Source organism: Pagrus pagrus (assembly GCF_965226575.1).
Source record: "Pagrus pagrus genome assembly, chromosome: 2".
Taxonomy (NCBI): domain Eukaryota; kingdom Metazoa; phylum Chordata; class Actinopteri; order Spariformes; family Sparidae; genus Pagrus; species Pagrus pagrus.
Window position 1 is genome coordinate 27,758,007 of NC_140186.1, and position 72,089 is coordinate 27,830,095.

General features: G+C 41.9%; 2 protein-coding genes across 6 annotated transcripts in view; one reads left to right on the top strand and one right to left on the bottom strand.

The window, feature by feature from the left end:
* Nucleotides 1–21,838: 21,838 nt before the first annotated feature.
* Nucleotides 21,839–25,899, top strand: adra2c (adrenoceptor alpha 2C). The gene has a single exon (XM_084379286.1). It carries the CDS (start codon nt 22,209–22,211, stop codon nt 23,544–23,546), a length of 1,338 nt encoding a protein of 445 aa, XP_084235412.1. The 5' UTR covers nt 21,839–22,208; the 3' UTR covers nt 23,547–25,899.
* A 31,964-nt stretch (nt 25,900–57,863) lies between these two features.
* Nucleotides 57,864–72,089, bottom strand: part of LOC311249987 (homeodomain-interacting protein kinase 2-like) — a 14,331-nt gene continuing 105 nt past the window's right edge. The window contains exons 1-11 of one of the 5 annotated variants that reach the window (XM_084341456.1): nt 71,944–72,089; nt 71,235–71,441; nt 69,023–69,214; nt 68,750–68,931; nt 68,464–68,587; nt 67,847–67,957; nt 67,651–67,731; nt 67,399–67,547; nt 67,002–67,229; nt 66,754–66,854; nt 57,864–58,677 (exon numbers count right to left, since the gene is read on the bottom strand). The exon at nt 71,944–72,089 is cut by the window's right edge and continues 97 nt beyond it. In XM_084341456.1, coding sequence (XP_084197582.1) covers nt 58,397–58,677; nt 66,754–66,854; nt 67,002–67,229; nt 67,399–67,547; nt 67,651–67,731; nt 67,847–67,957; nt 68,464–68,587; nt 68,750–68,931; nt 69,023–69,214; nt 71,235–71,441; nt 71,944–72,054 — 1,767 coding nt within the window. In that variant the 5' untranslated portion in view covers nt 72,055–72,089 and the 3' untranslated portion in view covers nt 57,864–58,396. Of the gene's footprint in view, nt 58,678–64,767; nt 66,669–66,753; nt 66,855–67,001; nt 67,230–67,398; nt 67,548–67,650; nt 67,732–67,846; nt 67,958–68,463; nt 68,588–68,749; nt 68,932–69,022; nt 69,215–71,234; nt 71,442–71,943 lie in introns of those variants that run through there. The other 4 variants (XM_084341457.1, XM_084341459.1, XM_084341458.1 and 1 more) reach the window with 4 other exon arrangements.

Consider the following 72,089-nt stretch of genomic DNA (forward strand, 5'->3'; position numbering starts at 1 on the left):
CGCAAACTGACAGTACTCCATGTACGACATCAGAGCCGTCAGTGTAGCCAGCTGAAACAGAGTCAATTCTCTGGGGAATGTACCGTGAAGTTTGTGGGAATCATTAATTATGATTAAAGGGAAATCCACACTAAAATACTGTGACAAGACAGCTTTTAGTGACGTAACACAGCACTTTTCTTCCAATGCCCAAAATGCACAGCCGATAACATAAAATCAGTGTCACCAAAACATTTGCAGCACACATGGTAATATCAGTGAGATATTTAAATAATGTTGTTGTTAATAATGTTAGAGGATAAAATTACGAAAAAAGGATTTAATGACAAAATAGAGTTCAAGAACATAAAATAAGAAGAGTATGTCAGAATTTGGTGTCAGGCAGGTGAAGAGGAAGAACTTCTTTCTCTTTCTCTGCACTGACATTGAGGGAGGATAAGATATTCCTTTTTCCACTGACTGTCAGTAGAGTCAACACCTTATTATGCAACACTGCTACAAGGCATGTTGTGTTGTGAAGGGTGGGCTTGTGCACCTTTGCTTTCTCTCTTCCTGATCATCACTTTCTTGCTCTCACTGTTGCTATTCTTATTGCTCCTTGAGTCTTCATGTAAAAACCGAGCTGGATACAAGTCCAGACAAGCTTCTCAGGGTTTGCTAAAAGTCATTTCAGAGATGACTGACTGAAGTGGAAGTGAACAAGGCGGGGTAAAGGACGGTGGCAACAACTTTTCAGCCACACTTCACACATGGTGCTGGGATGGAAATGTTGGGTGGACGGTCTGGACTGAAATATGTCAACAACAACTGAATAGATTGCAATGATATGTTTTAACAAAGAGTCATAGTCCTGAGAAGATGAACCCTACTGACCTTGGTGATCCACTGACCTTTCCTTTTAGCGCCACAATGAAGTTCATATTTGTTGTTTTAAGTGAAATGTCTCTACAACAGTAGACATCAGATGAATTACCATGAAGTTAAGTACACACTTTCATGTCCCCCACAGTGTGAGTTGTAATAACTGAACTATCCCTGAACTATCTAGCATCTAAAATCTAGCAACATTATCAGGCAAAAATAGATTAAAATTAAAATTTGATTAACGACCAAATACCTGCAAAACTAATGACAGTCCCATCAGCCTCAGCTGTACTTAATCCGCAAATTAACATTTGAATGCTCTAATCTCAGAGGATGAACACTGTAAAGATTATACCTATTTAACAACATGCATGTTAGCATGCTGATGGTAGCATTTAAGTCATACCAGCTACAGCCCAGTGATTATATTAAATATGGACCGAGCTTCAGTTCTGAAAAGTGAAGCCAATGCGTAAGTGCATTAAACCTGCATTCTTTCCAATGACCAGCAGGAGACTCTACTTATCACTTGTTTTATTACCTCAGTGAACAGTCATCTAATGAGTCTGTGGTCTCACTAGTTTAAGTCCTGTTCAATACATCATGATGCTCATTAAGTAAATGATGGTACCAAGATGGTGACATCCGTGCCAAACTCGAGGCTTAAAAATGGTAGTCCACAAACCGATGGGTGAGCTCACAGATACAGCCGCACAGCTGCAAGCATGGCTATAGACTCTGTCTTTTTATTAGGTGTGTTTTTCACAATGAATAGCAGTATTGCTGCAACCATCTCGCCTGCTATTTCATCCACAAAAGGAACCAAAGGCTGTAGTTTGAACTTGTTCAAGAAGTACTGGGGTTTGGTCCACTTCAAGTCACTGGTTTAGTCTGCTCCTGGTGTCTGTGATTTGATGTGGTCCACAGGTTCATAGCGGCATAACGTCCATCTCCCAAAAAGTGGTAAAACGTCCTTGTTGAGATAAATGTACATTTCTACGCCTTTACTCATACAGAATAGAATGTTTTTACGAATTAATGAAGTAAAAGAAGGACAATAAATCTCTTACTTTGTTTTTCAAATGTAATTATATTTAGCTGCTCATGCATACTTTGTGGTCACCACAAAGTGCAAACTGTGTATGAGAACCTACATTAACGCACAGATGCATTAAACTGCATGGTACAAGGATTTTATCTCTCTAAGGTTGTGGATGTTTGTTTGCCTGTTGCCATTAGCAACCTGCTTTGCCAAAGACCAAAACGCAATAACACATTCAGAACTGGAAACAATCTATGCTTCTCCAACCCACCTGCTGTGAAAACAATTCTCCCGTGACCACTATCGTAACAGACAGGATGTCATCAAGACACGCACACACAAGGACACACTGCAGCACTGACTCTGATGAGTAAAAGAGACACAAGGGCAATTGTTAACCGACTAGTTCAATGTGAAATCACACACATGTGGTCAGATGGGAAGACAGTAGATGAGACACACACACGCACACAATGAAATAGCCAGTAGGTTATAGCGTATTGGTTATTATTTTCATTTACAGTTGTTCTCATCGTGGTGATCCATATTTTATCCTGGCAGTAATCAACTGTCTTCCATAAATGTGACTTTGCTTATGCTGCCAGGTATTAAACGTGTATATATTGTATTAATCAACATAGATAGAACAAACACAGGAGCATAAATCTGTGTGTGTCCATGTTTTTATTGATTGTTTTTGGCTGAGTCTGTAGATTTATATGGTTTCCTTTGCCCTATGATTCTCTATGATTGTACTGAGTTTTATCACTGTGGGGTTTGCCTGAGGCATTGTAATCTAAATGTGACATAAAAATGTGCTGTCATGCGAGACAAACAGCATAATGTCAGACATACAAAATATCCTGATCCATACAGACACACACACACACACACACACACACACACACACACACACACACACACACACACACACACACACACACACACACAAATATGTGAGGGGCTGCAACTGGTTGGCAAAATGGTACCTGGGTGAGCATAAAATTGATTAGTCTGGGATTTTACATTCCGATTCCTGGGGATGAACGGACCAGATGCACAAATACACCCTTACATGAGCAGCATAACAATGACTTCTCAACATACAGCTGGATAGGTGTGTGCTGTGTGTGTGTGAGAGAGAGCGGCTGGGCACCAGTTTGTGACTGCGAATGAATGAGAGAAACAAAATGAGTGTGTAATGAAAGTGGAAAAAAGGGAGGGACTGATAGAGGGAGCAATGAAAGCATGGACATCCACAGTGGAGGGAGATCAGAGAACTCACAGGGTTTATAAGGCAGCAGATGGACCATTTCTACGCCATTAAGGATCAAAGAAGCAATAACCTCACAAACAATCCCCACATCTAAAATATGGGCCTGTGTGTGTGTGTTTGTGTCTGTAAAATGGGTTATTTTCCCCTTTCCATCGCCTTCATCTTCAATCCAAGGGTGGTTTTAAAAGCTTACAGCTTTCACAATCAAACTGTTCCAAGAGACTTGCACTTCAGCTCTCTCTGACATTTAGGACATGTAATCTGCCCCTATAGCTCATGTAAACTCTATTTTACTCTATAGTGCGGCAGGAATGAGTCCTAAACCCTGGGAATGAGTTAGCAATTTTGCACTCCCGGTTCCCTCGTCTCAAAGTCAGAGGGTTTTTTTGACTGGGTTTTCAGTTAAATACTTGAAATACGGTCCATGCGGCAAGCTCAGGAGATTTTCACATTTTGTTCCCCATTTTTGTTCGATATGTGACTTAATAATCTAACGTTAACTTTTTACTTCTGGCGATGGCATTTAAGCTTCAAAGAACACCAAAAAAGCTGTGTTCATCTGTGAATATTATCTTTCTGAGAAAAACATGGAAGCATCTTAGACTTGTGTTTGCCGCAGAGCTTATTTTCTGCAGTAATTCCAAACCCAATTAAAAAATCTCGTAGGCTTTTCGTCGAGGGAGATGCTAACTTTCGGGTTCGCCTACAAAAATATTTTATCCCTGCAGCACTCTGTTAAACCTCAAAGGTACAATGCATTTTGGTGAGAAACACAGAAAGCAGAATGTTTAGTTCACAAGAAAACCCCACAGGGCACCTTAAATATGGATCTTCTTGAGCTGCTGTAGATGACAGCTCGATATAATGATAATAAGCCAAATAAGTCAGGTGGAAGGCCGCTGACATACAGATGGCAGCTGTCAGCCATTTGCAGCCTCCATACAGAGGCTGTCTGTAGTTTGAAAGGATGACATGCAGCGATAAATAAACATAAACACAAGAACTGCTAGCTACAAACTAACTTTGTTCACTCATTTAGCACAGAATTCAAACCATCTTTAAATTTTGTAATTTTGTTTTTATCTGACTCATGGCTAGCATTGCACTTCAATTTAATAAGGAGTCACATCTGGTTCCTGCTTTAATGGCCCTGAACACAAGGCTCATTAAAAAAGCCACACTTCTACTACTCACACACACACACACACACACACACACACACACATTGACTGGCACATCCAAGGTTCGCTGTTAAGCCTGGTACACGGCACCAGAACTCATGCTACAACTTCCTTATCATGAGGCCTGAGATATGTGGACTCTGGGCCTGACAATTGTAGAAATGGCTACAGGGTACCCCATGTACCCTGGAAACATGGGATAAGTTTCATCATAGAAAGACAGGGCCAACCACCAGATCATGTGCTGGACCACAGGATGGGCACCGACTATTATTGTACAAGACAGAGTGATGGCCAGCAGCGCAGGAGATTGAAGACACCAGAGGAGTTCGAATACCAGACAGGGTTCCCATCCATGGATACAAGATACATGGGACCTTGAGCAGTTGATGGACACAGAACATCAGAGAGATAAGCGCCTGTTGGTAGACCTGATTAAAAGGATGCTGGAGCTGGACCCTGCAGCATCCATTCTTCACTCATAGCGCCCCACAGAGCTCTCCTGCCAACACCTGCATAGAAATACTAGATTCTGAAGAGTCTAGTGTCAGTCAGCAGTCTGTGTGCAATCAGACAGCAGGGCCAGAGAACATTCACTGCAGGGTAAAGATACCAACTGTCTCCCTGGCAGCTGAATCAAAGGACAACACTGAGGAGGAAGCTATCTCTCAGCCTGAGACCGATGCTAAGAAGGCAGCTGGTTAAAGCGTCTCTTCGGAAAGATTATGGACACCTTCTACTACTTCTTCAGTGGCTGTGGCTGAGCAGCCATCAACATCGCGGGCAGCACGTTGGGTCAGTGGTTTTTGCATTGTTGACTCACTGTTGCTGCCTACACATCCATTTTTGCACATTCCCAGCCCTTAGGCAAAATATAGAAAAAAAATAGACTGTAACTCAAAACCAACTGTGATACTCAAGTATAACCAGGGGAAGTGGTGTATATATAGCTGCTAGCTTGAACATTCCTGTAAAGGTTGTAACATTTTGAACTTTTAGTCCGGTTGATTGATGATGATGATAGAAGGGGAGGCTGGTGAAGAGAAAAGCCGGGCTGGTGTGAAGAGAAGCGTCTGACCGGTCCGACACTGGCGGCCCACTGGGGTTTGTCCCAGTGGGCCAGATGGCCAGTCCACCCCTGGATAAAACCCACAAGAACTCGGAGGCCTTTGGGAAAATCTGTGACCATCTGCTCAGTCACTGATATCAGAGAACAATCAAACAGTGTTGGGACAAGGTTAAAAAACTGAGGATTCAGTACCTGAGAGTACGGGATGCTCTACGCAAATCAGGCTGCTCCACGGACGAAAAGGAGAACATAATGAGTGAGTAGCCTGCTTAGCTAACGTGACAATCACTGCCACACAAATTTAAAATGAACACATTGTTCTTCCGGGGGACAATGCCTCCAGAATCCCCTAAGGGGCCACTTGACATGTTTGCAACCCTGCTGTCAAGATCTGCACATGCCAGAAAACACATCACCAACATCAGAAGAGTCGAAATCCGATGATGTGACACAGCCAGAGACTGATGAGACTTCAGATACATTTACCAGAACCCCAACCTCTACTAGTACCAGCACCTCTAATGGAAGACCTTCGTCAATAAGCAGGAAGAGGAAGAGGAGGACACAGAACGATGTGAGCAACATGGTGGAGGCCTTCATGGACATGCAGATGAAACAACATGATGACTTCATGCAAGCAGAGCAGATCCGTCACCGTCAAGAGATGGAGATGTTCAGTGAGTGAATGACAGCACAGAGGGAAATGGAGGAGCGTCGGCAGCAAGAGACAGATAACATTTTGTTGCTGCCTGCTGACATGGTGCCTTCTCTCCAGAGGTCCTCACATCTGCTTTGCCATTCCACTCCTCTGCACCACTCCTTCTCTGCCCATGAGGACACTCTACAGCCACAGCAGTATAGACTAGACTACCATAACCTTTGGTTTAACTTAAACTGTGTAACATTCTGCTCATTTCTTGACAAATGCTGCTGCTTACACATTGCATTTTTTTTTTCGAAGAGTACATTTATATTTTAAATATTTATATTTTGTTAATATATTTTATGTTTTATGTTTTATTTTATGTTATTTCAATACAATGTATTTTGTCTGTAATGATAAGTAAACCTCTCTGTCTTTTTTGAATATTAAACCCATGACTTTGAATGTCTTTTCCAAAACTACATATTCACCCTTTTTACAATGTAAGTCATTTTAAATATAATTTTGTATGTTGTAGCTGTTGGTGCAAAGGGAGAGGTAAAGAAGGGTACAGCATGTCACCCTCTTAGTCCTATAGTAATTCATACTATTGATACCACCCATCAACAAAATATACAAATACAATTTTAAAAATTCTAGTTTTATAAGAAACCCCTGAAACATTAAATGTGCACGATTTGTCTGTTATAAACCAATAAGGTCCACACTTTTGTTGGAATGAACACAATTTATTGCCAGCATCAGCCCAATATATAAAGTTCAGCTCATCAGAAAAACGCAGTATAAAACATAAAGTACATGTAGACAAAGACCAACAGACACTCAGCTTGAAAAGCTTTACAAAACATACGAAAAAAAAAAAAAAAACACACACTCAACAGCTAACCCCTTTCATGGCCTTGTCTCTTGTCAGCACTACAGACTTGCGAAATAATTACACAAAGCATCTGGAGAGGTGTTTTTGTCAGAAATGTTTGGAATCACTTGCCTTGTTGTCCTCTTGAACATTGGTATGGCCGGTCTTGGAAAACTTGAATAATCGCCTTGACCCCATGTTTAGAGGGTTGTCTGATGTGGAAGGGCAGCATATTATTCACGATGACAGAGGCAACATGATTGGCTATAGCAACTGCAGTACAGTGGCCAATCCCAAATAAATGGGAGATGAACGTTACTCCACAGGCACTGGATTCCTGAATGTGGCTGCCTGTCTTTGAAGGTGTGGTCTGATGATGTCACACAACTGCTGGATGTCTTTCTCATTCTGAAATTTAACTGCCATTCATAATCTGCCCAGTTGGTGATAACATGCTCCTCCCACCACACACCACATCTCTGCCGAATCCAGATGCTCCTGAGGCAAAAAGTAGAAGTTACGTAAATTTAACGTGAAGTGATGCATAAAATATTACCTTGAAGAATTTGAAGAGTAATGAAAACGAGTACACTGCAGTGTTTCCCTTACAGGTAGACTCTACTTGGGTGCCCCACCCAGGTAGATTAAATCCAATATTTTACAATAATACAATAATGTTAGCTTCTGTTACCAACACAAGTTAGAGCTACTGCTTGTCTGCAGTGTGCTAACTGTATCATGGCTTATTGGGGAGCTCCTCTCTATATATGTACATATATATATATATAGACAGGTCAAAAGCGAAGCAGCCGATTAGCAAAAAAAATGTATGAGCATTAAATAAAGGAAAACCTGAGGCTGCTTATACGGGTCCGAATCCTCATCAACAATATTTACCCATCACATAACATTCAGATGAGCTGAATATTTGAAAAACACACACATGTATGAATATAAACTCTATCAAAGTACTGGGATGATACACTCTTTGATTCATTTGAGAATTTTTTTGTTGAACAATTGGTCTGGTTCTCACCTTTATGATGAACAAGAATTGTAGTCGGCAAGTACAGCTTCAGCATTAGCTCGTCGTCCTCAGCACACAAGGCTGCAGCACACACACACACACACGCACGCTCACACACACACACACACACACACACACACACACACACACACACACACACTCAAGTTTACCATGGTCAAGGAGGAAAACACTGTCAATGTAAGTAATGCCACATACTTTCTAAAAGCTGTTATATTCACAGTAAGAGGAATAACAGAATGCAACAGGCAAATAAGCTTCCTAATTATGGCTTTACATCTGGCAGCTTGGTGATACGGGCTGTGTAATGCATGTGATTAGAGAAACAGAGAGAGACGGGGAGAGAGCGCTGTTGGTTTTCTCATAGAGAAGCTTATCAGCCCTGTGTTAAACATTATTGGATTTTAGCACTTATTGCCAACTTGTATCAATAATTGATAGGTGTCAAACCTACTGGGAATTAGTGTTGACAGTGTGCAAGAGCAATGTCTTTTTTTTTTTTCCATCAATGCCAGTAATTGGGCATTACATGACTTCCTGTTTGCTTGAGCTGTAGCCAAGCATTTGTGTGTGCAGGATTATCAGACTGTGTGAGCTTTTGTTTGCTGAAATCAGTAATCAAGTACATTCTCTGTGTATGCGTGTGCACATGTGATAGAGTATGGCTGTGCATGTGTGTTATCTAGAATTTTCATTTCATTATGTGCAAGTGTAATTGAATCTCCAGCAGTGCCAAGCTGCAACCGCTGTTGAACTCGTGAAGAAATTGACTGTAGGAAGCGATTGTGTGTGTGTGTGTGTGTGTGTGTGTGTGTGTGTGTGTGTGTGTGTGTGTGTGTAGGTATCCATTTTTCATCGTGTGTGGAGGGGTTACAAGTTTTTCTGTACTCTGGTACAATTCGAGGACATTAACATAGGGTCAACATAGTTGCATGACTTCTGGCTACAACAGGTCAACTAACACTAATATGGCCTTTGGATATATACAGTATATAGTCTCATGTCCATGTTAGCTGGACAGATCCGGTGGTTCACTTATAAAATACTCACTTATAAAATTCGTTATGTATCGTGTAGCACATTAACTACAGTAGTACAGTATCCCAAACACAACCCTCCCCAACTATTCATAAGATATTTTGTAAAGAAATACTGCAATCAAACTTTGCAGTCTTTTCACTTTTCCTTTATGTTTTAAAAAAGCACTCTTTACCTCTTCTAATCACTCAACATTTCAAGGCAAAACCATTTTAATCATTTTTAAAGACAAGCCAAGCTGGGTCTGGTCCATGTGTGGCTTAGAACCGTGGATGTTTCCTTTGGCATGGCCCCATTTTATAGCTTAGAAGCGAGGAACAAAAGTGTAAATCTTGTTAACTGAAAACAAAATGAGAGCTTGCTGAGTGCCACCATCCACACAAAAGGAGGTACAAATGCATCACAAAAAACAAACACGAACACTGTCGAATCATGCTGGGGTAACATTAGTCATCAGACTTTGCACAAACTTGCGGAGCGCTTGCCAGCTTGAGTGCATGCTGTCATAAAAGCAAAAAGGGAGGCATACTAATTACTAACATATCCTGAAATTCATGGACATTTTTAAAAGATTCAACTTTTCAATCAAATTGTTAAGCTGATATTATCATTTGTAATGAAACAGTATTAGATTTGTTACATCACGTATGCAACTTCCGTCACGTACATGAGCTAAAATAAGTCAAGACTGACTTTTGGTCTCACACTGCATATGTCTCGTAACTTATTTAACCCAAACCATGATCTTTTCCTTAACCTAACCCATTAGTTTTATTGCGCATGTGTAACCAAACTGTGGCTGTTTCACAACAACTACTAAATAATGTGCACAACGAGGAGTAACATCACATAATGTCCACGTAACTTACCACGTTGTTTTGGGCACGGTCATAAATCTCATTTTGGGAGTCATTGGCTGACAATCTAATTTGTCATTTAGGTGAGAATGTGTTGACTATGACTATGACAAAGTTATCACCTCATGAAAATATTATGGCCGTTAAAAAAACAACAGACTACTTACACGTCCAGCAGTCCTGTATTCACTCAGGATTTAGTTCTTATTAAGTCTACACCAACTCTTGAGGGGAGCCTGTGCCCCTTTAATCGCCTGATGTTAGCTATTCGTCACTGGGGTGTTGCTAACTTTATCTAATTGCTGTTTGGTGCTGGGCAGGTTGTTTAAACAAAGATATGAGGCCTGAAATGGCTAACTAAAGGGAATGCTGAGACAAGTGAGAGTCAGAATCATAAAGAGTCTACAATGCTCCACATAGCTTCAAAGTGATTAACATGCAGGTCCGACAGTGTTTTAGAATATTTTTCCTACAAGCTTGCATCTGTTACCATGGTGATATAGTCCCAAAAGTGAGTGACCAATGTGAGAATAGGACTGCAGGTCTAAGCCCTTTAGCCTGGGGTGGACTTTCCCTTCAGGAGAATGTTCTCTAATTGAGCAAAAAATGATTTAAATGACAGTATCTGCAGCACCTATGACCTATAACTCCAGGGCAAGACCATTAGAGCCAGAAGATATCTCCTCTGACTCTAACTGCAGAACCTCCTCTCATGATTTCAGCTGGGTTTTTTGTATAAATACAATATTGTGAGGGGTTCTGATCCGTAGAGATCAGAGACTAAAACACCATCACACATATCAACAGGAGTGCAATCTTGATTTCCTGAATCTCTGCAAGGGTTGGTTATTGCATCACTTTGGAAAACAAGAACAAAAACACAAGAACATTTTCTGCATTTCAACGAGATTGAAATAATAAATCACACATTTTGTTCTTGTGTTCACATGGTAATGACTTTCATTAAAAATGCTACAATGAAAACCCTAGTTAGTTGCAACTCACAGGAACAGACATCAGCTGGAGTCATTGTTCAAATAACTGAACCCGATAACAAATCTCAATTACAAATAAGAGAAGAGCTCCTGTTTGGGTCATTAATGAATAAAAAACATTGCAGAGAGAGAAACAGAGAAGAATGGTAAGAGTGATGAGGACAAAAGATATGATCTGGTATGACACTGACAAGTATTTATAACCTGACATGCCACAGTAGATGGTTTGTTGCACAGAATGATCTGGAACAGTGCCACTAGAAACCATTGAAAAAATACTTGGCAGATGATTGGACGAAACATCTGTCTATCACTTGCACACTTCAAACAATCAGACCAACAGTAGAAGAGTGCTACCACCAAATCAAACTCTTACTGAAGCCAGTAGAGAGAAGAGCGAAAACATCTTCTACACCGAGAAAAAGCCATCAGTGCCAACCTTTGCTCTTCTTTCAATAAAACATATACTCTACTCTTGCTGGTCGTCACACCTAGACCATGCCTGTAGCTGCCAGTAGCACCTAGGATGCTGATTGGTTAAATCCCTTTATGTTCATCCACAAGTGCACAGATTAAAGCCTGGTGAGATCGCAAACCCAACTGCCTTTTAAATAATGCACAATACTTGTTGGTAACCACTATGAATGATGGTGAAAGTTGTTGAAAAAAAGTCCAGGTTGTATAAAATACTGAAATTCCCTTTGAAAATATTCAATCCCAAAGCAGTCCCATCTCATCAAAATTAATCCAGGAGGATTTAGTTTGTCTAAACCTCTCAGTTCTCCTTCCACAATTGAATTCAGTCAGGCCAAACTAAGCATGGAGACACACACAGACACACAAAACAAAGTCAAGATGTGAAAACATACTGCTGAGGGTGATAGAAGAAGAAACCCAAGCCCCCCCAAAGATCATTTGCTTTGACACAAGCTGTTTAACACTTGTCTCTCTCACTCTGTGGTATCCTTTAACTACACAATGCAAATCGTGACGCACACACACGCATACAAAAACACAGGCATACGGCATCCATTATTCACAGTGGAGGGCAGTAGGCATGATCGGGCAGAGAGGCTGAGATGTCACCGCTCCAGCTGAAAAACCACACTGACACCACAAAGGCAGTCTGTATTCAAATCAGCGGGCACTGTCACTGCCTGTCCACAGCGCAGACTTAAAAGGGCTTAGAAGCAGACAGCAGATACGGAGTATTTTCCAAACTTAAAGAAGGTTCAGCTGCTTTGATTTTCTCTTGAATAAAGCATGTTTCCTGTGAGACTGGGATAAAGGCAAGGTTAGTGGAGAACGGCACAAACATGCATATACAGCAAAAGACAAACACACACACATAGACACACCGAAACAAGACTGATCCCCAACTCACAGGTTGAAAGAAGAAGAAAAGAGCAACGATACAGATGCAAGCCTGGGCAGGGACAGAGGTAGACAGGTAGACCGGCAGGATGAAATGGTTTCATCATCCATGTCCAGGTTGTAAGATCTGACAGAAATGGCAATAAAAGTGTGACAGTCCTCATCAGAGGGAAACACACTTACTACAACACAGTGACAGACAAACTGCCTCAAACACTGACAGGAATGGAGGTACATTTATTAATAGCTGCAACTTTTTTACTCCAGGAGAGAAGAGGCTGTTGGACAAAACATTTGCCTTCAGATTGAAGCGCTCGGCCCTGAAGATGTGATATCACAAGACTGATGTCAGTGAAGAATTAATGAACAGAGAAAAAAATCAATCATAAAAAGTCCATGAAAGCGATGATGCAGCTTGTAGTCTAATAGTGTAATAAAGCTAAAACAGAGTGATGGCAGACCACTGGAATTAATAACGCTTCACTGCTTCTGTTATTTGTTTTTCAGGTCAAAATTGAACAAAGGCATGTTTTAACCTGCAAGACTGCTGGAGGAGGGGGCATCAATCTCTGCTGATGTTACATTACTCCTCCTACTGTAATTGGAGAGAAGCTTGTGTGTCTGATCGTCTGTTCAGCTTTTCCTGAAAGACACATTCATCCAATCCCCTCCATACCTGGCATATTCTGTTCGAGCAAGTTAACATTAGCTAGGTCAACGAAATACAACTCAAGTGTTATGTGTGACAAAGTGACAGATAAACACATATCAAATATTACAGGTTTTGTTGTTTGGTTCAAGTAACTGCTACAATAATTATTTTAGCTAAAATATAATCAAATATTTGTATTTTTCATTCTTAAATATGTCAATTGTTAAATATTAATTTTAAAACACACTTGTAGACATGGGCCATTTTTGATCCATACATGTAAACTAGTGAGAGTGATAAAAAACTGCTCCTGTTGCATAGATATTGCATTATTAGGTCAATCACAGCTTGACTAATTTACTTTAATAGTGATAAAGCTGTGATATAAAAGTAGTGTAGCTCCTGTAGGGAATAAGGCAGTGGTTGATGTGTGTGCATGGACATTGATTGGATAAATTACTGTGACATATCAAATTCAATGCGAATGTAACAGTAAAACATTGGAAATCTATTTCTCACTTGTGAAATGTTATCCCCCCTTGCTTTTTTATTTTTTTTATTTTTTTACAATTTACTTTGTTACAATATCCACAAGGAGCACAAACATCTGGCATTTCATTTGTGGAGAGAGGCCTCTCATAGCCCAAAATTGTTTTGACTGCAATTTAATGTAGTTGTCCCCTCGAAAGTTGATAGCAGATTTTTGCCCCAGCGATATCAATTCATTCTTTCATTTTGGCAAGAGGCATTGTCTCCTCAGTTGTAAGGGTTAAATCAAAAGCGTGAAGTGGGGTCAGGGACAGCTGGTATTAAAGCGAAAGAGAGGGCTGGAGTAAAGGGGCAGTCAGGGAAAAATCAGGAAAAAGGTCACAATGCCGAAGAGCACTTTGTTCTAGTTTACTTCAATTAAAGCCTGTGTGATGGATGATAGCATGAATGCTTTTCCTGCTTCACTGCAAACTTTTTGTGCCATTTTCAGTTTGAATATGACCTAGAGGCTGGGGTATGTGTGAAACAACATAGGAGTTACAGCCTTGTCCATAGTGATACTTAATTTCATTCTTTAATAAGATGTATAAGCAGAAGCCACTTGCTTATATTCTGTCCAAGGTGAATCATAAACAAAGCAAAGAGAACAGGACCAAGGACAGAACCTTCAGGCACACACCAACACAGTTTCAAGAAGCAGTTGCCAACAGCAACTGAGAAACACCTGTCAGATATAGGAGGAGAACGAGTTCAGGATTGACCAGAGACTATTGTTCCTGAAAAAGTGCTTGAATAAGAGCTTGTTTGAGATAAGCAGGGACGTGACCAGATAAGAGAGATTGTTAATTATATGTAGCACACAATGACCAATAGAGCCAATCCGATCAGAGATGTAGGAAGATGTTAAGGGAGCTGGAAGCTGAGTGTTAGGCAGAGACAAACTAGTCTCCCATCCCAGAGAGGCAAGGAAAAGTTCAAACCCACTCTAACCACACACCTTGCAAGCATACTGATACCACAACACCAGCCATAACATGCTGCTAATGGGTGGATGTACTGTCGTATCAATTAAGAGGCACTTTTAGTTTGCTTTTAATGGTTGTTGCAGTTAAGTTAAATAGATTGGTGCAGCAGGATTGGAGTTTTATTCCAGCAGTAAACCCCTATACTGCTATTTCCATTCATTGTGATTAACAATGATTAACAGAAAACAGGTGTGAATGCTTATCTTCACTGAGCTCAATGATTCAAACTGTGCTTGATCTGGCAGCCGCCTGCCCATTACTGGGATAAATCCAAATGATGATAACATTGATTAACAATCACCTTCACCTACATCGGCAGGATCAAAATTCCATCCAGAAGAAAAGTATTGGGAGCCATATTGGTCAGAGGGTTGTGTTGCAGTGATAACAGAGCTGTGAAGTGCTTGGCCACCTCAGGTTGAAGAGGTAACATCACTTTGAGCCTCTGACTAGCTTCTTTTCCCTGGTAATGGTAGCCAAGGCTCACAGGTACTGTGTAGTAGCATTTAGAGTGGTCCGCCATGCTAAACTGAAACACAATTGAAATACATAAAACTGGGGCCATAACATGAACTTACATGACTGCAAAATCAACCAGCAGAGTCCTGAGTGTCTGTTAAAGTCCTCCAATTTCTAAGATAGTGGATTTTTGAGTCTGGATGGCGGTCGACCTGTCCCACAAGCCCAAAGCATCAGTATTTGACGAGTATCTTACAAATAGGAGCCTTAAGTAAAAATGAGGACAAATATTTAAATGTATGGGAATACAGAATGAGGACACAAAAGGTTGGTTTGCAGTGACCAGTAAATGCTACATGAGTGGTTTGAGGCCATCTGTAAAACACTGATTCAGATAATACAAATGTAAGAATCTGATGTTGATGTATAAAATAAATGATTAGACTTCTACATTCATGAAGATGCCATCAACTGCCTAATCAGGTTACCTACAATATTAGTCCACTTTATGTTAGCGCTTGTCACAACGGCCCTATTAGGTAACTTCCGACCATGTAGTTGTAACTCATCGCAAATTAAAAGCCTCTTTAATGCAGATACACCACTTGTGTCCCCAAGTAGCAGTTTATTGGCAACATGTTTATGGGCTGCACATGTAGGCATGTGTGTTTGACCAGATCCATAGAACAAAGACACCAACCAACTAACCCCCAGACACAATGGTATCCTTTGAGAACATGAATAAGAGTAAGATCGGAGCGGAATCCGATTTTTCACTCAATTCCCAAAGTGTGAATAATGCTTTCCAAGCCAACTGCTAATTAACTGATGAGGAAAGGTTTAAACCACTCTATGCAAAGAGGGGATCTAGGTAACCCAGCCTCTTTTGTCCCCTAAGACTCGGCTCCGCTCCTGCTCCTCAGCTGGCTTTCTTCTTTCTCTGGTGTTTCTCTCTCTCTCTTGCCTCCTGTTTGCGTTATTCTTTTCTCCTTCCTTTCTCTTGCTTTTCTTCACTTCTCTGCTTCTTAACCTCTGCCCTTTCCTCACTGGGCTGTTTTAGCTTTAAAGGCTAAGCTCTCAGGCAGCAGAGGCATCAGTAGTGGGATTATGCTAGGAAGCCAGACATCTTGGAGAAACCCAGAGCACTTGAAAACAGGCCTTAAAAAGAAATGATGTATGGATCAGGGTATAGATGGAGGAGGTGCTGTAATGGAAAAGGTTTCGTGGGTTTATCTGCAGATGGTGCGTTACAGTGTGGTTCCATGTTTGATTGGATCTAAAAGTGCCCTTGTTTGGGTGGTTTACTGTACCAGCTGACACGTCTGGCACTGCTGAGCTGTGTGCTGGTTGTGAGGGGGAGCCTGCAGGTGATTTAAAGCTGAATGTCTTGAATTCTTCATTCTATGTCCACATTAGGCAATTTTCCTTCCAAAATTGAGGGGCATTGATTCACAGGAGAATGTACCATCTGTCCGACATCTCCAGATTTATTTCAGTACATTATTAGGCACACGTGATGCATTAAATTCTTCTGTGTTGACTCTATCAGCAAGCTTAAAGTAATAATGACTCCCCACAGCCAATTCCTCACCATCTCCTGTCTTCATCTTCACATGCGGTTCCCATAACAATTTGTCTGTCCTCTCTCGGCCAATCTGTGACCTCTCTCCAAGTGACACTTCACAGATGGTCATTTTTCACCAATGGCAAGTCAATCTGGTGTGCAGATCATGATGCAACACCCAGTCGATTGATGTCGGTCTATGTCTGGGGTGTCACGTCTTTAACACATTCCTGCTGTGCTCAGCTCGCCTGCAGATCTGCCAGTGTGGCCCAACTGTCCCTCAGATGGAAGGTAATGACTGTGCCAGGCCAGACAGTGCACAGCCACTCATCTCAAGCAGGGAAGCGCTTCTAATTGGAGAGTCAATCTATGATTGGATAGTGGCATAATATAGAAAGTAGTGTCTGCGATGTAACAGTGTGTTGTGCCACAGCAGACACAGTAGAAGCGTTTCATGAGGCTGAAACCTTGTGGCGCATCATTTTTAGAAAACTTTTATTTGTGTTTAGAAGCACATTTGTTAAAGAATCACGAATCCCTGATACTTCTTTGGAAAAGATACTGACCCTGAATAACAGATACAGGGGAAGACCTGGACCAGGACTGCTGAATGAAATTGATAAAAGGCCTAAACATACTCAAAGGAATGGACGCTTTATTTTTGTGCTGAATATCAGCCAGATATTAAAACAGTCAATAAATTGATTCTCAAAAAGGTCCCTTCGCTTTCAGCAACCATGTGCAGATTCATTTGGAGTTTGACAGAGCAAAATGAGTTCTATTGACTACTGTTGAGAGAGCAACAAAAAACCTGTGGATTAAATGTGAAATCATTTTTTTTTAAGATAGAAAAGAAAATGTTAAAAAAAAAAAAAAATGTTAGTTATCAAAATGGTTTGATATTACAAAGTTATCAAACTCATATGTGACACAGTGGGAATGGTACTGTTGTTAATGCCGGGAAAAACAGCCTCAAAATGATGCAGTGCAGTGAGGATACAGATGTTTCATATAGGGGATGAGCCTAAATAATCTGGATCTGCCTGTTCACACCTTTACCTTTCATCACCTTTACCAGAGACTGAAGCCTACAGGAGTTCCTACAACTGTTTGATAAACTTCACAATGCTAGAGTAACAACAGGCTTCATGATCAAAGAAAGATTTTATGTCCTGTGGACACTTCTGCGTCACACTGTATTATTGATTGATGGTTTTTCTAATGTCTCATTTTAGGGGGTGCTGCAGCACCCTCAGTACCCCTAGTGTTTATGGTTATGATCAAAGATGGACTGAGCAATGTTTTGCAGCCATCGTCAGTATGCTTCAGCGAGAAGTAGAATAGGAGGTTGCTGACCTGAGGAGGCGACTGCAGATGAAAACAGCCTGGAGGAGGAGACACGATTTGTCTCTGGCTATGCACGTAATCTTACCTAAAGCTTTACTTTTGGTTAATAATGGAAAATAGACAGAATAAATGCAATACAGTAGCAAGGAATGTTGCTGAAATTGCTAGAAATAGCTAGCTACCCCCGCTGGCACTTGTGGAGCTCCTTAACTATGAAAACATTAGATTTATGATTTGCCATTCATTTTCATGAAACTGCCCATATTTGATATCTACATACTTGAAGTCTTTGCATAATATATTCTCAGAAGTGAAGTAAGTGTTAAAATAACATTAAAAAACTGTAAATTAAACTCCCGCGCACTGCTTGAACTGTCTGCCTGCCTCGCAGACTGAAGAGATGTAATGCATTCTGGGGCAGCTGAGTACGTGCAGTAAGCTCACGGCATGTACTCTTGTAAATTCTTGCTAATGTAGTATACATCCAGGCATTTTTCGCATACACCAAATCCACATACTATGCAGTTGGACCACATCTTATACTCAATTCAGCATCATCAGTACTCTGTGTCTGAGTTTGTGTGTGCGATGTGGGCATGGTACACCTTCCTGGACTGTCCTGGCTTCAGACTCCCTGCTGATTACGCTCACCTGCCTTCCATCCATCCATCTCATCAATATGCAGGATATCAACCCCAGCTCTTCATCCACTCGTTGCCAGGTTGTTGCTACAGTGGTCGTTTAGCCTCAGACCATGATTTCCTTAAGTTTAGTGAACTTGTGACTTTAATTTTTCCTTGTCTTTTTTTATCTCCATGCTAATTGTGTCTCCTTTCCTGTGCTCCAGAATCATTACTAGCCCTCTCGCCTGCCTGCTGCTTGGACGCTTTCCAATCAACTAGCCACTAACCCCAGCCAGCCCACGCCATTCTCCTCCATTGATCCACCCTGCTCAGAGAAGATCCTGCCATCCCTCCTTCCATCTTGCCCTCTGCCTCAGCCCACTTCTCTCCCCTTCATCCCATCTCCATTCCCTGCTGGCTTTCCAATAAATCCTCTTAATCTGTTTTACTTCCGAGTCTGTTTCTGCATTTGGGTTAACCTTCCAAATCATAATATAAACTGCATCGTGCTTGACACACAGCTGCCTGCTTCACAGGGACAACTACACCAAGGTCACTGTGGATGTGCTGGCAAGTCTCCATCTCTAGTAGCTCTGACAATCCCGCATACACACAACTACAAATGAAGAAGCAACTGAGAGTGATTGACTGATTTGGATCAGCAGGAGAGATATGAGAACATTTTCGAAGGAGATGTAGTGAGCTAAAAAACAGAAAGCACCCCCTTTAGTGTTCATTTTAATAGATTTAGGATTCAGGTTGCAAGAAGATAAAAGCAGTCTGAGAAATCCAAATCAGCAATTCCACTGATCTTATTTTACTGTTTTCCAACAAGGTAATTCGTCACTGAAATGCGAGGAACTAGATAAGAAGCATGCCTTGTTCTGTGCGGGGATGCTTGCGAGAGAGAAACTCCCCTGGGCCAGATGTTGCTCTGCTGAATTATTTGTTCTCCACTCTATAGTTGTCTACCCAGGTAGCACCACCATTTGTCACTGTCAACAGCTGGTACAATACCTCCCCCCTTATAGGGGGGACTGTATGGAAACTACTGCACATTAGGGAGGGTGGGGAAATTAGAAGTGGCTGTCATTACTGCTAATAGCTTTGATTTCTTTAGGGAATAGCCTTTGTTAGCGTGGGGTTGATTTAGTATTCTGTGCTAATGTTGCACATTCATGCCCAGTATGTACAAGTAGATAATAAGAGTTCATCAGCAGGGGGAAGACGCCTGTGGCAGTATGTCTTCTAGCCATTATGCGGATCTGATGGTGTGAAGAAGCGTAATAACTGGGGCGGCCACTGTATTAGATTTCAATGGGGCCACGAAAGGCAGCTCATGTTACCTTGAGAGAACACATCGGGTGTTATTACACTTTTGAAGCTCTATTACTGTAGGTGAATGTTATTAGGCTCATATTGCTTCTTTCTTCTACCTTAATAGAAAGCTCTGGGCTTCTCCTCTGTTTTCAGTTCCACGATTACAGTGTAGCACACAAAGTTCAGATACTGCAAAGCAACAATCACTCGGTTACAAGAAGCAAACAAGGGTCATTCTCTGTAAAACTGCAGTGACTCAACCAGAAAAACAAAGAACAAAAAGGAAGAACATTTAGAATGTCACTAGTGTGAGGACGGCAATAAAGTACAAAGCCTTGACTTAAAGAGATAAAAAAGTAATCAGCACAGGCTCCTCAACACCCAAAAGCTAGCTTCTGGTGAGTACTGTAGCAGGAAGAGCCAACTTCTTCCCTCAGAGCAGAGCACAATGTTGGAAACAAGAAAAGGGCTTGGTAATAGCTGAGATCGCTCACTGGTGCCCCAATTATATGGACAGAGCTGTGGCCCCAGGACACGACTTAATGACCATAATAAGGCTTGTCTGTCTGTTCAAAATCAGCTTAGAGTGCATCCACACTGACCTACAGCATCACTCCATCCTCAGTTCAATTTAAAGAGGCAGCATGAGAAGGAGCGGAGTGTTTCGGGGGTGGGGGGTGGGAGGGACAAGTGAGAGACTGTCCGCTGTTCTGGCCGTGTGTTTCCCAGGCAGATGGAGCAAGACCCCCTGAGCTCTTCTCATTCCACCTCATAGCCTTGATGAGGATCAATTTGGACTTGAGCATTTCTTGCGGCTGTGGGTGCTCTTTAATTCAGTATGGCTGAGCGCTCTGTGATTAATGACAGGTACTTAGCCGGGAGACCGGTCAATATACACACTGGTCCAGGGACTTAATACCAGGCTATACGCCAAAGGGGAGACAGGCTTTCTCCAGGCAGCAGCACCACCCAGATCAGAGGTTTACAGGGGCAGCAAGCAAAAAAAAGAAAAGAAAAAGGCAGACCAAAATCTCTGTTTGCGTGGCAAGTGTAGGCTACATTCACATGTGTGTCCCCGTGGGAAATGAAATAACTTCAGACAAGATAAGCTGGAAGTCATAGTCATGATAGATGCAGCCCTTTATTGCCTGTGATAAAGTCCACCCAGAGAATGTAGCCATGACTTAAAGGTCCATCCTCATTAATCATATAGCCACCATGCGAGCCCCGTTATTCTGTAGGCATTCACCCTGATATTCACAAAAGCTGAGCGCTTCTCAGCTCCACCAGACAACTGCACCATGTAATCCTCTAATCTCCTTATCGACACAATTACCACAACACAAAATAATAATGGCAGGAGAGTGCAGGGAGGTGATAAAAGTTATCACTGCAAGGTCACGCGCTCTTTACATGTCCATCCTACAGGGAGAATTTAACAATACATATCGGAGTGTGTGTTCACCTGACGGCTGTGTGGATATAATAATGCATCTCTAATCTTGTTCATATTCACGGTGCGTGTGCTCGCCTGTTTGTCCCTCCGGGGCTGCCTGTTACAACACTGACCTCCAGTGTGCGCACAGAAGGACGGAGCGGAGCGGAGCGCGCTCTCCTCGCTGTCAGTGTGCGCTGTTTGACAGCAATGTGACCTCACCCCTAAACAGCAGCTGCTGACTTTAACAGGCGCGAGCACGCTCGAAATGCTGGAATGGACCTTCAGAAGTCAAATCAGGAGACAGACTGATCAGCTGTCGGATGTGTGACTGACAGCCAGCTTGCACCGACAATGCAGATAAACAGGACACACATTTAAAAAAAAAAAAAAAAAAAAAAAAAGGCGCTCCTCCAGCAGCAGCCGACACTGACCACACAACCTTATCCTCATCCATCCTTATTCTTATTACAATGAGCATTTTAATTAGATATAGTTTGCTTGCTTATTTCACTATTTTCATCTCCTCTCCGCCAATTATCGCTCCATCTCCGAGGCAGAATGAGAGAGAGAGAGAGAGAGAGAGAGAGGGAGAGGGAGAGAGGGAGAGAGAGACACGTGGTTGTTACAAACCTCTCTCAGGACACAGCGGGGAGGCGGAGGTGGAGAGATGCGGGCGCAGTCGGGATGGGAGAGGACGCGTTGAGGAGAGAGCCCGCTCTCTAACCATGGACCTTCTGCCGCTGAGCAGCCCGCATGGTTTTGGAATAAGGACTTAAAAGACTTTGCGTATTGCGCCCTCTCTCTCTCTTTCTCTTTCTTGAGCTCTTTCTTTTCACCAGAGGAGAGACTTACATGCAGGATGTGGAAGATCGCAGGTGAGGGAAGAGGAAAAATGTCATTTGCGGCAGATCCCTGTAGTGAAATATGCGCTCAAGTCCTAATGGGATATTTCTACAGATTATTTGGGCACATTTTACATTTTTGAAAGTCATCCCTTGACTGAAAAAAAACCCCAAAAACAAGACTCAGAATGGATTTCCTTAATAGCTCCAGCCTGGAGGACAGGGCAGAGGCAGATAATATCTCCTCCACCTCTCAGAGCCAGTACAGCCAGCTTGCTATCTGGGGTCTGGCCGGACTTGTCAGCTTCCTCATTCTGTTTACAATAGTCGGGAACGTGCTGGTCGTTATCGCCGTTTTAACGAGCAGGGCTCTGAAACCACCCCAGAACCTTTTTCTTGTCTCACTGGCCAGTGCGGACATACTGGTGGCCACCCTGGTCATGCCCTTTTCTCTGGCTAATGAACTCATGGGCTACTGGTTTTTTGGCAAAATCTGGTGTGACATCTACCTGGCTCTGGACGTTTTGTTCTGCACCTCCTCTATTGTTCACTTGTGTGCTATTAGTCTGGACAGGTACTGGTCAGTGACACAGGCGGTAGAGTATAACTTAAAGAGAACGCCTAAAAGAGTTAAAGGCATGATTGTGGTGGTGTGGTTGATCTCAGCCGTCATCTCCTTCCCACCGCTGATATCAATGGACAGGAGCAGCAACGAGGCCAGTCCCCAGTGTATCCTGAATGATGAGACCTGGTACATCCTTTACTCCAGTATTGGTTCATTCTTTGCCCCCTGTGTCATCATGATCTTGGTCTATATTCGGATCTACCAAGTGGCAAAGACCAGAACCAGAACAATGTCAGAGAAGAAGAGGGATGTGGACTCACCACTGGAGAATGGGATGGACCAAGCGGAACCAGGCAGAGGAGGGTCGTTAAAGTCCAACAGGGGCGGGAGCATGAAAGACCAGGACCGTGAGAACGGGCACTGCCAGGAACAGGGGGTTCGATCCCCACTACCGAACGAGCCGAAACATCCACAGACAGACCACGACGACGACTATGAAGACAGCAGCTCGTCGGACGAGAAACCTAAAAGAAGTTCCAAGCATCAACACGACGACAGAAAAGACAGGAAGTCCAGCCGGAAGAGCAGCTCCGCCTCTAAATACTCCAGCAGGAAGTCGCGTGCCAGTTCCAAGTCCATGGAGCTGTTCTCGTCTCGCCGCAAACGCAGGAGCACCGTCAATCGGAAGAAAGTCTCCGCTGCTCGGGAGAAGCGCTTTACCTTCGTCCTCGCCGTCGTCATGGGAGTTTTCGTCGTGTGCTGGTTCCCGTTCTTCTTCTCCTACAGCCTGTATGGAATCTGTCGCGAGCCGTGCCAGATCCCAGAGACGCTGTTCAAGTTCTTTTTCTGGATTGGCTACTGTAACAGCTCTCTGAACCCGGTCATCTACACCATCTTTAACCAGGACTTCCGCAGAGCCTTCCAGAAGATCCTCTGTAAGTCATGGAAACGTTCTTTCTGAATGCTTCCTGCATGGATGGGGTTGTACTAGACACTTTACCCAGCAGACACAAATTTAAAGTCTTCTGATCTGATGGATAAAGCGCTGGCTTGGGGGGCTTTCACACCTTTACTTTCAGGGATTGCACATGAAATGAAGGAATGCTTAACAGATCAAAGGATTGAACTGAAGTGCAGTAAAGGCTTTAAAAAACAGGAGTACGCTCTTTGAGGAGACTTCCATTAAACACCAACCGGGCTGACTTTGGACTGATGTGGGCTTCGGCTCATTCCCCTCCTCACTGACTTCTTCTCCCTTCATTTAAATACAATAAACTGACTCATAACAGATACTGTGATGCATGCACGCCACAGTGGCTGAATCTGCATGAACTGCACAGGAGGTGAAGGGTTTACAGAGACACTTGATTTATTATGTGACCTCATTCACTGAATACAACGCGAAGGCCTTGACAATCTCCACACAACCGTTGTTTGTGACGTTAGACAGTTATTAGACGTTATCTTTCTTCTCTCTTTGTGTTTTTTCTCTACCTTTCTATTACGTCACACTCTCAACATGAGGACCAATGGGACGAAGGGGCTCCTTGCTTACTGTTTCAGTAGCAAAACTGTTTCACTAAAAAAAAGAAAAAAAAGAAAGAAAAAAAGACTCATCCTTAAAAACTACCAAGTCACATTCCTGCTTCAGTGTTCTGTGTCTAAAGTGGGAACATTTTATCAGAACGTGTGTTTTGTGTAACTTGTACATGTGGCTTGGACTTGGTCTGGTCGCTGGTTAAATTCCTCTCACAGGAAAGTTTTTTGCATCGTCCTCTGAGAAAATATATGGAATACAGCAGTAGTGCTGAGGCAGATGGGCACCGACAGAGGCTTTCACTGTGTGTGTGTGTGTGTGTGTGTGTGTGTGTGTCTGTGTGAACGTCATTGAGAGGACTAAGTATATAACGTGGAATTGTGTTGTGATAAAGTGAGCCAGAGAGTTTATCTTAACCCAACTGTCAGTTAGTGATTGTTTGTGTGTGTGTGTGTATGTATGTGTGTTTGTGTGTGTGCATGTGTGTGTGTGCATGTGTGTGTGTGTGTGTGTGTGTGTGTATGCCTGCTCTTTCAAATGGCCTGATTCTTTCTGCTCAAGCTTCTATTTTCCTCCATCCTATTTTCTGTCACGCATCCTTTCTCTCTCTTACAGCCACAAAAAGCCACAGTAAAAACCAAACACCTTATCACTCTGTTGACATGTCTGCTGCTCACTCACGCACATTGTTATTATACACACAATGACTTATTCAGACAGTATTTTCATCTTGACATTTCAAGTATTTATAGCCAGAAGGGCTAATGCTTTGTTTCTCTTGTGTAAATAATTGAAGACAGTACAGTACTATTGTGTGGTGCCTCATAATCACACATATATCAACATGATAAAAAATGTATTGTTTGTACAATGAACAACGCTCTGAAAGGTTTTCATGTTACACCGACCTCTGTCCTTTTCTAAAAGAACAAGTGTTTACTTCTCTGCTTCGAGCACATTTGAAAAGATCAAATAAAGCGACTACTTCAACTGAAAATTGCAAGAGTGCATGACTGCATTCTTCTCAACTGTAAAGGTTTTGAGATCTTTTTGACTGCTATTTAAACTGACGCTGTCACCGGTGTGACTCAGAACATATGACAAATGATCTTTTTGTGTGAGTGCAGTCATTTTCGGGTAGCCTCTGTGGTAAGCTGCTGTTGTTCAGGCTTGAGAGCATCAGTGAAGAATTATCCACTCAAAGTGCATGATTAAAAATGGAAATTATATCAACAACATTCATCATCACAATTCTGTTTGGTTATTGATCTGTGAAATATCAGACTTTAAGGTAGGGAAGGCGATTCTGAAGAAAGATAGTTGATTGTTGAGTTTCGTTCCCAGGTCATCAAATACTGAAACTTTGGGTTAGAATTTCGGGCCCAACACCAATCCAAATCGGCAGTATTTGATGACCTGGGAATGACACTCGACAATCAACTGTGTTTCTCCGGAATCACCTTCCCTTTAAAATGAGCAGGGAAACTGAAATCATGTGTTGAATTCTCAAACAAAGTCAGTGCTAACTTGATCAAAACGGCAACATTTTGTTTATAGATATTAGTCAGGCTACAAATTTACAAGTTGAAACAACGACTCATTTGCAGTGGCCCCAAAACACTAATCTCATCACTATCAGTTGGCAGGGCTATAGCAATGCTAAGCTATTAAAACAAATTATGAATCGGTAAGAAAATGTAGTATATCTGTCACAATAACCAGTGACCTTCCAGCTACGATAAGCTGACTGCACTGGACCTGAGTCAGTTGCAACACATAAACACAATATGCTGCCACAGAGTGCATGAAGACTTGTGACTCTGGCATGTGAGCATACAAGCCAATAGCATACACATCAACAGCTGTGTGTGAAAAAATATTTAACAAGATCCACTCTTAGCTATTGAACCGTGTTAAAAAAAAGATGCAGTTTAAAGTCCATTCAAATGAACTGATTTTGACGATGACTGGTGGTGTTGATGAAGAGGTACTTGTCCTCAAGTGTAGGGCGCTGGGAATTACACCACCAATAATTGATTTAAAAAAACATCTTTAGAATGAGAATTATTGCATTTGTAAAGACCCTGGGATACAATAGATGACATGGACTGGTTGTTACTTCCTCCCTTGCCTTGATAAAACATCTCTTGCTATGTATTGCCCATCAATTACTTGCTATTTTCATTAGTTTCAATTAAATTCCATGTATTTTGAGATATATTGTTTATCTCATTTTTTCAAATAGTATTGTAATTGAGTCCTTTCTCATTTCTCACTTCAGTTTCAAAACACACACTGAAAATACTTTATCATATACCAGACTTGCAAGAGCTTGGATATGACTGTACACATAGTTTTGAACTTTCTCCTTCTTTCTTTCTTCTTTTATAAATGAGGCTGAAAATAGAAAATACTCAGACAGGGTGAACAGACATATTGAGACTTTACAGTGTACACACACACACTAATGTGATCAAAGTCAGAATCAAAACAAACACTTCTGTAGGATCGTTACTGTGATTTTTTGCTTTCCCTGCTTCACTTCTTTCATCACGCACAAAAATTGATTTGGTTTACCAAAGAAGCTCGCTGTCATCTGACTGACACTGCCGAAACCGTTTTCTCCTGTTCAGAGTCAGTTCTGGATCTCCCACTGTCTGAGAACCTGCAGTCAATCGTAGGTGTAAACAGTATCTTTTCTTTTCTGCTGGTGAATTATTTATATCCTCCAGAGATGTAGCTGTTTTATGTACTGACCACACTACATTTGTACAACGTGTAGTACCCGCTAGTGCTTTCAGCCTGATGGGTGGTTCGGAACAGACTATGTGGTTGCATTGGATGAAATCAGACGCCCCAGTTTCATTTTTGTTTATCGTGCAACATCTCCACCTGTGTCCTTCTAACAAACAACAATAAAATTTACTGGAGAGCTGATATAACACAGAAAATACTTCAGTCCGTCTGAAATGAAAACTGCTTATGTGTTCACTGCATCAGGTAAGAGCAACTCTGGCTCTGGCTGATCTCTAAGCAGGGGTCAGCTGCCTCAGCTTTTACTGATATGGAGTGTGTGTGTGTGTAATTGTGCATTTATGTGTGTGCTGGAAAACAGTATTCACAGGAGACCAAACAATCCAATCAGAGGTCAGATTTGGGTGAGAGTTTACCAGAAAGCCTGGACCCAGACGAGGTACCCCTACTCTGTCTGTCTGCCTTGTGCTTATTTATTTATCCCCTGAAAGCTGACTGGAGTCACCTCCATGACCAAGCAGAATGGATTCTGTCATCCCTGCCCCTCCCTTGTCGAAGTGTTTATGGCTTGCTGTGTCAGCGGGCTCGTATCCTCACACTGCGGGTGGTTTGCTCCTGTGCTGCAGATCTGAAACAGCACCCATCAAACGATCCCGAAAAATGCACAAATGGAGACGAACTTGACACTGTTGACAACTCAGGTCTCTGAGGATGCTGCTGGGTTGAAGGGACAAAACAGAGAACTAAATATCATGTTTTTTTGTTCATCAGCACTGATTTTGAATCAATTCACCCTATTTATTTAGGAGCATTTCATCATCAGCAAGCCAAACGACCCTGTTGCACATCTGATTTAACTTATGTTTGAAGATTTTTACCACTCCTTCACAACAAATGACTGAAGGGAAATATATTCATGAAATGAGCTTCAAAAGCATTATTCAATAAATCTTTAAATTACTTAACTGTGTAGCTTTCCACGACAATAAAGTCTTAAACTCAGCCTGACCTCCCAAATCCCTCGTCTTCTCCGCCTCCCTCACACATGTCATAACTAATTCCAGCAGATCTGCATGAGTGCTCAGTGGGCGGGAAGTGGCAAATCAAGACGGGCCAGATTGTAAAGTATTTTATGTTTATACATTATGTTGTGGTAAATACTCATAAGAGGTTTGAATGCTAAATTCCCTGAGATATGATATTGGAGGGGGCAGAGAATAGCTTTCACTTGGACAGGCAGCGTATTGTTTTCTGGAGGATTTGTCCTCCACCAAATTTTCCTCTGTGTTATCACACACTGTACAGTTTTACTCTGCTTACCACTGCACCTCATCCCACTCAGGTTGCCAGAAAATGAGACTCCAGGAAGTCCCTGTGCCCAGAGAGAAACAGTTCCAGTACACAACTCCCTTTTTTTTGTTTTTTTTCCCATCTCAAGATTTAATGCGTTTGTGAGCTTTAAAGCTGTGGGTGTACAGTATGTGTGACCTTTGGAGGAAGCCAGGCTAGCTGTGTGCCCCTGCTCCCAGTCTTTATGCAAAGCTAAGTAAATCGACCTCTGGCTATAGCTCTGTTTTAAACTGACAGATATGAAAGTGGTATCAATCTACTCATCTAACGCTCAGTTTCTTTTTCAAACAGTTGAACTATGGCTTTAGCACAGTTTCCCCCTGAAGCTGCTCCTCTTATATTTTTATTCTCTAAAACTTTATAAAGGACACACTCGCACAAGCATGGACCTGAACAAAGACACACAGACTAAGGCTATCACTGTGTTCTACAAAGATGTGGCGGTAAATTAAAACACCGACAGCCACCTCTTCTTTCTCTATTGTCTGGTGCAGATCTGTCAGAGAAGGATAAAGGCTTCTGTAATGAATTTCACTGTATGTCATGTTCATGCCTTTAAGCACAGACTGTGTGACTAACACCATGTAATTTGTCGTGCTTTCTATCAGTGTTGCTGCGTGTTACAACACTAGGGGTGCGGTGGCTGACAGGTAAATACAAATGAGAAGCTGGATGTGAATACATTAGTATTTGATTAATAAAACAGGAAGCTCAGATGGGATTATATTTCAGTGGCTAGAAGATAAGTCAAAAGGTAGATGTGGAGCAAGAGAGGGGAAATCCATTATCTAATCAATCACTTTGTCCTTTTATTTTTTCTGGGTTCTCCATACCCCGTTTCTCCTCCAGGCAGCGATGGAAAAGAAGAGGACTCATCTCTCACACACCATCTGCCATCAGTCTCACACTCCTCATGCTACCTCATCCTCTGTCTTTCACCCTCTTTCTCTGTCTTCCCCTATCAATCTATGCCTTCTCCTCAGTCTGACAGCAGCCATCCATTCTGTGAGCTTCTATTTCACGTTCACTTTCACGAGAGAGTGGAGTACACGCACACACACACACGCAGGGTAACACAAAACACCATTCCTACTGTAGTTTTAGTACATGGGCGATTGCCTTTTATCCTTCTAATAAATCCGCTCCAAGTGACATTTTCTGTAGGTGAATCTGTGCTTGTTTGTTCTTTTAAAAGCTTTAATTCAGGATGAAAGTGGTAGACTCAGTGGACTGCATTTGAACAGTAAAGTTATCGATGGGCATTACACAGGGGAATAGCACTTTCTAATTCCTAATGGCGCTGCCAGATGGTCAGCTCTGATGGTTTTTCCCCCTGTTGTTTAAGCAGGTTGTGCGTGAGGACCTGCAACCACCCTTAAAGCCAACAAGTTTTATATACTGCCCATAACTGAAGGAAAACTTGAACAGACTTTCTATTTTATGGAGTGGAAATGTAAAAACTCTCAAGATATATTTTCCACCTTTATGCCCAGAAGTAAATGTTTGACTGAAACTTTTTTCTGGAAACAAAGTAAAAGTGAAGCAGTCAAAGAATGGCAGCTCAGACTACGAGTGGTACATTATGAAAGAGCCTAAGGCTGATGGAGGGCACGAGTGAAGGGCAATCATTTATTTACTGCTCCAAATGCTTCATTCTTGTTTCACCTTACATTTTGTTTCAGAGTGTAAAAAGACTGAGTTTACAGCCACTAGCAGCTCTGTGAGACTTTACCTACTGACAAAGGTCAGTTGTCCTGGGCCCTGCGTCATAAAAGGGCCCAAAATAATAAGCTGCTTTATGCTAATTGCTCATGTTAGCATGCAACACTTTCACAATTACAATGCTAACATTGTTTACCATGTTATCACTGAATAAAAAGTACAGTTGAGACTGATCCGTTTGGATCGCCCAAATGGACTGCATTTATAAAGCACTTTTGGACAAAGCAGTTTAGAATGTAGACCATATACTCACGGCATCCATTTGCCTCTGATGTCACGCTCAGGGTGGGAAGCTCAAATGTTATGCTGCTGTGTTCCAGGTTGCAAATCATAAATGTAGGGAATGTGGCAAATTGTTGTCATTTCAACGCTTCCTGGTTGATCAGCAACTGAAAAGATGGTGGATAGTGAAAATCTGGAATGACAATGGACTATATTTCAAGGTAAAACAACATATTTGATAATGCATTAACAACTCTAACATAAACCACTTGGTTGGTTAACATTTCTGTTTGATTAAAGTAGTGTGTAATGTATCCAAGGTCTGTGTTGATACAATTCATTTACCCCTTTTCTTATTGTATCACACTATCAAATGGTAATGTTTGCAAATGGTAGCTATTGTCTAACAAAAGCCAAAGGATTATTGAATATGTCGTTTTACCTTGAAATATGGCCCAATTGTCCTTCTGGATTTTCACTGTCTATTGTCTGTTTAGTTGTTGATTAATCAGAAAGTATGCAGTATGACATTTGAGATTCCCACCCTGACTGTTATGTCAGAGGAAAATGGCAGCTGAGTTAATATGGTCTATTGCCTCTGATGAACCCATTCACGCATCAATGGCAGTGGTGGGCACTGGCCTGCCCATTTGGAGCAACCCAGGGTTTAGTGTCTTGATCAAGGACACTGAGACACATAGACAGGTGGAGATGGGGATTGAACTACCAACCCTGGGGTTAATGGATGACCTGTTCTTCCTCCTGTGCCACAGCCATTAAGAAGTCCTTAGGTTTCATCATCTGTGATCCATAAATGTCTGTACAAAATATCATCCATATATCCAGACCAAAGTGTTGGACTGACTGACCAGCCAACAGACAGATATTCCAACCCCAGAGGGTTTAAAAAACATGTGAATTGAGAATGAATGGTGGTTCAAATATCTCTCCCAAGGACATATTTCTCTTTTGGACGAAAGCTGTGTGTTAAGGCTCCAGTATTAATCTTTGTCCAAAGACATAAGCTTTTTCATGGGCTGCTCATGGCTCTATATTTCATCTCAGTATTGCATTCAGAAATGTCTTTCTCATGCTCTGGTGTCTGGTTAAGCTGCCTCCATCTAGCAGCCGTACACCCTCAGGGTCAGAAGTTCATTCCCCGCTCCTGCTTTCTATTCTGCTCTATCCATCCATCTCATCCCCCTCTGACACCATTCCTCTTTGTCTTTAAAAGAAAATGATGCAGAAAATGAAAAATGACTCGAGTTTCCACAAACAAAGCGGAGCGATGGAAGGCCGTCCATTTGAGATAATGTAGGTTTGGTGTTTTAAAGGAACAAGAACTGTCAGAAACAAGATGGGGGAACAATCCCTTAATTCACCCTTTTTTCATATGCCCACTTTAACAGAATTTAGACTGACATGTGCCTTTAAGGGAGAACAGCAGAATGTGTCTTTTGTACAGTAATCTTTTCTGCTGGCTGTCAGTTGGCTCAGCTCTACATGGTGGTTTAAACACACTCAGATACATAGAAAATCCGCTTAATATCAAACTTGTAGTGTGGGGATTAAGCATTTTAGATTTACTAATCAATGTATAGATTGTCCTGTTTGAAGTTGTGAGGAAGTCGGTTGAGAGTGAGCTGACAGTCACTGTTTTCTTGCATAACATTAAAGAGCCATTCTTCGAGGGAAGACATGATCAACACCTGAACGTGTGACCGATGAAGTCGGCCTTGTCATGACTTCTGCATGTGTTGTCCTGTTGTTACCTGACAGTATATACTGTAAGTCAAGACAATCTAAAAACTGCAGAGAACACTATGCTTAGGTCTACATGCTGTCTACATGCTGTGCTGCATGTATTTAAGAGATCTGATTCATCACATGGAGTCTGTAGTTCTTCAGAGAATTAGCAACTCACAAACGTCAACAAGAAACATTTCCTTTACAGTAGCGTTTGAAAGATCATTTCATTTGCAAATTGATTGTGAAACATTGGTATAATTACCACAAACAAATGAGACTGTAGTACTTGCCCGGATCAGTGTTTAAGGGTTTCTTCCAGTTAAACCATCTGCTTCCTGTCAAAAAGGGGGCTTTTCTACTTCACCTGCTTACCCTCTTTGATCCTTCTGAATTGCTAAAGATGATGGATGATCTGATGATGATGATCTGTTACCATCTGCTACTTTAATAAATTCTGAGATCTTTGACTCCATTTGTACCAGAGAAACATCCATCTCAGGCAAACAAGTACATTTGGTGCAAAACTGTTGTGTAGAGGCTAAGCAGGTGGTTCTCTCCTGACAGCTCAGTTAATGTCTCTAAATGACTGTGTTAACAGATTATAGTACTGAGGACACTTCAATTCCCTTCAACGTTTCCATTCAGTGATCCACGACATTGACTGGTTCATCTCTGGGTAGATGTCTCAAACGTTTAATGAAGTTTGAATTATGCATTAGAGACCGATCATTTGAGTGAAATAATGAAACAAGACACAGAAATTACTGGTGGCTGATATTACTGATAAACATAATCAGTGGAGTTTGGAATTGCGACTCAAAGTATCCTGAGCAGGCAAGGAGGCGTGTCAAAAACACGTTGTCCATATGTGAGCCAGTTTGACCTCAGTTGATAATGGTTAACGCTCGTTTGGCATTCATTAAATTAGCAAGTAACTCAAGTTGGTGCACTATTAAATAGTAGTTATTACATATGTACAACGATGATACTCATGAAGTTATTGGTGAAATGCTACGTGCTTCATCTTGTCCATTGCGTGATGGGATTGACTCCTGCCCCCTGTGACCTTCCCACACACACTTACAGTGCCATACGGGGCTCAAATGGAGCACATAATGGTATTCTTCTGGCATGCGCCATTATACATATAAAACACCACATTATGTATGCAAAACAGTCTGCATGAAAAATGCAGTAATGAAACGAATCATGAGTATTATGCAGAAAGTAGAATGAATAACAATCGCCTCATTCCAGTTGCCCTTTCCACTTAAATGGAGCAAGCAGATAAAAAGTCAGCTGAGGAAGCAGCAGTCGGTGAAGCAGGTGTGACAAAGTTGGAGGTGGGACAGATTCATTATGATGTCAGCCTGAAATGTCATATTATTCCACCCCGGAGCTTCCAGTCAAGGAAAACCACAATGTGAGCACAATTTTCTGCATTATGAGTTTTTCTATTAGCATTTGCTAGCGCCAGTGCTCATATGAGCACTACAGGAAGTCATGTGCATATATCAAATGATTATGATTGATAACTGATTACTTTTCTGGGCCCATTTTAATAGGGCTTGTTCTGGAAAGTCACTTGGAGCCACTTCAAAGAAGTTACAGGTCCCAAGATGAACTGTGCAAGTGATTGTAAGTATAAAGTGCATGGCATAGTTGCGTAACTGCCACAGCAGGAAGAAAACACAAACTATCACCTGCTGCTGGGAGAAAATTGGTCAGGAGTCAACCAAAAACCACCAAAAGACAAGTCTGCAATGAATTAGAAGCTGCTGGAAGGCGGTGTCAGTATCCATAGTTGAGCGTATTTTGCATCAATATGGGCTGAGAGGCTGCCATGCAAGAAAGAAGCCTTACTCCAGACACAGTCAAAAGGAGTGGTTAAAAAATCATCCAGAGGACAACCAGAAGCTTGTGGATGTGAATCAAAAGCACCTAACTGAGGTGAAAATGGCCAAGAGACATTTAACCAAATATTAGAACTACTGCATGTTTTTTTGAGCCATCAGATTTGGTTGCATACAACTTCATGAATGTTTTTTGTGACACAGTAGTTTGTGCTCTTCTCATTCCATCACAGAAAAATGAAGAAAAAAAAGAGTTGTAGAAATCATTGGAACTCAAGACTGCAATGATATACATGATCTTTACAAGAGGATGTCAACTTTTGACAACAACTGTATTACTCTCTCAGCAGACTGTATTTTTTCAGGGGCCCCCTACAGTATACGCACATTTTGATATTTGGTAAACAAACAAAATTACTTAAATGCCACATGATTATAATGATACTCGTTAACCTTGTGCACATTTATAAATGACAACCCAGATTCTTTTATATTTTTAAAATATTTTAGAATGTATGGCAAACATTATTTAAGGTAGGCAGTTTTTTTCTCTTCTATCCTGGCTCCTAGTGGTATTAAGATGGATCTTGGCATAGACATTATAGGGTAATGTCTATGCCAAGATCGTGCCCAGGAGACAATGTCCCACGCCATTTATCACTGTAAACATAACTAGATAATTCAAATAATATAGTCAAATGCATTGAATGCACCTGTATTTATTATAGACTCAATTGTACCCCCTTCACAGTGGTTTGGTCCACTGCCTACCTTTAGCCACAGGTTGTTTTTTTTAATGCTAAAATATTCACTATGAATATGATTTATGAGCTCACAGAACCACTGAATCTTTTTAGGCAAACATAGCTATCCCCCTCTCTCTCTCTCTCTCTCTCTCTCTCTCTCTCTCACACACACACACACACACACACACACACACACACACACACACACACACACACACAATGCACGGTTGCAAAATGAGAGACTTTTCAGTCCCTCTTAACTACTTTATTTCTAAAAAGCAACCAGCCACAAATATTGTGACTTATTCAGAGCATTAGGCGGAGAGTAAGAAATATACACAAATCCATTAAATTGTAATTTATTCCTGTGCGTGCAGCTCAGAGTGATCTCAGTCAGGGACTCCTCTGGCAGCAGCACAGCGTTCTCTACATCTTCTTTCGTGCTGTGCGCACACCGGCGGTGTCTCTGCCGCTCTGAAACTTTGCAACAAAACAGAATGAGAACAGACAGACAACACAGGAGGAGGACAAGGAAGGATGGTTGAGAACATTTTTTGTAATTTGCAGCAGACACAGGAACAGGGAAGGTGGCCCCAGCTGACCACTGGTGAACTGCAAAGGATGGGTCAGACTTTTTCTTTACCTCCACCTCCATAAAATAAAATGCATTTACTGGATTTTGTTAACAGTATGTTAGCAAGCTACCCAGGCCGTAGCTAACATTTGCGAGCTACTGTAATATTAACTATAGTGTGCTGTTTGAACTTGAGCCACTTAGAGGAGCTAGCAATTAATTTTTATGTTTATTGTCCCCCTGAACAGTGACATGACATATCCACCCTTGGTGCACACACACAGGATCCTCAGCAGGTCAGGGTGCTGGGCACTAAGACCCAAGCAATAAAAAACATAAATATGTCCTCACAGTAGAATTAAAGCTCTAGAATGAAATACACTATTGGTAACATTTATGATGTGATTTGGTGATCAAGATGTCTGTGGTTGTAACTTTTTAACTCTTATTGTTTTTTATATGGTTGACATGTTGCCATTGAAGCCTGTTTCACAAGGGAGCACAGATACCTTCCATTTTATATCACAAACCTAATACATCTCCATGTTATCTCTCAGTGCCAAACACTGTGTTCAATCAGATATACTATCTTGTGAAAGCCATAACGATTCAATCATTTGTGGTTGTTAGCCCTGTTTATTACTATGAGATGGTACAAACGATACATGGTACACACCTCTCAGATCCATGTCAGTTTGATGATAACAATCTCCCTTGGCTTTCTTTTTGAAGTGATAAAACAGAAAAATCTATGATTTTACAGTTGTGTTACTGTGTGCCAATCTTAGAGATAAACTCCAGTTGACACAGGCGATGTTTAATGCATGGGAACAGCAAAATAATCAAAAAGGGTGCTATCCATCCACACCCACATCTATTCATCTCTTTTCATTAGCAATGCTTTGCAATTTCATTCCCTTTGTTTTACAGGCCTGGGAGTGTTCACAATATAGCAGTGAGTCATTAAGTGAAGCAATCTGCACTTATTAGCCTGTTAATCACTCTAATTAATTTGACTCTTGGGTAAACAGCTGTATATAAGCAGTCTCTTAAGGGACAATCTTGGAGTGGCTGCACACACACTCATGGACACATGCCGTGAGTGCACGCACTTATACTCACATGGCTGCACATACCTGTATGCAAGCGCACACACTCGTTTTGCACATTCAGACAGACACAAATAATATCCTCTTCTGTGTGTGTGTGTGTGTGTGTGTGTGAGTCTGCTCTCAATACAAATCGTTTCACAGCTAAGCTTAGTCAAGCCCTGGCTGAAGAACCAGAAAACATTACAGCAGTAATTATTCTAATACTTTTGTATTAGAATGTTTATGTTACACGCTGCTCGCATGGCTCAGTCGGTCCAGCACACTGGTAAAGACCGAAACATATTGTCAGCTATTAGATGGATTGCTATGACATTTTAAACAAATATCTATGGTCCCCTAATAAATCCTCATTACTTTGATGATGTATTGACTCTTCCTCTAACATGTTTGAAATTTTTATTCTAGATAGATTTCCGTGATGTATTGATGGTCCCCTAGCTTTGATCCCCTACTCTTTATCCAGCACCATCACCTGGCCAGCATTTGATTTTCCCAAAATACTTGGAATACCTGGTTTATTACCAAATATGTACGGAACAAATGACATTCCCATCAGCCTCAGCTGTTCAGGTTTTGTTTAATTAGCAAATGTTATAATTCCCACACAGTAAACTAATGATGATAAACATAAGAAACATATCTGCTAAACATCTGCATGTTGGCATTGTCATTGTGAGCATGTTAGCATGCTGATGTTAGCAATAAGCCCTAAGTACAGCCTCACAGAGCCACATCATGGCTTTAAACGCTTGGTCATGTTAATAGCTCTTTGTGGTGCATTTAATTGCAATGTATATTTAGTTGTTTCCCCATACTTGTCCTCTGCAGACCTCAAAAGAAAATACATCACAAAAACAACCAGGAGACATACTGTATTTTAAGACTGCTCAAACCTAGTTTAGTTAAGACTGGATTAAACACTGATTGTAGTTTTTCAGCTCTTCAGATAGATAAAATATCATTCCCCTTCTTCTCATTCTCCGAGGAAATCTGATGTCATCCAACACAGGTGTGAGAGGACAAAGGTCGGGTCTCATTAAGAGTGAAAACATGGAATATCAATATCTTGAAGGAGGTAAATTGATTTCCCATACCATCTTACTATAGGATGCCTCATGGATGATTTGCTTTATTGACTGCAAAGTGTCTGCGTGTGTGTATATATATTTATGTGTATGAGTCTAAGATGGTGAGATATCAGTGTTGATCCTGAGATTACTCTGAAGGGTGGTCATTTATTAACCTCTGGCTCTTGTGGTTTGTGATAACATCATTGATTTTTGATGACATAATTATTGCTTTATTGCCTAAATCAACTTTTGAAAAATGGCAGTGAGGATCCACGGGCTCAAGAGATAAAAAGTGGAAGTGAAAGAGAGCGAAGAAACAGAGAAGGTGGCAGCTCTAATAAACATGATGAATTGCTGCTTTGGAATTGTGGATGGAGTCATTAAATTTGGAGTAAACAAGCAGTTTAGATTTATTCATCAGTCATGGATGGAAGTGTGGAGGCGAGTAGAAAAATATGTAAATAGGTGTTAAATGTCCAGACTGTCAGATCAGTTGTCAAGGTAATAGCAAGTCAGGTCAATATATTTTCTTCCATGCAGCGTGTTTGCACCCAGGAACACTTGCTTCACTTTAGCTCTGTCACACCAGAAGGGCACTCGTGCAGCCAGAGTGCGCTTCACTGTAGCTCGAGTGCCCCAGTGCTCTGACCTTCGGGGGATAACAAAATATGACTTTTGCCCACAACATAGAAAATCTCTCCACAAAATTCATTTGAGCTTTGCTTCTCACTTTGCAAGGGAACATCTGGAGACAGTCAGGATTCAGACTGAAAAACTGTTACGGCTGTGTGTGTGTGTGCAAATGAAACATAACGAACAAAAGAGAGTCTGCGATGCAGAGCTGCGTGTGAAACTGTGTCTGTGAGTGCGGAGCCGGTATGCACATGTTAGTGAACAGGAGTTGGGGCGTGCAATAAAATACGAGTCACAAAGTCTTCTTTACTTCCCCCCCTCCCTGTCATCACGACTCTCTAAGGATTACACAAGATAATCCTGCAGCTGAAGGTGCCGACGATGACACAATGGTTCCACAAGATCTCGCCTCATGCAGCATTTTGAAGGAAGCGATAGTAAAATGCCGTGTCTGCCGAGCCACAGGTGGTCCCACATGGGACTGGATCTGCATGGTTTCCATCTCCACACGTTGTTTAATCCTGCAGTGCAAGACGCTTTTGCGGCCCCTGAGGAACAAGATGAGGCATAATGGAATATTAATGGAACCAGGCTGTTTGTCTGAGCGCGTTAGTGGTCCATCCATCTCATGCACAGCCCACACCTTGGTGATGGATGCATAGAGACGGCTCACACATGGGAGTAAACCTGGGTGATATTACGGGAGTGATGACTGAATTGTAATATCTGAAGCAGTTTTCTTTAGGATACACACACAAAGGATGCATTCCCACTGTGGATTTATGGTGCTTGGCTGCATCATACATGGAAGTGTAACTCTCCAAGGAAGCTATGAGGTTGAATATAGAATAAATGCACGTCTGATACTTTGGATAGCCAGAGGGAAACTATGGTATGTCTATTAGAAGATTTGACTCTGTCGATCAATATCTCCCTGTCAGCCACGCTGTATCGCACCAACACCGAGCTGAGGGGCTTTATTTCTATCTGGTGCTTCCTCCTTTAAGTTGATGTTTTCTCCATCTGCAGCAGTATGCTGTAAGGTATATTGCCTGCCAAATTAAATCATTCAATTGAACAGCCTCTGCTGCATACACAGGGGAGCTGTGATAGTGGAAGTCAGTTCATAGGGAACAGCAAAATGAAAGGGGTTAGGTTGTGAGGAGAGCACGATAAAGAGGGGAAAAGGCACGAAAACATTCACACTGACAGTGAAGTTTATGGGAGAAAAAAGACTGAAATTGGGTTTGAAAGTAAAAAGGGGAAGATAAAGTGCAAGTATCTTTCTGTTGCCTTGAGATTCTTTGTTCAACTTATTTTAAATCTCTAACCTTGAGGCTCAGAGAGATCCACCTGCTCCCTCAATTCAACACCAAGAATAACCAATCGCATTCAAAGTATATGGGCAATAAATAATAACACATGTGAGAAGTTCCTTTTTGTGCATACAGTACTATAGAGCTATATCAATCTTTCTAAATCAATCTAAAATATTATTCATCCAGTTTCTTCTTTTTATTGGAGAAATTCTAAGGGGAAAACTGGAAGCAAAACATCTGTCAAACACAAAAGAAAAAAAAAACCTGAACGTGCCCACAGACCAGCCGGTTGAAAAATTGGTCTCAGTCTGCAAATACTGTGAAATGAATGATTGAGCTTAGACCAAAGTGAACATTTATTTGTGTGTGTTTTTCTGTGTGTAAATGAGGTCTCTCAGGTTTTCTCTGTAGAAACAGCCATTAATAACCAGAGCTGCTCTTGTCTCTTTGTTGCTTTTGTCTATGTATACAAGACAGTTGGCAGCTCCTAGTTTGTGGTTTCTGCTTGATTTTGTTTAACATTATGTGTTGACACAGGGTGGGCTACAAATTCAGGTTCAAAGAATCATGCCTCTATTTGCACTTGGTGAGGGACGGTTGCCCTGGAGACAGACAAACAAATTAGGAAAGTGGAAATAATCTGGCATCCAAATGCAATAAAGATTACACATCCCCAAGTTAAAAATGCAAAAGTCTGAATGTATTGGAATAATCATTAAACACAATCAATTACAGTGTGTTTGTGTGTATATATATAAATATATATATATACACTGTATATATACATACATATATACACACATACTGAGAGTTCTGCAGTTCCCCTCAGCTCTGCAGAGCATTCTAGCCTCTTTCAGCTTATTCGTTTCTCACCAACCTTGTTTTCAGCTGCAGCAGACAGCTGCTTTCAGGAAAAGAGCTCTGCTAAACCCACTGTACGCTACAAGGACAAATCAACAGGCAGACAACGTTGGCAACTAGCCGCTGATCATAGTGGAGCATTTAGCAGCTAAATAGCCAGATCATTCTCGCAGGAGCTGGAGAGGTGTCATAGCCTACACCAGCCCCTTACAGGCTCATGGTGAGTTACAGCAAATATGGATGGCAGTACTATAAGAATCTGTGCCCTTCTCTTTCCATCTTTTCTCCTTTCAGTATCTCTTTCACTCACACACCTCACTGGCTCGCTGTCTGGCCCTGTCTCCTGTTCTCTCCTGCATTTCTGCAAGGTCAGTTCACCCAATTACTTTTCTTGTTCAGGAGAGGTAAAGTGTCCTTCTCCACTCTTCAGCTCTACAAGTGAGGAGATCAATAGCACTCCAGGGTCCAAAGTTAGAATGTCTCTTGGCTTATTAGCACTGAGCTACCCTGATGACAACAACTGACTTGCCAACAACACACTCTTTCAACTCAAGTTTCACTGTCACAGTAGACTGCAGGTAAAGTGTTTCATCCCAAAATGGAATATCCTCCATTTAAAAAGACAAACTACACCCATGCCTGTGTATTGACTGCAGACTTGGGCACAATCCCATTTGCAATTTCTACCCCAACACCTTATTTTCAAGTGCAAGAGTAGTGGTTGAAATCTCCTTCTATGAAACGCTTCATCAGCCTCATATGTCATCAATAGTCGCGGCGTTGCCCCTCGGGGGGGGGGGGAAATGCACCATTTAATTATGTCAAAATGCAGGACTGTCATACACAAATCGGCAATACAATTTAATGTCGCTAGCTAGCTGCCAAGACATCAGCAAACCACTAAGGATTGTTTTATGCTTGTTATAAAGAAAAAAGACCATAACACATTAAAACAACAGAGAGTTCTCATAACCCTCGGTAAGGGTTAGGGGTTAGTGTGTCTCTGAACAACATGTAGCCCTAACACTTTCGGGACACCTGACCCCTAGGCGTGATTGTGCAAAACAGGGGGGTAGGGCTAAGTGGTAGGGCCAAGGGGTGTATTGAGATTGGGCCATGAATGTCAAACGTCTTGTGTTACCTTTCTGGTGAATTCATGTGAGTATTGTTGTGCTCCACATAAGAAAACTTGTCCTACAGTAGAAGAAAAAGCTGCAGATGATAATGAGTTTGTTCAGTGAGTAGTTTTTACTGCTTTGTGTCATGATTTATGGAACTGTGTAAGAAAACTATGACAGAGAGTATTGCACTTATTGTTACATTCAGTAAATATATGGCTGAAATATGAACCCCATAGCAAACTAACTACTTCTTATGTCTATTAACACCATAAAGAATGTTCTTGTTACTACAAAATTCAGCCTGAGAGACTGGATTAATTACATTTAACCAGTGAAAATCAAAGGGGCTTTACACTTCGCTACACCAGAGTTTTGTTTTAAATGTTTCGGGGAAACTTCTACTCTGTCCCTCCAAATCTCTTTCTGGTGCTTCCCCTATAAAATAAAGTGGCCACTGAATTAACAGCTTCAGTGATGCTTCTGCTTGATGTAACTTTACAAAAACAAAGTCATTAGTTCCATTAGGTCTGTATCACTCTGCTTCAGTGCACGCTGCTTTGGCTTACACAGAGCCCAATTAAACCACATGCCTGTCATTCAGCACCGTCTTTCTTCTGTTTCTTATCTCAACTTGTACCACAAGATAAATTAATGAATTTGCTGTCATGAAATTACACTCATCAATTCACAGAAATGAATGCATGCAAAGACCCTAAGAATAGACAGGCTCGATTTTCATTAAATTACAAAGCACGTCCATGTAAGCATGTTGTATAAATAACTATGCAGCATACACATACAGTATATCATACAGTGGGTGTGTGCATGTTTGTATGATTGGGGAGGTGTGTACATGTTTGAGCATGAAAGGGGTACAGGAAATGAGAACCCGTTGATTAAAAAGCTCTGAAGCAAATCCCTGTTATCCTGACTAATAACGAAACAATTAACCTGCTTTCAATAGAAAGCTCTAAGTGATGCTGGCACGCACAAGCCCACGCACGCACATGCACTTGCACATGCACAGTTATATAGTGATGTAGTAAACACAAGGAGAACATAAAGAGAAAACCATTTTATTTGGAGTCTTTATATGTCAGCACATTAGATCCTAGCAGAGACAGAAGAGTATACTTACAATAACATGTGCTGCATCATCTCTTTCACACTGGCATGATTTTATTCTAGCATCAGTCATTTCTTTCCAGTGGTCCAGAGGTATGGTGTGGCTAATTTACATATTGAAATTATAAATGGGTCAGTTGCAAAATGCTCTATTATGCTAATCATCCAGTTGCCTGCTGGGGAGGTACAGTTGTGTATAATGGGGTTTTATATCAGAAACAGCTGTCAGCTGCAGCTGGAAATGAAGGGAATGAAGGCAGTGAGAGTGGACCAAACAGAAATGTTGGCCATGAAATCAAAACAATGAGCTGAAAGATGCTAAAACACTTTGTAGAGCTGGGGAGACTGCAGTTCAGTAACTCTCACCACCCTAGACTACAGTATCCTAATAATTTCTATTATTTATTACTTTGGTGCTGGTCTACTGTTAATAAATCAGCATGAAATTATTTCCCACTTTTATGTCAAATCCAACCAAGTCAAAAGTTTCCCATTTGAATCTATATGCATGTTTCCGCTGTTCTGCATACCCCGTCTTTAAAAAACACAAAGTATAGAGCTGGTAGAGAAACATGAACACAGAGGAAGAGATGACAGTTTGTGTTAATTGTCATGGCATGGTGAAACATGCCCAGGGCAACAACTAACGAATCAAGACCTCTCAATGACAATCTTTGAATTCACACCGCTGTCGCACACGTCTGAAGTTGTTATGCTTACAAATCACTTTGGCTGTTCCGCAGTCTTTTCTGCAACATGATATTACCATAGAAATGCACATCACTGAATCTCTGTTGCTAGTCGCAGCCAAATAGAATTTTTTATTACCAACTTATTACCTGGATTTGCAAATGCTTACCATAGATCCCTCTAAAACAAAATGTAAAGCAGCTATAGTTGGCAATTATCCTTATAAATGGCTCAATCTGAAGGATATTATTTCCACAAAGGATAATGGCACTGATGCATAATGTATAGGGGTCATTAACAAAATGCCAAGGGAGCTGAAGAAAACACTCATCAGCATTAAGAACGTTGGGGTATATAAGGAAAAGGAACTAAGCCCAGGGTGATACAAAGCACTGCACAGCAGGCCGCTGACCTTCAAAACAACACAACAGTCAGCACCTTGTCAACACAGCAGTGTGTACTCTACTGTGTGTTGTTTTGTGTGCATGTGTGTGCATTTTGCCCTTTAAGCTCATTGTCATCGGGCTGTCCAGCTTCGTCACAGGTGCCGCAGGGAGGCTAGAAACACCATGCAATATCACTCTCTCGTAACATCATCAGACCTGATCAGTCCACGTGGTAAGAGTCTTAGAGGACGCACATGAGAACATACAGGACGATGCATACAAATTGAATGATCTGCAATTGTACACTCATCAAGGTGAGTGTGTTTCTTATGGAACAGTTGAAGGTCAACACTGAATGCACTCTCAGTGGAAGCCTCATATGTCATCAGTAGGAGGACACTCACCAATAACCATAATATTACATTCACTGACAGGGAGGGCCTTTTTTTCAGATTAAATGTTCACCAAGAAAAAACACTCAGGTCAGTACCTGATTTAGACATCTAAACAAAGTCACAGCTCTCACAACCTCTCAGTGTGAGGGACAATATCCGGTGTGGCAGCATTGGTAGAGACACAGTTAAGTGAAGAAACCCCTGACTTTATTATAATAGATATACTGTTGCCAATATGCAACAATACTGCACAAGAAGCACATTTGGCTCCAGGATTCTCGCCAGTATGTGTGTGTGTATGTGTGCGTTGCTGCTGTATTTAATAAATGTATATTCACTCAAGTGCTGTAAGCTTAAGTATAATTCCAAGGTATTTATGCTTTGCTTCTTTATGCCTCATTTAATGGGATATATTGTACTTTTTACCTTACTACATTTATGTAACTGCAATAGATACTTGGTTGGAGATGATTAATGGGGCAGGGGAGAATAAAAAAATTTAAATGCTGCTGCGCAAATGTTTTTTTTTTTTTAATTTAAACCATTTGAGAAGGTCAGTGGGAAAATGTCTCTTAGGTAAAACTGCTGACAAGTCATGGAAAAGTTCTTATAAGTCAAAAAGCCTTGGAACTACTGGTTAAATATATAACAATGCACTGTATTTTAAAATATAATTATACATTTATCAAATAAATATACAGTAGTAAGAAGTATTTCCCTCTGAGTTTAAGTAGCATACATGTGGTTCACTAAGTAAAGTACAAGTGCCTCAAATTTGACTAATGTATGCAATAACATTCCACCACTGGAGTGAATGATCAAGCAGTTAGTGTCGCAAAGGTTGGAAAAAGAGGGCTGACAGATCTGCCAAACCATATCCTCCTCTTCACTTCCCTCTCTCTCTCTCTCTCTCTCTCTCTCCATCTACTTCTCTGGTTGGCATCACTCCCCCTCTCCCCCTCTATTCCTTTATCTGCCTCTTTAATGTAATCATTCACCAGTGAACTCAGGAAACCCAGACACTTATTGGGTTGCAAGGACAAAGGAAGTTCATGTGCCCACTCACAAACAGAAATACACACACACACACACACACACACACACACACACACACACACACACACACACACACAAGCAGGGCAGGTAAAAGGACATGCTATCTCTGCACAGCTTACACTATGACCACCTGCTGCTGCTGCTGCTGCTCGATGGGAGAATGATCGAATTTCCCCCTGATTAACTTTCAGCCGACATACTCAACCCCTCCACTCACACAGCCAGCCTATAAACAAGATGAGGGAAACACCGAGTTATGCAACTTATTAGTTTTCCTTCCACTCCTCTTCATCTTGGCTCTACTGTCTCTGTGTGCCCTGCCATGCTATTAGAGCCTATTATATTACAGCCAATTCCTTGTTTGACCCCGCCTTCTTCAAGGAGGAGTTCACAATGACAAAGGTGTCTGCTCTTGGCTTCTTGATAGGTACTTTGTAAAATGAAGAGAGTGCTGCTTGTCCATCAGTGAATATAATAACTACTCAGTGAGGTACACTGAACTTTAACACAGGTACTCAGATTTACTTTGGTCTCTTGACTCCCTACATGTTGTGTAAAGAAATAGAAACAAGGGACACACACAGCACAACATTATTTAAAGCTGAGGCTGGTCACTGTCTGATAGTCTGATTCTCAATACTTTGTCTTCCACAGCCTGTCTAGGGCACTCAGCCCCAGGCTTATCATGTATATCTTTAAATGGTAAATACACTGAGCTTTTCTACCTTAATAGACAAAGTGCTTGACAATATTGCCTCAATTTCACTCACACATCGATGGTGGCTGAGCTGCCATGGAAGGCGCTGGCCTGCCAGGAGCAACTCAGGGTTACATGTCTTGCTCAAGGAGCTTGTGAGCTACAGCCAACCCATTAAATGGGTCACAAAAGTCAAGCAAATTTTTTGGTGAGATATTTTCAGCCTTGGGTTAGGTGCTCGACTGAGTATTTACAGAAGCAGGAGGTGTGTACGTGGGACTGACTCTAATTGGATGTCACCGATTGTAACAGTGTTGCTTATTGATGTGTGTTTTAATAGTGTTTGGCCAACAGTGAAGCTCTCTGGCTGGAGGGATTAGCTCTTTCAGGCTTTGGCAACATAAGCAATTCCTGTTTGTGGGATCAATTGGTTGTGGTCTTTTGAAGGGATTTGTTGACAGTAAGACACACAGAGCAACACTTTTGTACACTTGAGGGTAGACAGGTGCTAGTAGAAGAGCAGGGATTGACCAAATCAGAACGAAAAACTATTTTGTTATGACAGAAAGAAAAATTTTGAATACTTCCAGCCTCAGCCTCTGTCTCGTACAGGGCGGCTCGACTCACTTTTGGTACCGGGTACCTTTTCTCGATTTTTTGTTTCCACTGCAGAGAGTACCTGGCACAAACAGGAACAATATAGGATATCGAAGTCATGGCTGCTTGTCACAGCAAGGAGGCAAACTTTGTTTCCGAAAAGGCTGACAGCAGCAAGACAGAAGCCTGCCGAAAAACAAACAAGCATATTGTTTGAGAAGAGTTTGAGAAATCCTGCATCAGATTTCAGATGATGAGAAGAGTCGTGTTGCTCTGTGTTGAGCGAGTGACAAATCTAGTGATGCTTTTCTGGCCAGTCAGTGGGCTGCAGTATTTTATCTTCACGTTTTGGTATCAGCTAAGGAACCTCAAGCAAGGTGATACAGGTAACAAGTAGCAAACACAACTTTGTAGATAAAATACCAAAAAAGAACATTCATAAGCAAGTTGAATTGAGCCATAACATGGAGAGATATTCGATTACTGCCACACACTTCTGCATTTATAGCCTAATCTATTCTGTAATGTGTGTCCCCTGGTAGCTATAATGAACACAACATTTAAACCTAATAAAAGACACCAGATCACTCTCAGAATATATTGCTGAAGAAATTTGATTCCCTGTCCCATATGGCAAATCAAGAAGATGAGGCGATGCATCTCAGTTTACCCAAATATAGTAACTTTGATATATGCAGTAAGTGCTTTTAATTCTAATACACTTTAACTCATTCCTACTCCCATTGTTGCAGTGTTTTCTTTTATCATTTAAACTTTTGATTGTATTATGTATTGTGCATAAAGAACCAGCAATGCTTTCCATTGCCCCTATTTATTAATTTTTGTATCTATTTTTTTTTTTTATGTGTTTGCTTTTTTTAAATGTATTTTATGTTGTCTTGTGGCAAAAATAATTTCCTTTAAAGGGACAATAAAGATCTGAACTGACCTTAAATTTAAAAGTAAGTTTAAAATGATTTATGATCCAGTTAAGGAGTTATTGATGCCCCTGAACGATGAAAGACAATCGTCCAAAGATCATCTTAAAAACTTATCCAAACTTCACAGTTTGTCGTGGCACATTGGCAAAAACGGTGGCTGACTAAAACCTAAAGCAAAAATGGAGAAAAAATGACAAAGTGTTGATTTGTTGAGCAGATAATAACTAAGACCATCAGCAAACTGGAGCATGCATTCTGCATATACACACTTGTGTGCGACAGACTATATTGCAGTGGAAGTACTGTGCTGTTACAGACACTAGGTTAATTATACTTTTTAGAGTGGGTCACACCTGTCTCCTCATATAAAAATTAATTGTCTAGCGGAGTACGTGACCTGAATCTGTCTGCATGTGTACTTACAGTATATGAAGGTGTCCTTTTGGCCACAGGACAAAGGGAGCATAATGAACACTGTAATGACCTCTCCCTCCTCAGAATCACATTCAAATTTGTAACACTGCCAAAATCAGTTAACAGGTTCATCCCTAAGATCACAGGGGAGGTCTGAATTGTACCAGGGAGCTGTGTAGTGGTGACTTCTTCACCTTTGATTTGATTTCTGAGTTAAAATCCACAGCATGCATTTACATTAAACATGTTTAATGACCTCCGCGATTCATTACTGCTGTAAAGTAGTCCAGAGTAAGCAGACTGTCTGTTTCATCCCAGAAAACTAGTTTTTAATTACAAGCGGCAGCTATTTCTAGGTCTGGACCATTGGGAAAAGACAGTGAGGTCTACGCTCTGCAAATGTATCAGACATGCATGTTGGACCAAGCAGAGAATTATAAGCTTAACAAGACAGCTAACACCCCCCACCCAGATGTTTCCTTAAAAAGCTGCATGTTTGTTTTGTCAGTCTTAAAAGAATTTGCAATTCAAATCAAGTATTAATGATGTCTCGGGATAAAAAAAAAAACAACATCACCTGCTTCAGCTTTTTGTGTATTCAAACCGGTCTGCTATGAAGCTAAAAAACAATGTATGTTCTTGATGTTTGTGTTTATTCTGTTGTTCAGGACGCTAGCACATCCTGATTTTCATTCAAAGAGAACCACAGAGTTCTTTTAGTGCAGCAGATTGGCTCAGCTAGTATTAAGAAAACACTAAAATCTAACTCCCAAATACATCATGGCATGTTGGTGGCTTAAAGAAGTTTAAATGCACGCCAGAATCGATTGTAATCAGGCTCAATTGCCAAGGCTGATTAAAACCTTCTCAGGCCTTCTCTATATTCTCTATTCAGCATTTTCACATTCCTTCATTCATTCAGTTGATTCATTCAGCAATCATACAAGTAACAACATTAGGCGTGGAATCGAATACATGGGTAAAAGAAACAACAAGTAACCAACCAAACAACCAGATTATGAGCAAAAGACAAGAAAATGGCAGTGACGTTGTGCAACCTGAGATTTATCGAGCTGCTGACAAGGTCAGAGTGATGAGGTGGTACATAACGGCTCTTACTCACTTCACTCAGTAGCATTGCACTGCCATGAATCTGTAGCAGCAGCGTGAAAATAAAACCAGTAGTGCACGTAAGTTACAGCAGCAGTGACATCCAGTAATGACCTAACTGCAGTTTAACAGTGCTGAGGGGAAAAAGTAAAATGTGATTCTGCAGCGAGTGTGTATCATTGTGGTGTAATCCAATGCTACTCTGACCTCATGCACATACTGAGGTAAGGAATGATGCTCTTTATGAGAGCTGCAGGCATCTACTCCATGTAGCACTGTGGCCAGCAGCCGATTTGCAGCACAGAGAAGTAGGAGTCCCATTGCACTTGTAACATGATGAAATTAAGGACAGATGACTGACAAGTCTATGGTGGAGGATTTGTTTTCAAAGCAAAAGCGCCCATTTGGCAGTATTATAACTTATGATAATAACTTTATTGAAGGAAGAGGAGCTGGTTACCTCACTGAGAAGTTGGAGGTGTGTTCCCAAACATATTTCAAAAGGATCCGCTGTCAACAAATGGAGAAAATTATAGTTATTTTGCTCTGTAGACTCATTTTTGATTAACGATAGCGGTGCGCAACTCATTGAATACATTGCATTTCCTGTGACGAGCCAACTTCAAAATAAAAGCCAACTTGATTATCAGTTCACCTTTTAGCATACATCGACCACCTACAACAGTACAAAGAAGCACTCAATGCTGCCCGGTCCACCCACTACTCCCACCTCATCCACTCTGGCTCCAACAACCCCAAGGCTCTGTTCTCCACCATAAACTCCCTCCTCAAACCTCAAGACAACATCTCCTCATCATTACCAGTGTTGTCACAAGCTTATTAGATGGGACAATTTCGTCGCCAACGTTGACCACCCTATTCATGACTGGAGGGTTGATTTAAGATCATTGCTGGTATGCGCAATTCTTCTAGTAATAAAAGCTAAGCATCCTAATTAAGCCCATTTGTCAGGCAAAGGGGCATAATTGGTTACGTGGATTGCTTATTTTATTGAATACAGACATTTGTATTCTTTAAAAACATTCAACAGGAACAAAAACAACCGATTAAAAAGGTCGCTTTAGTTTTTGCTCTGTGAACACATTCACACAGAAAGAAAAACTGTTGTAAATATAATGAGCTTCTCGTGTCCTTTTCAGATTCCTGATAAACCGTGCTGTGAAAGGTCATGTGTGAATGTAGACCGCATTGTGGCTTTTGTTGCTCTGCCCTTTCACATCGATTTCAATAAGAAATGTAAAATGGGTTTAAACTGCAGTGTCTGCAACATGTGAACAAAATGAGTGTATTTCTAAAAGCACAACCTGCACTATAACTAGAATATGGCCCATGATGTGTTTTACCTACATTCAGTCCAATGCTACACACTTTTGTTCCCGTGAACACCTAAAACCTGATGTTAGGTTGCACCAAGGCCATTATCACCGCTACAGTACAATTTTCTATAATCAGACAGAAAATGACAAGTGATACTTTGGAGCAGAAAATTGTTCTCTGAGAGTCAACATTGGGCAAAACATAACAGAAATATATGAAATTTGAGCTTCTGCAGACCTACTATCTCGACAAACTTTCAATTAATTTCAATCGAGATAACTACATTCCTGCAAGTCTTTTCATAGGTCCAACTGTGCACAGTGAAAGGCTGTTCTCAAAAAAGTAAATCCCTCAACCTTGTTCCCACTAATGAAAGGTTCCTCTTGTTAGGAGGAAGAATGGCACCTACCTACTGCAGCTGAGACAAGGCTGAGCAGTGACAGCTTGGACTGTACTTAAACATCCGACACAGACACACACAGATACCCACAGCCCCTGTTACAGCCCATTACCCAGCCTTTGCTACTATGAGAGGAGGAGACTGGCAGGTATTGATCCACAAGTCCAGGCAAATACACAGAGAGAGAGGAGAGAGTGAGGGAGAGGGAGCCCACATCTCATTCTGTCACCTTCTCTCCACAGGGTGATGACACATGCTAGAGTAATGACTTCTCCATTTCAAAACACAGTAGCCTGCATTAGGCCGAGCTTGGACCGACTTGAGCCCTGCATGATAAAACACATCCCCACCACTGATTTGAATGGAGCATGCAATGGGAGTCTGAATGTACCGGGCTCCAGCAAAAGAAAAAAATCACAAAATTATGTAATCTAGACCATGAAATCCATGTAAGCACACATTGCTGGCAGATTACTTTGTAACATTAATTTTGTATCTTTACTTCTGAGGTAAATGTATGTAAAAGTAATCCATGTGAGCAAAAAGCTCAGGTTTCAGACTACACTAAATACTATGTTTCCAAGGGTTTTTTCTACTATCATGGTGACATTTCATTGTCAGCTTGTTTATTGGTTATCTGCTCTAGCCCACTAGGTACAAGAATCTCAGTCTGTCAATTTGTACCAAAGTGATTTAAAGGGGCTCTGACCAGGACTGTAACCTGGATCATATTGTATGGATAAATACATTTTCTGGTTTTCTGAGCAGAGTCAGCTAACAAATATAACTGCTAAATGTAGCTAACTGATCTAGCTAGCTAGTTGCAAGCTAGCAAGTTGCCTGTCAATCAGGAAACTCCATAAATCACAGTGATTTTCATCATAAAATATTATCCATTTTCACCAAAATCAGTGATTAAGTTAAGATACAAGTTATTGTACAGTAATCAGTGAGGCTCAGTCCATCATAGTCAGCGCCCCATATCGCTATGCTGTTGAAGCAGGAACACTAGCAACCCAGTGAGCAAAGAGTGGTCTAGATCACGTCTTTTAGCTGTCATTTAAGGACATCCAAGACGTCCAAAAGACGTCCTTTGGGGAGCCAGAATGAAAGTTTTTTATACATCTTTTCTGGACGTTGTATAGACGTTTATATGATGTTTATCGACTAATTCTGGATGTCAGTGGATGTCCAGATCATAGCCAGTATGAACGTCTATTCTCAACTAATTCTGGATGTCAGTGGATGTCTAGATTATGGCCTGACTATTGACATGGCCAGGCCATGATCTGGACGTCCATTGACAGCCAGAATTAGTCGATAAATGACGTTGAGAAAAGACATCCAGTCAGGCCATAATCTAGACATCCACTGACATCCAGAATTAGTTGAGAATAGACGTTCATACTGGCTATGATCTGGACGTCCATTGACAGCCAGAATTAGTCGATAAACGATATATAAATGTCTATACAACGTCTAGAAAAGACGTATAAAAAACTTTCATTCTGGCTCCCCAGAGGACGTCTTTTAGACGTCTTGGATGTCCATAAATGATGTCTAAAAGACGTGATCTAGACCACTCTTTGCTCACTGGGAAGAGGATGATGTTCTCAAGTCACTGCCCCTTGGCAGGTTTCCAGACATTCATCTAAGAAGAAAGTTGACTTTTAGGTTTAGTGGCCTTGAAGAGACGGGTTGATGAGAGTTTCAGACAAAGAATGAACTGGCAGGCTGTAAATAATGCTAAGCTAATTTAGTGAAGTCCCAGAATAAAAAATAAAAAGCATGAAATGAGCATAATGGGTCCCCTTTAAGGGAGTTGAAACAACAGATGTTTACATTGGATCAGACATCTAGTGGTTGTAGTGATTATGACAGGAGCAAAGGAGAAAGTCAGGTGATGATTAACTTAATCAAGCAGTTTTGGTGTCTAAACCTAACCAAACTGGAACGTGCTTAACATATGTTACATAACTTCCAACTAAACTGGATTATATTTCCTCATCTCACTGGTCCTTTACACAATTGCTATTTTCAGTCTGTATGTCCACTTAGTGTCTATATCTTCTGATCTTTGACATCTGCATTGTTAAACAAAGGTGAAGGTGAATTCTGACCTGTGAGTCTGCTGTAGCCAGCCAGAAGACTATGACAAAAAAGGAAACACATGCTTAAATTCGTTGAACAGAAGGTGGGGCAAACATTAGCAGGAAGAGTGTAATGAGACTGTACCTTATGAAACCACTACTTTTCAAAGTGAGTGCTTGTTGGACTGTCAGTATTTCAAACCCTATCCTTCCACTGAGACGAATGATATAACAAGCATGCCATCTTCACACAGCAATTGGCCAGGTGTGCGGAGGTGAGAGAGTTGGCAGCTCTACTTTTTATTCCTCAAACAGTCCTTCACTTTTCACGTTTACAACTGAGTGAACTTGCAGGATGAATGCTTTTGAGGAGATATAGTCCAAAAGTGTGTGCCATTAGCTCCTTTTCTTTTACGATTCAGTGCGTTGACAGTGCAAAAACATGCGAGGGACATAGAGATCAGGGAGGCAGTATGATGCAGCCCAGACGGAGCTGTGCTGGCAGGCTTTTGTTTCGCCTTTGAGTGTGGCCATTTGGACCATTGTATAAACACCTCATACTTCACACAAAATAACCCCATTAATCCTTTGAGGTCGGAACTTTTACAGGGCCTTGTAATTACAAGCATAGAACATGCTTGTAATTACTTTCACAGTATTTTTATTTTCTTTTTGATTGTGTAATGTTATTTTCCTCATATGACACTTAATTGCCTCTGTGCTTGAAATCTCTGGTTAAAGTAAATGAAAATATATAAAAACATATTGTAAAATGTTGTAAAAACTCCTTTTTTCCTCTATACAAGGCTTGCTCAGCATTTACATATCTCTTTACTTTAATTACTGACACAGTGGCTTTGTGTCGAGTAAATGAACTCAGTGGATACATTTTATTCTCAGACCTCTCAAAAGCGCATTAACCAAACAATTTCAAAGTTCTTAACAATGTTTGGATAAATGTGACTTAATGTGTAAAAGAGGTTGAAGAGCTCCTCTAGCTACAATAACAGAGGAGTGTATGTGTTAATGATAATCATAATGATGGTGTCCAGAATGAGAGAGAGTCCTTCTTCCACTCAGATAGCACTCGAACTTCTATAGTAATGTGTAATCTCTTCCCCTGGGTTTTTTCTCAAGCTTTTTCGATGCTTTGATCTTGGACGGATAAAAGAATTCGGGGTCAGACGTTCGCTCTACAGAGAGCTAAGTAAGCGCTGTACCCATTCCTCCACCATTGAATCCTTCTCATATTTTTCAGTTTTTATCCCCATCTACCATTTTTCCCCGCTTCCTTTTCTGTCACGTCTGGTTTTACTTCTTTATTTTGCTCTCCTCTTTTTTTTTGTCCTCCACTTCTTTCACAATCCCCTTATTCCATTTGTAGCACTTTTCTTCCATTGTTTCCATCGCTGTTATTTCTGTCACTCTACTACCACTTTCATTCCCTTCTTTCTCTTTTTTTCTCACCATTCTTCTCTCTCCCTCAATCACCGCACAGGATGTTGACAAGATTAAATTTTGCAGCCGCCTCTGCCGTTCAGGATGACATTCTAACTTGCCGTTCAGTCATCTACCTCAATTTAGTAACCCCAACTCACCACTTCTTCTTCTCCCATGGTAAGAACTGGAAATATTGTATTTTGTTGTTTAAGGATCAATAAATTAGCACATCTGGGTGATCACAAGCTGACTTTCCTGAGAGTATTTTTCTTAATAAAAGATCTCTGTAACAACCTGGGATTTTTCTGTGACTATGTCACGGTCCACTTAATTGAGATCCCAGTCAATAGCGCTTGCTTTCATAAGCTCCTGTCAGCTGCTTCTGCTAGAAAAGTTCATTATTTCCCCATCTGGTGCTTTAAATGTTTCACAGAGGGAATCTCAGTCAGAGAGCCAGCCTTTGGAACTCATAAATTAGACTAAATTATGAGTCAGAACATATAATTGGAGTTTCTGAGTGTAAAAGTGACAGACGGGCTCTCTGGCAAGCTCTAGAAAGCATAATGGTAACTAATTTTTACAGAGCTATACTAATCACCCATGTATCATGCTAAGAGGACAAATAGGGTTCTAATAAATCAACATGCCTGGATTAGCACATGCATCAATCTCTCAGTTGCTTTCAAACCTTCAATCAAGAGGGGTGTTTTTCATAAATCAAGCCAACCGCCCACACATCCATGTGACAGTCACTTCTCCAATTTTCTGCCTCACATTTGTACTCTACACACTACTACATCACAACAGGAAGAACGTGTTATAAAGATATAGAGTGCTCTATCAGGGAAAAAACATTCAAATATGTTTTTATGAACACTGCACTGATTAACCTACCTACCTATATTTTCACCATATATCTTCATTCTCACCCTCTCCCTTGCTGATTGGTCAACGTTCACATGCCCATTGTGCAGCAAATGGCTAAAGCAAGCAAGGCTGTAATAACAAGGATATGTCTATGTGTCATGTAACCATGGCAACAGGCACCTGTCAATATGCTATCTAGAAAATCTTAAATAAGCACACAGAGGTTTCGTGGTAAATAAAGTATGTCCAGACACTCCATCTCCATCTCTGCAAGCATAAATTAGAAATCCAGTATCATGTTTCCACAGGCTCCACAGAGTTATCACTTTCCCCTGTCTGAACCAAACTTAAACTTCTGTGTCTGCCACACAGAGGATTTGACTATGCACCTCCTCCAGCAAATAAATGAAATATGGATATTAGAAGAGCTGGAGCAGGAGTTTGTTCAAAGAGATGTCCAACAATGTCTATCACTGTTGTTTTATTTCTGCAGTCACAATTTAATGCACGTACAAGATCTCCTTGCTGTGACTATCTCAGACATACCATCACAGGGTTGTCTCATAGGGCAGCAGGATATAAATCATTCAACACTAGTGGTCTGGCCATAGGAGTGTGTGCATGCATGTGTTAGTGTTAAGTGTGTGTTACAGAGAGAGAGAAGATTGAGGAGAAGTGCACCTGTAGGAATCAAAGATCGAAGCTTCTGGTTGACTGACAGTAAAGGTTAGTGGCAGGTACAGAGGAGCTTGTTGACAGTGACCAAGAGATAAATATTGACCTCTGTCAGCTCTAGTCAGTATTACATGCTATGAACTTACATAACAACACTGTTAAAGCACTGGGGATGAAACTATCAGCTGGTCAGTGTTGAATAACTGGATTATGATGTACAGCAAATATTGAAGAGTAAATATGTTACTTCCTGGCTGTTTTGATAAAACCTGGAAATGTTTTGTTGTGTGTACGTGTGTGTGTTGTTTGTGAGAATTAAGTTGACCTCTAAAGTTTTTGCAAACACAGAAACTACAAAACATTTTATTTTGTTTTTGAGAAAACAAAAGAAAACATCATCTTGGTTGCCAGTGAACAACAAAATGTCTGACTTACGAACTGTCATTTTGGGTGGCAGCCAGTCCAGATGTGAAATAAATGTTTGACTGTGTGTGAAAAGTAAAAGACACCACACTTAATGATACCAACATGGACCTACGATGGCTCAACACAAGCTGTAGTTTGACAAATGTAATGCCATATTATGCAGTCTTTGAGAAGTTCCAATCAGGTTTTAGATCCTAACAGAGCACAGAAACCTCCCTCTTCAATGTAACAAATAACCTCTTTTTAGCAGTTGACAGAGGAGAGAGCACAATTTTTTTCTTTTAGACTTAAAAGCTGGGGTTGGTAATTCTGTTCAGAAGCATTTTTTATTATATTTGTATAAAATCTCATTCAGAATCTCATTAATCTCATTAACATTCAGACAGCAGTCAAAATATAAAACGCTTTGGGAAAAAAATCCATGGTCTGTGGCAGCGACAGGGATGTAATAACTTCATCCAATCAATTTTAGCGGCCCGAAGATTTTGTGTGGACAGACTACCTGTCAATCAACTTGTCCTTGCCTGCCCACCCTGCTCCGCCCATCACTCACTGCGCCTGACCGGACTCTACATGGCATTGCTGCAGCTGTGGTGGAGTGAGCTCATTGTTTACTGACGAGAATGGCAGAGAAAGTACAGCCACACTTTTCATGAGCAGCTGTACCAACAGTAGCTTGCACTGCCAAACAGAGCAAGAAAGAGACCGAACTGGAGAAGGCTACAAACAAAAAGAAGTTGGATAGGTCAAGAGGTGAAACGAGAGTCAACATTGGAGTGGCTGCTCAACGATGGAGACAACTTAAGGAGTTGAAGTCTGTTGGACAGGTAATGAGCTGGTTTGTTTTGGTTGGGGGAAATGTATTATTACTCTGCATTATGTAGTCGGCGTAGCTAACGTTGGCTCCTTATGTTGCTGTCGTATGTATTAGGCCAACACTAACATCATTAGCATCGTCAGCTTGTAGCTAACGTTAGCTAGCTAGCTATGATAGACTACTGCAGTATGAAACGTATTTACATGTAACGTTACCGTTTACATGCAGGCCAACGTTTACACGTGCTGTGGATCTAATCCATATAGCAGTGTTCACACATGCACTGCTACCCTGGGCTGTTTGGACATTAGCCAGACGAGCTGTATGTGAGAGGCGGACTAATTCTTGTGTGCTACACATGAAAGCCAAGTCCACTGTTCAGAGGTCAAGTGGAGATTACATACATCTGTGAATATATATTGTATTGTAGTTGTAAGCAGATGTTGTTAGATGGTTCATAGACTTTGAACTGGGCGTTTAACAAATGTGCTGATGTTGCCTATTTCTGTGTGCTATAGTTATGAGAGGGACGCATCAACTTCCAGCCCTCTAAGTGTCAGTTCACAACAGAACCATGCCCTGATGTTAACACTTTTTCTCTATGACAGGTGAGTGTAACTTGATGCTGATAGCAACATGGATCAGACCACTGTTATTCATTTAATATGTATCTTTGATGGATACATTTCATATATTCATATCAAATTGGTTTGCTTTATGTGCATGAATGTGCTCCTTAGCAGGGATACAATACGAAAAGTAATGGCATCACTTCATTAGCTGCACCAGGAAAACGCTTCAAGTACTGTGTTTATAATCAGTCAAGAAACCTCTAGAGTTCCTTCCTGTATTTAGTTGTTTATGCTAATTGTATTTTATATTGTCTAAATGATAAAAGGTATACTATTTTTGTAGTGTTACTTATTTACATGTTCCAAAAAAATCAATAAACAAGAGTCTTACCTAATTCATTTGTTTTTATAAGTGCATCATGTAAAGTGTAATAACTGTAACGGCTTGGTTGTTTATGCTGGAAGTGTAAAGAAAAGGCATTTGTAATTTTCAAGACTTTATTCAAAAAAGTTAGAGATAATGCAAAACAAGGAATAGTTCGAGTGTGACGGGTGAAACCCCGGTTTGAAATCTTCAAGTTCTACTGAGGAGCACTGTCAATCGGCACACCAGTCAACGTAAAGTAAAAACAATACAGTTTATTATTTAAAAAAAACACTGAATAAAAATATATTAAAAAGAGTCCTTGAAAACAACACAGTCCAAAGATCAGTGGAGGCGGCCTCTCTTCTGGTCCATGGAGCAGGCGACAGCACGGCCAGGGGAGGGTGGACGAATGCCTAGATAAAAGAAGGCCTATGTTAGCAGGTACAGGAATCCATAAGTTAACAAGCTGACTCCAGCCTCTTATGCCTAGCCAGTCCCAAGGCACAGCTTGAATATGTCCCCCAGACGCACACGATCAATTCCAAAGTATTATACTCATCTGTACTGGTGTCAAATGTTTTAGAGAGGTACTTAGCTGGGCGGAGAGGTGAAGCGTACTTCAACCCTCCCCGAGTCTGACGGCGCTTCTCTCTCTCGTCTCTCTCTGCTCCAACGTCTGCCTGACGCTGCTCCGTGTTGTCGCGGTTGGTTGCCGTCCCACTCGGCATCGTCTCGGCATCTGACAGTCTTCTCCACCGCTGTACTCTGTCCTGGCTCCACCGTACTCAGTCCTGGCTCCGCCGTGCTCCGCCACTCCGTCCTGGCTCCGCCGTAGTCCGTCCTACTCTGTCCTGGCTCCTCGACTCCGTCCTGGCTCCGCCGTACTCGGTCCTGGCTCCGCCACTTCGTCGGTTCTGCACCCTGTCCACTCTGCCCACCTGTCTTCTTGCTGCACGCCCGCACACACTCTGTCCCCTCGCTGCACGCCTGTACTCACTCACACACACACACCCTGTGACACGAGCACTTGATGCGATTGCTCCAAACGTAGTCCTCGAATTCTGGCCTGTAAAGCAATAGATGAGCAACATGATTAGATACTTTGATTGGCCCAATCAGGCCACACCGCAGACAGACATCCCTCAAAATGCCATCAAACAAGGGATGTCTGTCTGCAGTGTGGCCTGATTGGGCCACGGAAGTCCACAACGCTACTCAAGACAGCCTCCCCCATTGTCTTGTAAGATAACATGATGAAGGTCTAAGTACCAAAAACGTTGTTGTCAAAACACTTAATCGCAAGTAAAGTGGACAGTGTGTGCGAGTCTTTTTCCTGATTTTGTTGGCCTTCGTTCTTCTCCGACACACCTGTTGACCCTAAGGTGTGCAAAAGCTGCACACTGTAATTAATTCATCGAAATTAACACATTATTCTGACAGCCCTAATAATAACCTTCAAATCTCAAGTACTTACCAAGTAAAGTCATGAATAATTTTTGATAAAGTCCAAGTTGTAAGTCAAGTCTAAAGTGATCAAATTTGTGAATAGAAAACGTAACAACATCATCATTCCCTATGTCGCGGGAACATCTGAGAAACTCAGGATGATCTTCAATAAACATCATATCCCAGTTCACTTCAAACCTACCAACACACTGAGGCAGAAACTTGTCCATCCTAAGGACAAAACACCCAGGCATAAACAGAGTAATGTATTTTATGCTGTTATGCAGATTTGTACACTGGGGAGACAAAACAACCGCTCCATAAACAAATGGCACAATACAGTAGGGCCAACTCCTCAGGTCAAGATTCTGCTGTCCAATTACATCTGAAGGAGAAAAATCATTCCTTTGAGGACAACAATGTTCACATCTTGGCCAGAGAAGACAGATGATTTGAAAGAGGAGTAAAAGAATCCATCTATGTCAAACTGGAACAACCGTCTGTGAACAGAGGAGGTGGCCTAAGACATTACCTATCACCCATTTGCAATGCTGTACTGAGTTCACTCCCCAGACAGCTTAACAACCATTCACACCTGGGCTCACCTAGCCTTAGAAACCCACATGAAGGCCGGTTGGGTCAACAACCCACAAGTGGCCCTAACGACTCTGACACTCAGACACCTGTTCTAACCCAGGGACAACTAAACAAAACAGAAGAGAACCTCGCACATCCCTAATCATCATCAACGCAGGTAACGCAGCAGCAGAGGCCTTCCTCATCCAAGAGAAGAAGCGTTGGACGCAATTCTTCTCCTTGTTCTTCTTTGTCCTGATGTCTTCTGAAAATCAAAGGACAATAAATACCTCAGCCATACTCCAAAATGCACAACAATTCAGGCACTGGTGGACTACCGTTTACCACACGTGATTGAGTATGGAAGCCCTAAAGGGCCATGCATTCATACATTTTATTTCATCCGTTTTCCCATGATGACGAGTTAATTTCATTTGTTTTCTCGAGATCTCGAGTTATTATCCCAAAATAACAAGTGCCGTTTTCCTGAGATAACAGGATAGAGATTATGGAGACGCCTGGGACCTCGTAGCTGGTCAGCTATGTAGTTAACGACGACATCAGGCGCACTTAGATTGCGCCGCCAATATAGCTGAAGCCTTGTCTTTTTAGATTAGGCACACTAATGTGTATATTATCTGTAATAGCAAGGCATAATGCTATTTCAGCCTGTGTCAGGCCTTGATTGAAAAGATATGTGATACAATGATCAATATGCTCCTGCTCCTCTGACATTGCTACACTGAATGATGTTGCTTGCAATGATTTAATATACTACTAGTACTCAAGGTGCCCGGACAAGGTGGAACCTTCCCAAAAGGACAATCACATGGAGTGAGATCTGGCGGCTGGAGCCGTTCCGTATCTCCTTTATGCTCCGAGCAGTGTATGACACCCTACCGACCCCAGTCAACCTGCACAGGTGGGGAATGAGGGAGGACTCACTGTGTAGGCTGTGTGGCGGTAAAGGAACCATGGCACACATCCTATCAGGGTGCAAAACAGCTTTGACCCAGGGGAGGTATAGGTGGCACCATGACAAGGTGTTGGCACAGCTCGCAGATATCCTGGAGCAAGAGAGGAGAAAGAAACGTGCAGCCAAAACTAAACCACTGTTGAGTACCATCACCTTCGTAAGAGAGGGGCAGAGACCAGGCGTCCAGGGCCAAGCCAAGCAGAATCTCCTGCAGTCAGCCCAGGAATGGGAATTGGAGGTCGACTTGGGGAGGAAACTCCACTTCCCAGAGGCGGTACTGGCCACGACTCTGAGACCAGATGTTGTCATGTGGCCTCTGGAGGGGAAGAAGATCATCCTAGTGGAATTAACAGTCCCATGGGAAGAGAACTGTGAGGAGGCGGCAGAGAGGAAGAAAGAGAAGTACCAACAACTTGTCCAAGACTGCCGGGAAAAGGGGTGGACAACATGGCTGATGACAGTGGAAGTGGATTGTCGAGGATTCCCAGCCCAATCAGCATGGAATCTGTTGACAAAGATCTGATTGAGAGGCCACTTGAGGAAAACAGCCGTTCGGAGGCTGGGAGAAGCGGCAGAGAGAGCCTCCTGTTGGCTCTGGCACAAGAGAGAGGACCTTAGCTGGAAGCCTGGAGGAGGGGGGCAGTGACTTGGCCAATCACTGCTGACCCGCCAACTGGAGAGTGTTGTGGTTAAGGGTTGAAACACTCTAAGAAGGTTGGGGACCACCTGACGACCCCTCCCCCAGGCCAAGGCTGCATCCATGAGAATGGATTGATAGTAGCATCATTGATGTATTAAAGAACTGAACTCCCTGGGAAACCAGTGACCTCCAGGAAAGTCTGGATGGCAACCGAGGAAGTTCGTGACGCTGGAGAGACAGCTGACCTCCAGGAAAGACTGGCAGGGTAACAGGGGCCAGCAACCCCTGTTGCAGCCCTCGCAAGAGGGCACCAAACAAGCTACAGACACAACGAAAGAACAATACCCCAAGAGTCTCCCGAGAGGGGGGGAGGATGAGAGACTCACTAGGACAGATTCAACGGCAACGACCTGGACAGTGACACAGACGCAGAGAAGGCTCAAACAAACCACCTTGACTGGGGAGGTGTGGGAAGTCAAGTGCAATTGCGGGAAGATCTGCAAAGGTACAAGAGGGCTCAAAATACACCAGAGCAAGTCCAAGTGCAGACAAGGACGGATGCAGGCACACCGCTCAGACGAGCAGTCTGGTGAGACGCAGGAGAACCCTAGGCAGGAAGCACACCATAGTCCTGGAGATCTCTCGGTGCATGCAATCCCCCAAGAGCACACAAGGAGAACCTCAACTGCCGCCCCAGAAAGCCCAACTCAGCCAACGAAGGAAAGAATCAAGTGGCCTAAGATGTGTGAGACCAAAGAGTGGTCCATGTTCGATGAAGATCTGGACAAGGTGCTGGAAGCGGCGCAAGCAGGATCAGCAGAAAGAAAAGTGGATTCACTGACAGACATCACCTATAACTTGGCAAAAGAACGATTTGGAGCAGTGCCAAGGAAAGAGAAGAAAGCCAGACAAGAAAATCAGGTGAACAGAAGAGAAAGGAAGATCAAGCAACTTAGGAAGGAGATCAAAGCCCTGAGGAAGCAATTCAAACTAGCAAGCACGGAAGAAAAGGAAAGAATAAAAGAACTGACAGCCAGCCATCGTGAGCAGCTGATCAGAGCAAGAAGGGCTGAGAGGTTGAGACAGAGGCGGAAAAAACGGGAAGCTGCAAGAGTCCAGTTTATAAAAGACCCCTACCGCCTCACCAAAGCACTTTTGGGAGAGGCAAGGTCTGGGACTCTGACAAGTTCCAAGGAAGAGGTGGAGGAGTTTGTGGAAGAGACTTTCAGTGACCCTTCAAGAAATGTCGCCCTGGCAGAAGATCACGGGCTTGGCACCACCAATCCACCGACAACATCCCTGAGCACAGATTTTCCATCATGGAGAGAGGTTCAAGAGGTTGTCAAGCATGCTAGATCATCTTCTGCTCCAGGTCCCAGCGGTATACCCTACAAAGTATACAAGAAATGCCACAGGCTCTGTTCCAAAGGTACCGTTCCAACAAGCTGGAGAAGGGCAGAAGGATGCTTTGTGCCAAAAGAGCGGGGATCCTCACAGATCAGCCAGTTTCGAACCATTTCTCTGCTCAGTGTGGAGGGGAAAATCTTCTTTTCCGTGCTGGCCAGAAGAATGAGCACCTATATGACCCAGAATGGATACATTGACACCTTTATCCAGAAGGGTGCGATCAAAGGGTTCTCTGGGTGCTTGGAACACACAGGGGTCATCAGCCAACTTATCCAAGAAGCAAAGGAGAAGAAAGGCAACCTAACAGTAGCCTGGCTCGATTTTGCTAAAGCATATGGGTCTATTCCCCATAACTTGATCCGAGTGGCTATGGACCATAACCACATCCCACATCACATCCAGGGTATGATCACCGATTACTTGGGAGACATCAAGCTACGATTCCAGTCAGCCATGTTTACAACAAAGTGGCAGCCAGTGGAGAAGGGAATAGTAACCGGGTGTACCATCTCTCCCATCTTGTTCGCCATGGGAATGAACCTGATCATCACTGCAGCGAGTATAAAGTCAAGAGGACCGAAGACTGCTGCAGGAAGTCAACAGCCAGCAATCAGGGCATTCATGGATGACCTTACCATCATAACACCAACTCATGTGCAGGTAAGATGGGTCCTGGCGGAACTAGATCGTATGGCCACTTGGGCGAAAATGATCTTCAAGCCCAAGAAATCAAGATGTCTGGTGATTCAAAAGGGAAAAACAACAGAGAGGTTCAAGCTGTGTGTTCAAGGGGAAGAGATCCCGAAAATCCAGGGGAACACTATTAAATGCCTTGGGAAATGGTATGATGATTCCCTGTCGGACAAGAACAGCATTTCCAGCACTGAAAAACAAGTTGACGAATGGTTGAACAAGATTGACAAGTCTGGCCTGCCTGGGAAATATTAGTGCTGGATCTACCAACATGGCCTACTCCAACGACTTATGTGGCTGCTCACTATCGACGAAGTGCCAATAACATCAGTTGAAGGGATGGAGAGAAAGTTCAACAAGCACCTTCGAAGATGGTTGGGAATACCCCCAAGCTTTACATCAGTGGGGCTCTACATAAGGTCAGGTCAGCTTCAGCTCCCCCTGTCCTCTGTTGTTGAGGAGTTTAAAGTTGCCAAGTGCAGACTTTCCCTCACATACAGGGATTCAGAAGACCAACTCACAAGGGAAGCAGGAATACGGACAAGATCGGGCAGGAAGTGGGCGGCCAGCACGGCAATTAACCAGGTAGAAGCTCCTCTGAGGACCAAGGACATCGTTGGAAACCCTTGCACTGGAAGGCAGGGTCTAGGAACATCCCACTTCCAGCAGTGGTCCGCTCCCAGGGAAAAGAGGACCTTGATCCAGGAGGAAGTTAGGAGCCTTGAGGAAGAAGGAAGAAGAGCCAAATCCATCGAGCTCGGAACTCAAGGTGCCTGGGCAAGGTGGAACCTTCCCAAAAGGACAATCACATGGAGCGAGATGTGGCGGCTGGAGCCGTTCTGTATCTCCTTTATGCTCCGAGCAGTGTATGACACCCTACCGATTCCCAGTCAACCTGCACAGGTGGGGAATAAGGGAGGACTCACTGTGTAGGCTGTGTGGTGGTAAAGGAACCATGGCACACATCCTATCAGGGTGCAAAACAGCTTTGACCCAGGGGAGGTATAGGTGGCACCATGACAAGGTGTTGGCACAGCTCGCAGATATCCTAGAGCAAGAGGGGAGAAAGAAACATCCAGCCAAAACTAAACCACTGTTGAGTACCATCACCTTCGTAAGAGAGGGGCAGAGACCAGGCGTCCAGGGCCAAGCCAAGCAGAATCTCCTGCAGTCAGCCCCGGAATGGGAATTGGAGGTCGACTACTGTCCACGACTCTGAGACCAGACGTTGTCATGTGGTCTCTGGAGGGGAAGAAGATCATCCTAGTGGAATTAACAGTCCCGTGGGAAGAGAACTGTGAGGAGGCGGCAGAGAGGAAGAAAGAGAAGTACCAACAACTTGTCCAAGACTGCCGGGAAAAGGGGTGGACAACATGGCTGATGACAATGGAAGTGGGTTGTCGAGGATTCCCAGCCCAATCAGCATGGAATCTGTTGACAAAGATCTGATTGAGAGGCCACTTGAGGAAAACAGCCGTTCGGAGGCTGGGAGAAGCGGCAGAGAGAGCCTCCTGTTGGCTCTGGCACAAGAGAGAGGACCTTAGCTGGAAGCCTGGAGGAGGGGGGCAGTGACTTGGCCAATCACTGCTGACCCGCCAACTGGAGAGTGTTGTGGTTAAGGGTCGAAACACTCTAAGAAGGTTAGGGACCACCTGACGACCCCTCCCCCAGGCCAAGGCTGCATCCATGAGAATGGATTGATAGTAGCATCATTGATGTATTGAAGAACTACTCATTTTGTTTTCTCAAGATCTCAAATTAATTATATCGTTATCTCGAGAAAATTATCCCGTTATCTCGGGAAAACGGCGGTTGTTATTTCGAGTTAATAACTCGAGATCTCGAGAAAACAAATGAAATTAACTCGTTATCACGGGAAAACGGAGGAAATAAAATGTATGAATGCATTGCCCGTTAGGGCTTCCGTTATTGAGTCCTCAGATATCAAAGACTTCATGTTACTTTCAGTGGATCTCACTGAGGACTCTGACATCTCATTCAGCCAGGACTGAAAACTAAACAGACAAAAAGTTACACTGTGGCTGTGTCCGAAATCACTCACTACTCCCTATATAGTGCACTACATAGTGAGTACACCATTTTGTAGTGCTGCCGAATGTCTAGTGGGAATTATTATACCCTATATGAGGACTGGAAAAGTAGTGTACAACCGATGGTCACTAACCAAGCAATATTTACTATCATGCATTGCACTGAGAGAAAAATGGCAGACGAACGCTAGTCCACAACCGGCGTTGATGTATGACGTTTCAACTGTGCGACAGCAGCGATGTAATTAACGGCACCTGAGTAGCACCTGCTGTCCACGATGCATCACCTGATTTTTTTCATATTACAAATGTAATGTCAGGGAAACCGGAGCAACCCGGAGTAAACCTGTTGTAACCCAGGGACAACTGCACAAAACAGAAGACAACTTCACACATCCCTAATCATCATCAACGCAGGTAACACAGCAGCAGAAGGCACCACTGGCCCTAACGACTCTGCAACTCAGAGCTCTCACATGTCCTTAACGACTCTGTCAGGACACACCCACACAGAGTTTAAAAGCCTGCAACTCTCCTCCAGTTAGTTAGAATTGAAGAAGCCTCTTGGTGAGAGGTGAAACATCTTCAAGAAGACTGAAAACCTTCATCAGCAAGTTCTCTAGTTGTTAAGGACAGCTACCCTCCACTTCATCTGACCTTCTACAAGTCAAGTGAAATGGAAGGTGTGATGGCTTGTGGACCTGTTTCCTTTGCTGCTGTCCACGATGCATCGCCTGATTTTTTTTCATATTACAAATGTAATGTCAGGGAAACTGGAGCAACCCGGAGTAAACCTGTTGTAACCCAGGGACAACTGCACAAAACAGAAGACAACTTCACACATCCCTAATCATCATCAACGCAGGTAACACAGCAGCAGAAGGCACCACTGGCCCTAACGACTCTGCAACTCAGAGCTCTCACATGTCCTTAACGACTGTCAGGACACACCCACACAGAGCTTTAAACCCTGCAACTCCTTTCCTTAAAGATGAATGCTTCATGCTTCAAGATGTTAAAAGAAGCAGGGGGAGATGGTAATTTAGTCTTTGTTGCTGTCCACCATGCACCACCTGATTTTTTTTTCATATAACAAATGTAATGTCAGGGAAACCGGAGCAACCCGGAGTAAACCTCTTCTAACTTCACACATCCCTAATCATCATCAACGCAGGTAACACAGCAGCAGAAGGCCTTCCTCATCCACAAGAAGAAGCGTTGGAAGCAATTCTTCTTTTTCTTCTTCTTCTTCTTTGTCCCGCTGTCTTCTGAAAGTCAAAGGACAATAAATACCTCAGCTGTACTCCAAAATGCACAACAATTCAGACACGAGTGGACGCAACTGTTACTTACCACATGTGATTGAGTCCTCAGATTTCTCAGACACAGACTTCGTGTCACTTTCAGTGGATCTCACTGAGGACTTTGATGTCTTGTTCAGCCCAGACTGAAAACTAAACACACAAAAAGTTACACTGTAATTCCTGTTATTATCATGACATCTTAAAGCTGCAACTATCTCTAGATTGTGTACGGATTTGACTTGGAAGTGAGTGAACAAAAAAGGCAACAGATTTTGATACTATTTTTCATCATCTCACCTAACTGCACTCTCCTCATCGTCAAGCAGCAGTTTGTTTTCGGCTGTTGCAGGTGGAACCAGGATCATGCCTGATGGGTTAATTTCGGGAGATGGAGTGCTGTTGTCTGGTTGGATATTAATGCTGTCCTCATCCTCCAGAGATGTGGCAGGAGGCTCACTTTCGAGGTCCTCATTTGTAGAAGTGAAGCTTAAGCTTCTTGATGTCTTGATCTCATCAGTCTGGAGTCTAAATGTGCACACAGACACACACCAAACCAAAAGATATACTCACAGTCATGTCCCAGAAACACAACACTGATCAAATTATAAATCATCACTAGCTAACAAAGCACCACCTACAAGACTCACATCTCAAACACACACACACACACACACACACACACACACACACTGACTTCAGGTAGTCTTTGGTGATGAATGGATGAGCAAGGACTTCTTTGGGAGTGATCCTCTCATTCGGATCAATTTTCAGCATGGCCTTCAGAAGCTCAATACACTGCTCTCGCTCTACAGCCTCAGCTTTGTTGTTTTCCTCCTCACGCATCTAGTTGAGGTTACAATGGTCAAATCAACCATCAGTCAAGTCATCCTCACAATCATGAAAAGACAATCGATCATAGTGACAATGAAAATTACTTCATACTTACTTCTTTCAGATCATCCAGAGACTGGAACTCGTGGTACTTTTTGGATCTCTCAAAGTTATCACCACAACAATCCACAGGTGTCTAAAAGAAGGTTCAAAGGGTTTGTATTAATGTTCCTCTAAATCAACAAGAAAATATTAGAAAGATACAAGATTAAATAACTTCTGTAAAGATTAGAAAAGGTTCATTGTGGTACCTTGAGCTTCCAACTTTTGGAATCAGTCCTGTCAAAGTAGTCCTCTGTCATCAGACCATCATTAAGAAGATGGTCCGCTGGCTGACCCAGGATTTCAGCAATGCACAGCAGCTGCAGATTAAACAGCATTAAATCAAAATGTACAAGAAGAAGCTAAATATTTTTCCCAGGAGGGCAAAGTAATGACCTGCCCCTATCTGAATGGCCAGTTCTCATCGTTATTTTGGTCGGTTAGGTTTAGGCAAGATGAGTGAGATTGGTTGGGTAAGAATAACAAGGTAAGCCAATCAGAGGCAGCGTAGGGCAGATCATCCTGGAAAGCTTTCGTTGTCTTTTTGACAACATGTTAATGCTACGACCTCCCATCGTAGCTAAGGTACAAAGTTCTTTGGACCACTAAACAATAAATAACTTCCAAACTACCATATAAATTTAGAGCATTTTCATCAGTTTCGAGAAAAGACCAAGACTGTTTTTCAGTCCCTATTCAAATTTCTCTTTGGATTTCTCATCATACATGTGGGATGTACATGGGGCACTAATTTGATAAAAACCACAAGCACAAGTGAAAAAATGCAAGTAATTGACAAATTGTCTGACTATAGTAGATGACTTACTATTTCATAGTCACATTCTCCTTCGCACATTGAAACACCGCAGAGCATCAAGAACATCTCACAGCCCAGGGCCCACATATCAATGGCCTCAGAAAATGGAAGGCCCAAAATAATTTCTGGAGCACTGAATGTGGAAGAGAAACATTACACAGGATTTAATATTTTCGATAGTGAGCAAATAGAAAGAACATGTTACAGGGAGGAAGCACATTGCTGTTTCTTTAAGATAAAAAATGGTCAACTACTAACTCACTCCAGTATAATAATAAAAATAAATCCACCTTACCGAAGTGAACATGATTGCAGAATTGTGCCCTGCTTGGCTTCAAATCTGGAGATGGCCAGACCAAAGTCTATCAGCTTGAATTTGAAGGGTCTTAGTTGGTGATTCACCATCATTATGTTGTCCAATTTGACATCAGTGTGGATCACCCCGATCCTTTTCAGCACATCAAGTGCTCTGGCCACCTGAAAGTACAAGGTCAGTAAGAATGTACCAAAGCCTAAAACTGACAGTGTTCAATGATTTGCTTTCCATGTGATGGTGCTGTGTTCATACCTGTTCGATGACGGTTCTGATGTCACTCAGAAGCATAGGTACACCATCGACCTCGTCAAGGTAATCAAATAGGCTTATATCCAACACCTCAAACACAAGTGCAGGTCCCAATTTGGTAGGGAAATCATCGATAAACTCAACAATGTTGTTTGTGTCAATTTCATGGTCCTTCATTATTCTCATCATGGAAACCTGGAGACACATGGCAAGATTGACATGATTAATTTTTTACAGTTAGTTAACGTGTTAGACGTTAGTTGGACATCTTGGAGAGTGCTGAAAGGCAGAGCTTTATATTGTGGTGCAGTGTACAAATAATCACTATATCTTTACATAGTAACGTTTGTAGATAGCTTTACCTGTTAAGGTATTATTTATTTGGACTGAAGTAAAAGGAATTGCCTTTTTGCACTAGGCACTTACCACACCTTTGACTATACAATATCTGTGAACATTACTGTAAACATCAAAACTAGTGCTGTCAAGAGATTAAAAAAATTGAGAGATTAATTAATTAGGATCTGTAATTAATTGATCTAATTAATCTCTTTATTAATCTTACCTAAAAATTGCTGAGAAAAGCCCTCAAGTTGAGGTATTTCCATTTAAATTCATTGCATTATTGTGTATCTGTTAACCCCTCGTCTTCCACTATGTTTATCGGCCTGCAGTTCATCGTTATCCACTTGGCAAGAACATTCGTCAGCCTGTCGGTCGCAGACTTGCTCATATGTTGGGAAGAGCTTTGCTATGGCTCGCTAAATTGTTAACGTTTTCGCTGCTAACGTAAGCTGTGGCTGCACTCGCGACTGGGTGCTTTGCGTTGACGTGGTAGGCTAAACTTGAGCTGCTTCGGTGGTAAGCAAACTCCTTCTTACCAAGAAGGCTTATCACTCTACATTTACCAACTGTAGGGCCCTATAAAATCTGTTTTATTTTTTCCCAAATTCCGTTTTTTCCGTTTTAATTTTTGGGAATTCTGTTTTTTCCGTTTAAATTTTTGGGAATCCCATTTTTTTTAACCTTTTACCCTTATTTTACAACCAAAATAAATAGAAATTAACTTTAATTTATTGAGGTGACAAACAACACATTTCCTCAATACTGTACAGTACAGTATATTAAAGTCCATCAAAAAAACAACCACCAAACATTTTAAACTTCTTCAAAAGTAACTTAAACAAGTTATTCAAGCTGTAGGACTAGTTAGTCCATGTGAGCTACTCTCCAAGTTTCCCACCTATCAGAAGCCCTTTTTAGATAGAAAAGGCAGCACATTTGCTCCAAGGTAAGGGCGGCAACCTGCCGCCTTGTCTTTCTAAAAGGGAGGCGTAATATTCCTCCTTTTCCAAAAGCAGCCACTTGGGTAGGCGTAAACGTGTGACTTGACGTGAAGCACGAAGTTGGGCAGTGAACAGTGACAACGAATTTGTCTTCAAAATAAGAGCTTTACATTGCACCCCATTGGATTTTAGAACTGGGTTCTTAGCGGGGGGCTTTTAATTTGAAAGTAGCGACCGTTCGTAGCTTGCCGCTACACACAACAAGCTGACAGCAGCTACTAGCTGTTCAGTTGTAGTGTCCTCTAGCTAGACAGAGCCGTGGGCGCCGCTTCGCAATGCTTACATTGTTTTGAAGGGGAGGGGCTCAGTCTGTGGAGGGGGCTTGTTGTGCCACACAAATTTGCTTCCCTCCGACCAGTTTTCCCCACACATACGTTCCTCTTCCAAACGAAAACAGCATTTCAGTGAAATTATGTCAAATTCCGCGATATTCCGCGTTGAAAGTTAGATTCCGTATTAACAGGCCAATTCCGCGATTCTGCGATCGTGGAAATCATAGGGCCCTACAACTGTGCCGTCGGGGCGTTTGTGAAATGTAAATTTCCCATTCATTAGACCGACAACTCTCACATGCTCCTCCATTTTCACGTCTCCTCTCCGCTACTCACTGCTCCTCACCTTGCCCTCCCAACTACAATGGGAGCCTATCAGCTTATGCTAAACCATCCAACAACTCAAGCACAAGAAGCCCAACGCATAAAACCGGATTTTATAAAAAGGCAACTCGCATACAGAAACAGTAAACTTAGAGATTAAAAATTAGATTAACGCGATTAAAAAACATAACGCGCTAAATATGACTGTAATTAATTAATCGCAATTAACGCGATAATTTGACACCCCTAATCAAAATCAACAAAGTTTCCTACCTCATCGATAGTGTCTTTAGGCTCTTCTTTAGGGAACTTTACAGCCACAATCTGCTCGGTGTCCCTTTTCCTACATTTCACCACCTGTCCAAAGGTGCCCTCTCCCAGGACTTCCAGGAACTCATATTCGCTAGGGAGTTCTGAGGCGATCACCTCAGAACTTTCCGATGAACTAGATTGATCAGATGACATTTTTTTCTCAAAATTCTGAACAAAATGGGTAAAAACAAAACAAAGGAAGAGTTACTTTCATTCTCTGTGAAGGAACATAATGTTTCAGATATTGTGCTATATATAGTGTATTTTTATTTTTGCCACCATCCACTGGTTTCCTCTCTGTCAACAATTAGATTACACAAAACATGTTAAACCACTACTTTAGGTCTTTACATAGGCAATCATGTATTTATTTAATATTCCACATTTCAGTGATCAACTGATTGTCTGAGGTCTTATCAAAATTAAGTGAATTAATGACAAGTGGAGTTACTGTCCAGTAATAAGTTGTTGAATTTTAGCTGTACTGTGGTTCACTTTAACTGGACATACAGATTCCTTCTCTGAGCTCTGACTGCAGTGAAAGTTAGAAGAAACAATATTTAGCTCCTGTAAAGACTCAACAGATCTTCATATTGTTCATTCCTCTCTTCCAGGAGAACTGGAGCTCAGAAATGCTGCTACATCAAACAGAAAAGAAGGAGTGACTTACCTGTATCTCAGTGATTAATAACAGCTCACCTCTCTGAATCACTTGTAAGATGTATTTGTAAACTTGATGGTAGTTAAGGACACGGTCATTTAGAACTGTTCCATGTGACATCAGTTCTTTGCTTTGAATTTAAGGCACAGTTGTTC

Coding starts and splice junctions, on each gene's coding strand:
- adra2c (XM_084379286.1), top strand. CDS start 22,209: ATGGATTTCCTTAATAGCTCCAGCCTGGAGGACAGGGCAGAGGCAGAT.